The sequence below is a fragment of the Pleurodeles waltl genome, chromosome 8, assembly GCF_031143425.1.
Source record: "Pleurodeles waltl isolate 20211129_DDA chromosome 8, aPleWal1.hap1.20221129, whole genome shotgun sequence".
Classification (NCBI taxonomy): Eukaryota; Metazoa; Chordata; class Amphibia; order Caudata; family Salamandridae; genus Pleurodeles; species Pleurodeles waltl.
Genome location: NC_090447.1, coordinates 248,379,007 through 248,451,095, shown reverse-complemented (window position 1 = coordinate 248,451,095; position 72,089 = coordinate 248,379,007).

Genomic DNA, 72,089 nt, shown 5'->3' with positions numbered 1-72,089 from the left:
TGGAAGTTGCGTGCCACTAGTGGACTGCAGCATCTATTATGCCATCCACTACAATGGCAGTGAAAACATGATGTCAAGCCTACCATTGTAGCCTGACTAAAGCAGTGTAAAAAATGTAATTTGATCTATCAAAATATACACTTTTAACTTTGCTAAACCTTTCTTTGATATAATAATGTCACCCCTAGGAAGGACATGGGCAGTGTGCATTGTATTTAAAAATAAAACATGTTGACATTTAGGGCCTGATTACAACTTTGGAGGAGGTGTTAATCTGTCCCAAAAGTGACGGATATACCACCAGCCGTATTACGAGTCCATTATATCCTATGGAACTCGTAATACGGCTGGTGGTATATCCGTCACATTTGGGACGGATTAACACCTCCTCCAAAGTTGTAATCAGGCCCTTAATGTTAACATGTCCTTACAGTGATTATCACCAAAAGATATTTTCACTATAGGATGGCTGGCAGGCCCAGTGAGAAGATCTGGGAAGCAACATTAAGGGCATGATTTAGATCTCGGCTGATAGAATACTCTATCACAAGCGTGACTGATATCCCGTATGTCGTATTATGATACCCATAGGATACAATGTGATCGTAATATAGCAGATGGGATATCCGTCACGTTTGTGACAGAGTATTCCCTTCCACCAAGATATAAATATGGCCCTAAGTATTTATTTGTTATCTCCAGTTAGGGAACAGCTTGAAATGTAATGTTTATTAAAAGTCCAATTCAATGGTGAAGTCAGATTTGTAGTAAACACTAAGAAAAGGTAACATTTAGACAGTTTCCTTTCCTCTGCCTGAAACTCCTGAAGGTGAACTTTAATAGGTCTTCCAAGTGCTACCCAGCTGTGGATAGTGAATGGCCCTGAATGAGGTGTGAAATCTGCTCCCAGAGCTCCCAAAGCCAAATGCATCTCTCTGGAGTTGCATTTATTCCATTAAAAGGATGACCATTTGAACTGTGCCCAAGAACATAATTTACTTCAAAGGGGCCTCTCTGACAAGTACATGTCAGGTGTCTCCTGGACAGGTCCCTTATTTTGTCCTCACAGTCATGGAGGGACCAGACCCAGTGGGGGAAGAGTTACCCCGAGAACTAGTTTGAAATGACCGCAGAGGAGAGTTACATCTGCTTATTACACTGGCCAGGCCTCTCAGTGGACTCAATGGTTTTCACAATTGTTGATTTGAAGATTGAGAGTTACTGTGGGATTATTTGCAGTAGGGCAGTCAGGAAATTTTGCAAAAGTGGGTAGGGTTGCGCCTGGGAAATTTTAGGGAGGGGCAGAGAGTCACCCCTATCCACAAGCTAGTGCCAGCCAAAAAAGTGGCACCCCACGGCATTCTCCTCAGAACACTTACAGGCCCTGAGGAAGACCAGAAGGGGACTCAATCTGCTGTCTGTAACCTTGGAGCAGCACTGAAGAATTGGACCTGCTCTCTCTTGTTCCAAGGACAGAGAAGTGGACTCCAAGATTCATAAGGTTGTTCTCCTGTTCAAACTAGAGGGACACAACAAGTTATGCCTCTCCAGAAGCGCCCAGCTGATCAGTATCAACTGGTCCTGACCTGGATTCTGCTGGTGGCCTCTACTTGGATGAGTTTTGACCCCAATGTGCTGTTCCTAATGTCCTGCAACCATAAGCTGTGTCTGGCTGGATTTCTTCTACCACCTTTGAGAGGCTGAATATTTTTGGATTTCAAGACCGGGGCAAACCCGCCAAGCTCATCCGCCAAAGACGCTTTGCTGCTGGACTGAAGAAGAAGCTTCCCTTGCTTGGAGCTTCTCCGCAGCAGAAAATCTGACTCAGCTGGACCTCACTGAGAAGGTATCCAGCCTTGTGGAGTCCTCTTTTATTACAGCCCACAACCTTGCCTCACTGGAGGATTTCAAGCTCTGAAAGAGAGACTAAGGGCCACATGTATCAAGTTGTTTTCTGGCCACAAACATTCAGACATTACCATCAACGCACAGTTGGTGGTAATGAATTCACAAATGGGAAGGGGTGCCATGGGGACCCTTTCCCCTTTGAGAATGTTTAAAAAAAAAAATTTTAAACGCAGGCAGTGGTCCCATGGACCATTGCCTAATCTTAAAAAATGAAAATGAAACTTTCCTTTTTTTCTTTTTAAATACATCACATTTTCCTTTAAGAAAAACAGGCTGCATTAAAAAAATGATGAAATTAGTACAATAACAAAAAATCATTGGTTGAATTGAAGAATTTGTGACCATTAAAATAAAATGTCCTGTGTTCTGTGAACCTTTTTGAGTGTGAAATTAGCTTCATGCAGCGAGGCCAACTTCTACATCACTTTGAACTATTCACATATTGGTTTTTCCTGGCCCTCTAAACATGTCTAAAATATGCTAAAAAAAGTACATGGTAACATAGATATCTTCTTGAACATATGTTTCATTGACATATCTTAATGAAACCTTGGGAAACATGAGGTGACAGATTCAAAGGATACTTTGCAGTTGCAAAGTCAGTATAGATGACTTTGTGAATGCAACGTACCTATGCCAATGCATTAAATTGTAGTGCAATTTGCAATTGCTTTAGCACATTGCTGTTATTGGACTACATCACCATGTAACCCTTTCTCAAGAGTAAAATGATGACAAGGTAGCATTTTCACCAAAATGTATTGTGAAAGCACACACATACTGTATGGCTTCATGTATAGTCACAATAAATAGAATAGATACCAACTGTCAAGGTAGATAGTGAACATTTGTAAATTGCAAGCTGTCAGTTTTTGACAGCTGGGAACTTCCCTGTGCTACCCTTGATCCTCTGCATGCTCGCCACGAAGTCATTTTTTGCTATGCCACTTTTTGAAGCATTTGACCTTTGTCCCTTTATGAGATAGGGGTTGAAAAGCATGTACATTATGAATTAGAATGCTGAGATGGGTGGATGCTTTCCCTCGCAGACCTCAGTGCCAGCATTACCTGTTGTTGACAGTGGAGCTCACAATTACTTAATGCCCATTAATATTAAGATATTTTATTTTATGGTTTGCAGGTTTTTAGAGTGCACAATCACTCAGGAGGGTATCTTGGCACTAAGCAGGTGTGGGTCTTGCCAAACCTAGGACCTAATCTTACTACTCAAAATGCTAGTTCTTCAGCTTCTTGCACAGTTCAAGAAGTGAGGAGGAGCCTCTTATATGTAGCAGAAGGTTGTTCATCTCTTAAGGAGCAATGTAGGTGAAGGCTCAACCGCTGGATCTGATTGTGCATATGTGCAGAATTTGTGCAAGTAGTAGTGCGGATGAGTGGAGGTGTCTGAAAGGTGTTAGAAAGCAGATGCGATTGTTCAGTATGCTGGGCCAGTGGTATGCAGTGCCTTGAAAGTGTGGGTGTGAGTTTGAATTTCGCTAGTTTGTAAATGGGGAGCCAGTGGAGCTCCTTCAGGTGTGATGTGGTGTGATTGCAGCATGGTAGATTGAGAGTGATTCTGGCCTCCAAATTCTGAATGGTCTGCAGCCTTCTGATGATGTTTTTATTGATGCGAGCATAGAAGATGTTCCTGTAGTTTCAGCTTGCTTGTAACTAGGGCATGCATGACGGTTTTCCGAGTGCTTATTGGGAGGCATTTGAAAATCTTCCTCACTATCTTCAGGGTATGGAAGCATGAGGCAGTGATGGCATTGACTTGGGTGGTCATGCTGAGTTTTCTGTCAGTGATGATCCTGTGGTTCTTGGTGTGGGTGATGGGGGTGGATATCGGTCCTAGCTCTGTTGGCCACCAGGTGGAGTCCCACAGTGATGTGCTTCTCCTGAAGACTATGATTTTGACCTTATTGTTGTTCAGCTTTAGACAGTTGGTCTTAATACAATTGGCAATTTCAGTCATGCAGGAATTAAACCTGATCTTGGTGTTGGATGTCTTGTCAATGAAGGAGATAATGAGTTGCATAGGATAGGAATGTTGATGTCATCATAGCATATGAGGCTGGCTGGGCGGACCATGTGTTAAAGATTTTTCAGAAGTGCACATTTGGTTGACATAATTTGTGCAAATTAATAATTTGGATGATATATATATATATATATATGTATATATATATATATATATATAACCATAATTGATGAATTAATTATCCTGTAATGATTGTTATTTAGAAATTTGAAAAATAATGTAGTATAGTTGTGTTGTGCCACATTTTAAAAGTAAGACTTATCATTACTGTAAGACACTGTTTAATTTAAGTGGATGCAGTTTCTGGAGTTCTGCTCATCTTGCTCCTGCTCATTGCCCCCTCCCATTCAGCAGTCTGCTGCACGTCTTCTCCCCATTGATTCCACAGAATATGGCAATGAGGTAAACAGATTGAAGTAATAACAGATGGTTTGGCCATTATGGTGGATGTCTGACAATGTATTGAGTCTGAACCCCAAAAATAAATACATTATTATCATTGCGTCTCGTACCACACCAACCACAGCTACACTCCTGTTAAACTCCTGTTAAACTAACCTTGAAACTAGCAATGTAATCTGTTTCTTGATTTTCATGTTGCCCAGGTGGCCAATACGTGCTTTATGCAGCAATAAATCCTAATAAAAAGATTTGCCTCTTTATGGACCCTATAAGCACAGTGGCTTTCGATTTCGAGCAGTCTGCTTCAAGCTCACCGTTTTCATTCATAGGGCCATATCCCAGAAATCCCCTGATTCTTCCACTGGAGGTGAGGGAAGGCGGCCCTGGGCACTTCACGCCTCGCGCCTCATTCTGTGTGAGGCAGTGCTTTCTTCATTTACGGCGACCGCAGCCGTATTGGCAGTGCTGCGGGCGCGCTGTTTGCTCACTTTTCCTTGTTGCCGCGCCGCTCACAGGGGAGGTGCAGTCGGCAGGGCGCTGCCACTTTTGCATAGAGGGGTGGCAGGATAGCCCTTACCAGGCAGTTCCCGGCTAGGGCTGCTGGCGCGCCATGAACTCCCACACTAGCCACTCTCCCACGAGGAGCGACGGGGCTGCAGCCAGTTCAGCCGTGGGGCGAACCCACTCGTCGCCATTGTAGTGTTGGGGCCCTAGGCCCTCATGTTACTAAAATAACGGACACAGTGGTATGAACTGGCCATGGGCACATGCCCCCGGCCCTTTTTATTGACAGGGTCACCTGACTGGTGACGCCTGTGTTGGGTGGGTGTGGGGTGTGCATGTAAGACCATCCCCCAGCCGAGTGGCTGGTATAAACACTATAATGTGTCCAGCAGGACACTACAGTGACCACCTCTGAAGGAAACTATGTGTGACCTTGTAGAAATACCTGACAACTTGTTGTTTTAGATCGAAGTTTCTAATATGTCTCATATGTATCATCCTAGAAATGTGGTAAACATTGAATTGATTTTCTAAGCTTCTGTAATCACAGTGTATTTCCTAGTTGTAGGAGTACCAATAAAGCTGCCGTGAATTCACATCTTATCCTTTCATTATATAATTCATCGCATTTTTATTTGACAAGCAATATCAGGGCCCTGACTTCATCTGTATGCCATATCCTATGTTATTTTTCCAATCTATCTATTTCATTTTAGCCATCGTCTGCCGCTCTGCAGAGAAAGGCAACGTGCCTACGATTCATAATGTTGTTGTTTTTTACACGAAATGTAACTGAATTCCCTGCCTTTACTTTGCATATTCGATTAACTACAGAATATGCATCCTTTGATGTACAGGAAGAGGTGTGCAATAGGGTGCTTTTTGTATGCTGTACACAAAAATGTGCACGAATACCTTTTAACTCACCCTCCTTTGCACACAGTATGGCAACTGGTTTACGCTAAGCAGCCCTGGATATTTTATATTGCAAAAGCGTTTCAAAGTTGCTATTTGTTGTGAAGTTCAGATGCTGAAGTTAGCACTTGGAGAAATATTTGCCCTTCTGCTTACAAATTATCATCAGCCCTGATGAAGCGAGACTCTTTTTGTTAAATTGACATCAAAACGTGTGTAATTTTGACCTATTATTTTACTGCCTTTAAGGTTATGAAACAGTTATAATTGAACATGAACAACTTAGAAATTTGTTGTGAACAAAATTAAGTTCTTTTATGAGCCAATATCACGATATACACGTATTTCAATGTCAAATCCGTAAATATCGTTGTACTCTCAGGTGCTTTAGGTCTCAAAGGTGCCAGAAAACAAATGCGACCATATGTTACATAGAGTCCCATGCACTAGGGACTTATAGGTAAGTTAAATATACCAATAAGGGATTTGCCAATTTCACATATACTTTAGGATTCAGAGCAAATACACTGGGCACAGGACTTCAAAGCACCAGTGTTTAGATTCAGGAAACTAGCACTAAATCTAAGATATAAGTGGGACCAAAGAGTGGGAGTGAACCTGCAAAATGGGCATTTCTTCACAGTTCCCACCATGATACCACCTGTAGGACTGGCCAAACACAGGCAGTGCATAGAAGCAATCAAGCAAGGAGGGCTAGGAAACCGACTTGGATCACCCAGAGTCATTTATCCAGTTAGGAGCAGTGCTGTAACACTGGAAATCTATATGAGTGCACAGAAAACAAAAGCTCTCTAGCTGAAGGGCGCAGTCATTCTGTTGTAGAGATTTGGGACTTACTCAACGCAATCTCCACAGATGTTGCCTTCTTCACGGAAACCTGGATGACCTCCACCTCAGCCCCGGATATTGCCACCGCCATCCCTGATGGCTACAAAATCATCCACAAAGACTGAATCAACAGACCAGTAGGAGACGTCGTCATCATCCACAAAATTACACTCTGCCTAATGACCAGCTTCGACAACACCTCCAATTCCAGATTCAGACCAACCTGAACACCACCCTTCATGGCACCCTCATCTACAAACTCAGCCGACACTGCCCTCTTTTCAGTGATTCAATAGCCAACTTCATCGTACCCCATGCGTCACTTCAGTGGATTACTTTCTCCTAAGCGACCTCAATTGACACCTGGATAACCTCAGTGACCTGAGCACCTCATCCCTACTAGAGAATCCCTCCAGCCCCAGACTCAAACAAGTGGTCACTCCCCAACCCATTCAGTAGGACACACCCTTGACCCTGTCTTCCCTGCTGGCAACAATATCTCTGTCTCAGACACCTCCAAACGACACTGGTCCGAGCACCACTACATCCACTTCTCCTTCTCCAGGAACACCGAACACCGCCACCCCCACAGAAACTGGAGCAAGATCTCCAAAGCCCAACTCACTAAAGTCCTCTTCCACCCACACCCCCACCACCAGACAACAAGAACATCAATGCCTGAGCCCATAACCTCCAACCATGGATCTCTGACTTCACAGACACTTTGATCTCCCTCAGGAAATCCCCCAACAATCAACACCACAAGAAAAACAGCAGGTTCTCTCTCGACCCCTAGGAATCCAAACTCACCTGCAGATGACTCTAGAGAAAGTGGAGAAGCAGCAAGAACATGGCAGACCGCAAAGCCTTCAAAACCGCCCTCACCACACACTAACTCCTCATCAGAACAGCAAGAAAATCAGCCATTCAGGAATGCATAAACGCCAATGCCCACAAAAGCAAGGAACTCTTCTCTGTGGTCAAAGAATTCACCAAACCCAGCATGGACACCACAGAAATTCCTCTCTCGTATGACCTCTATGACAACCTCGCCACTTTCTTCCACCACAAGATCCAGGACATCTATGACAGATTCACCACCTAAGACCCACCTACCTTGCCCACTACCACTGCACCCAAAGACTCCACTCCCCTGCCAACCCTACACCACTGGACCCCACTCAACTCAGAAGATATCCTCAAGATTATCCACTCTGGGGCACGCTCCCACCACATCTTCAATCACGCCAGTGCCACCATCGCCCACGAACTTTGCCACACAATCAACTGCACCATGAAGGCCGCCACCTTCCCAGAAGGCTGGAAACACACAGTGATCAACCCTCTTTTGAACCCTCCTCTGACATGACAGACCTGAAAACCTACAAACCCATCTCTCTGCTCCCTTAACCAGCCAAAGTCATTGAGCAGGTTATCAACATTCAGCTCACCGAATTCATTGAGACCAACCACATCCTGGACCACTTCCAATCTGGATTCATGAGCAACCATAGTACCAAGACTGCACTCCTCGCAGCCAAAAATGATATCTGTACCCTCCTTGACCACGGCGAAACAGCAGCCCTCATCCTCCTGAACCTTTCTGCCACCTTTGACACAGTCTCCCACACCACAATGCACCAGACTACATGATTGACGCCGGGAATGTGGCAAGGCACTTGAGTGGATACGCTCCTTCCTCACGGGCCGAGCCCAGAGAGTTTGGTTCCCACGATTCACCTTAAAACCGATGAAGACCAGCTGTGGTGCACCCCAGGGCTCCTCCCTGAGCCCCACCCTCTTCAAGATCTACATGTCCCCCTTGCTAACATCATCAGACACCATGGTATCAACATCATGTCTAAACCGACAACACTCAGCTGGTTCTCTCCCTCACCGATGAACCAACAAAAGGCAAAAACAGTTTCACTACATAATACAGGCAGTGGCCACCTGGATGAAAGATGACTGTCTCAAGGTCAACTCCGACAAGACTGAGGTCCTCATCCTGGGCTCCATCCCATCTGCCTAGGATGACTCCTGATGGCCCACAACCCCCGGGGCCCCTTTCACTCATCAACCACACACGCAACCTCGGCATCATCCTCAATTCTGCGCTCTCTATGGCCTGCCAAGTCAACACCATCTCATCATCGTGCTTCCACATGCTTTTCTCTGCTCTGGAAGTTCTTCAAATGGATCCCCATTGAGGCAAGAAGAACAGTCACCTAGGCACTCGTCAGCAGAAAACTTGACTACGGCAACACCCTCTATGCGGGCATCACCAAGAAACTCCAAAAAAGACTTCAGAGAATCCAGAATGCTGTGGCCAGGTTCATCCTGGACATCCCCAGCCACAACCACATAATCGCACACCTGAGAGATATCCACTGGCTACCGGTCAACAAAATAAAAAACTTCAAGCTCCTCACACATGCATAGAAGGCCCTACAGAACATCAGACCTGCCTACCTCAACCATCACCTCTCCTTCGACACTCCCACCAGAAAGCTCCACTCCGCTGAGCTGGCCCTCGCCTCCACCTCTAGGATCTGTAAGAACTCAGCTGGAGGAAGATCCTTCTCCTACTTCTAGGTGCAGACCTGGAACATGCTGCCTCTCCACCTCAGGAAATCCCTCTTGCTGATCCGGTTCAGGAAGGAACTCAAGACCTGGCTCTTTAACTGATCCACATCCTCCCCCCAGCGCCATGAAACCCACCTGAAAAGAAGCCGCACTTTATAAATACTGGATTGATTGATTGATTGATTGGAAAGTTGGTTGCATCAACACAACAGATGGCTAACTTCTGTCCCACTTGGCACACAGACACAGCTCAACAGCAATGTCTATAAACTGGTATTCCAAGACAAAAGTGTACTTACATAGCATGTCCCCCTAAGGAAAAACACAGAAGCAAGATGGATTAGAAAAATCATATAACACACTCCAAAAAGTGGGGGAAACATCAAGATCTTCAATACAAGGTGCTTTCCTCAGTAGGAAGACTCACCCACAGGAACAATACAGAACATAGGGCCTGATTCAGACCTTGGCGGACGGCGGAGGCCGTCCGCCAAGGTTCCGCCGCCGAATGACCGCACCGCGGTCAAAAGACCGCGGCGGCCATACAGACATTTCCGCTGGGCCGGCGGGCGCTCTCCAAAAGAGCGCCCGCCGGCCCAGCAGAAATGCCCCTGCAACGAGGACGCCGGCTCAGAATTGAGCCGGCGTAGTTGCAGGGGTGCGACGGGTGCAGTTGCACCCGTCGCGTATTTCAGTGTCTGCAAAGCAGACACTGAAATACTTTGCGGGGCCCTCTTACGGGGGCCCCTGCAGTGCCCATGCCATTGGCATGGGCACTGCAGGGGCCCCCAGGGGCCCCGCGGCACCCCCTACCGCCATCCTGTTCATGGCGGGTTTCCCGCCATGAACAGGATGGCGGTAGGGGGTGTCTGAATCCCCATGGCGGCGGAGCGCGCTCATTGGGGCAGCGGTAAACCGGCGGGAGACCGCCGGTTTACCCTTTCTGACCGCGGCTGAACCGCCGCGGTCAGAATGCCCTCGGGAGCACCGCCAGCCTGTTGGCGGTGCTCCCGTGGTCGGTGACCCTGGCAGTCACCGGCCGCCAGGGTCAGAATGACCCCCATAGTTTTACATTTCGTAAACAAATAAGGGAAGTGGCCCCTTGGGCAAGGGCTACTCCCCAAGGGGGGCATTTTTTGATTAGGCCTTTTCTCCCCCGCGGACGGATCAGGGATTTTTTTGCACCAATTTCACGGAAGGGGACCAACCCCTTAAGCATGGGTCGCTCCCCTGGGGGGGGGGGAATTTATTTTAGTTTTTGGGGGCAGATCAGCCTATTTTAATTAGGCTCATCTGCCCTCAAGGGAGGCAGAAACCACTTAGGCACTAGGGATTGGTGGGTGAGTGTTTTATTTTTGGCTGTGCAGCCCCTTGGGCAAGGGTCACGCCCCATGGGGGCACATTACTGTTGGCCATATCGGCCTAGTTTTGTAAGGCCCATCTGCCCCCGACGTAACCTTTATATTCGAAACCTCTTCTGTTGTTTTTCCCCTCCACTCCTGTATATTTTTTCAGCCTTTGTTGTTCTTGTGGTGACAAATGGAGGGGTACGCAAAAAAATGGGTTTCTTTTCTCCTCTGAAACTTCTGTCTTGTGTTTAATGGCAGGGGCGTGCTGAAGGGAAGGAGGAAGAGGACAGGCACACACACTCCACTGCCAGGCGAACTGGACGTCCAAAGTGCCCTGAAAGGAAGGTGGCACGGTGGCGTCCTTTTATTACCAGATAAAAAATCAGCAAGAGTGGGCTGCTGTAAGCACCCTTACATCCCTTGTACTGAAGTAAACCTGTGGTTTTAGAAGAAATCTAAGAAATACAACTTTAGTGTATGTATAACTTATTGGAGTTTATATATACTTTTCTATTGGAACGTTTTCTTACAAGCATATACAGACTGCAGCTTTTATTATGTATTGCAAAGAGGCTCCTGAAACCTTCATCATGTAAATCGACAATTTTTTTTACATATATTTTGCATACGTTTCTATAAGATTATGTTTCAAATACACCTACCTATCTTCACGCACATCTGTCAAAACAATGTGGCCTAACCATCCCACTTGGATACTTAAAGTAATATCAAATTATAAGTAAAATGCACTTTCCGCATAAGTGATCTTGCACAGTTTACAGAAGTGTGAGTGGTTGGGAAATAAATCTGCACATATTTTCCCTTATGTCATTATCAATGCATCGTTGTTGGAAGTCATCAGGCTTGCAATAACATTGGGACAGATGGCTAAAGCTCGGCAGCTGAAAGCAAATTAGCAGGCGCGTTTGTAGCATGCTTTCAGACTCTACATTTTCAAGAGGGTTGGCACCTGCTGTGATGACAAAACTATTTGCTTCTCCAGACCTGTAAATAGACATCTTCCAATAGTATTCATTAACCCCTTCGCTGCCAGCTCTTTTCCCCCTTTTGTGGCAAGACTTTTTTTGGCTATTTGGGGTAGTTCGTGCTTAGGCCCTCATGACTTTTTCTCCACAGAAGCTATCCAGGCCATATTTGCATCCTTTTATTTCCAACATCAAAGGGATTCTAAAGGTACCCAGAATATGTCCGTTTCCCAGGAGGAGACCAAGAAATTACCCAAAATACAGCTAAAATTTCATTTTTTTGTTAAAAATGGGGAAAAAGGGTTGCAGGAGAAAGCATGTGGATTTTCCCTGAAAATGGCACCAACAAATGGTTTGTGGTGCAAAAATCACCATCTTCCCAGCATTCAGGAACAGGCAGACTTGAATCAGAAAACTACATTTTTCAACACAATTTTGGCATATTACTGGGACATACCCCATTTTTGCTATTTTGTGTGCTTTCAGCCTCCTTCCATTTAGTGACAGAAATGGGTGTAAACCCAGTGTTGGATCCTGGACAGCTAAACATTTCTGAAAAGTAGACAAAATTCTGAATTCAGCAAGGGGGGATTTTTGTAAATCCGTCAAGGTTTTTCTACAGAAAGTAACAGCTAAAATTTAAAAAAAACATTGAAATTGAGGTGAAAAAAGAGCCATTTCTGTACATGTTTACTTTTATAACTTTTTCAAGTTATAGCAGACTTTTGAAAGCAATAAACTGTTACGTCTGCTGAACTCTTCTGGTTGCGGGGATATATAGGGCTTGTAGGTTCATCAAGAACCCTAGGTACCCAGAGCCAGTTAATGAGCTGCACCTTGCAATGGGTTTTCATTGTATACCAGTTATACAGCAACTCATTTAGTGAAATATAAAGAGTGAAAAATAGGTATAAAGGAAACCTTTGTATTTCCAAAATGGGTACAACATAAGGTGTTGAGAAGCAGTAGTTATTTGCACATTTCTGAATTCCAGCATCCCCATGCTAGCATGTGAATTAAAGGGCATTTCTCAAATAGACGTCTTTTTTACACTCTGTCTTACATTTGAAAGGAAAAAATATAGAGAAAGACAAGGGTCAATAACACTTGTTCTCCTATTCTTTGATTCCCCCAAGTCTCCCAAAAAAAATGGTACCTCACTTGTGTGGTTAGGTCTAATGCCCGCAGCAGGAAACGCAACATGGACACATCACATTTTTACACTGAAATCTGCTGTGCTGTTTGGAAAGTGCCAAGCTGTGGATTTTGGCCTCTAACTCAGCTGGCACCTAGGGAAACGTACCAAACCTGTGCATTTTTTAAAACTAGGCACCTTGGGAAATCCAGGGTTGGGTGACTTGTGGGGCTTTCACCAGGTTCTGTTACCCAGAATCCTTTGTAAACCTCAACATTTGGCCAAAAAACAATTTTTCCTCACATTTCGGTGATAGAAAGTTCTGTAGTCTGAGAGGAGCCACAAATTTCCTTCCACTCAGCATTCCTTCAAGTCTCCGGATAAAAATGGTGCCTCACTTGTGTGGGTAGGCCTAGTGCCCACAACAGGAAATGCCCCAAAACACAACATGGACACATCACATTTTCCAAAACAAAACTGACCTGTTTTTTGCAAAGTGCCTAGCTGTAGATTTTGGCCTCTAGCTCAACCAGCAACTAGAGAAACATAGCAAACCTATACATTGTTTAAAACAAGACACCTAGGGCAATGCTGAGTGGGGTAACATGTGGGGCTCTCACCAGGTTATGTTACCCATAATCCTTTGCAAACTTCAAAATTTGGCAAAAAATACTTTTTTTCTCACCTTTTGGTGATAGAAAGTTCTGGTATCTGAGAAGCAACAAATTTCCTTCTACCCAGGATTCCCCAAAATCTTTTGATAAAAATGTTACCTCACTTGTGTTGGTAGACCTAGTACCCTCAAGAGGAAATGCCCCAAAACGCAACATGGACACATAAAATTTTTTCATTGACAACTGACATGTTTTTTGGAAAGTGCATAGCTGTACATTTTAGTCTCTAGCTCAGCCGGCACCTAGGAAAACCTACCAAATCTGTGCATGTTTAAAAACTAGACACCCAGGGGAACCCAGGATGGGGTAACTTGTTGCATCTAACCAGGTTCTGTTACCCAGAATCCTTAGCAAACTTCAACATTTGGCAAACAAAATACTTGTTCCTCACATTTTAGTGGTGCAAAGTTCTGGAATGTGAGGGGAGCCACAAACTTCCTTCTCCTTAACATTCTCCTACATCTGCCAATAACAATGGTACCTCACTTGTGTGGGTAGGTGGACACATCAAAATGATCAATTACAAAACTACCTGTTTTTGCAGGGGGGCACCTGGGTTTTTGTCCTGGGCTCCACAGGCATCGAGGAAAACCTACCAAACCCAGACATTTCTGAAAACTAGACACCCGAGGAAGCCCAGAGAGTTGTGACTTGCGTGAATCCCCAGTGTTTTCTTACCCAGAATCCTTAGCAAACCTCAAATTTAGCTAAAAAAACATATTTTCCCCACAATTCTGTGTGGGATCACTGCACCGACTCACATTTCCTACCTCCCAACGTTCCCCTCAGTCTGAGAGAAGAGCCCAAAACATGTCAAAATTGAGGGGGAACCAAAGTGGGTCCAAAAGGGCAGTTTGGAAAAAAAAGTTTTTAGGCTAACAAATGGGCCAGAATTTTTATTGGTATAGATGTGACAATGCTGGGTGGTAGGAATTTTGTGGATTCCTGCAGATTTTGGAGGGTTCCATCACAAAAATGTGGGAAAATGTGTGATTTCAAGCAAAGTTGGAAGTTTGCAGGGCATTGTGGGTATGAGAATGGTGCGGGGTGCATGTGAAGCACACCACCCTGGACACACTGAGATGTTTATTTTTCAGATATGTCTAAGTCTTATAGTCTTTTCTACATGCCAGCATCCTAAAGTCCAAAAAGTGCAGCCCTTACCATTCCAAGTCGGACGATTTTGAGAGTTAGACAAGCTCTCATGGCCCAAATGTAAAACCAAAACCCAAAATAATCAAATGTCCTCTTGCTTGTTGTTGGGATAAGATCTTTAAGTGTGCAGGGGAAGAGCTGAAAGACTGTTACCCCCTTCAGGTCGGGTGGGGGCATAACCATGCCGATACAGGATGGTAGCCACCACCCCATTATTTATTTTTAGTTTCCTGGCATCTACTAGGCTTTCTGCCCTCCTGGGGAGTCGATCAGGGGTAATTGCCTCATCTTCCCACCGTTGGGCACAACAACTTTGTCCCCATTTATTTGTGGTGGGGTTATGGCCATACCCCAACCTCTTTAAAAAAAAATAATCTTCTGTGGTGTCAGGTGGAGGCAGATGGGCCATACAAAAATAGGCCGATCTGCCCCCAAAGGGGGAAACTTTGGTCAACAGTAATGTGCGCCCATGGGGAGCGACCCTTGCTCAAGGGGCTGCCTCCCCAAACAAAACACACACACCAATCCCTGGTGCCTAAGTGGTTTCTGCCCCCTTTGGGGGCAGATGGGCCTATTAGAAATAGGCCTGAAATAAATTTGCCCCCCAGGGTAGTGACCCTTGCCTAAGGGGTCACTCCCCATCTGTGCAAAATAATAATTAAAAAAAATCCCTAGTGGGTAATCTGCCTAATTAACATGTGCTAATCTGCCCCCAATTGGTTAAAAAAATATGCCCCCCCAGAGGAGCGACTCTTGCCTAAGTGGTCGCTCCCCCAGCATGAAATTAGCGCAAGAAAAAAATCCCTGGTGTATAGTGGTTTTTGCCTCCCTTTGGGACAAATTGGCCCAAGAAAAATAGGCCGATCTGCCTCCAGCAGGGACAGAAAAATCATAACAAAAAATTCCCCCCCTTGGGAACTCTCCTTATTTGTTTACTAAATGTAAACAAAGTCCCTGTGTCTAGTGGGCATTCCTACAGCCCGAACGCTATGTGATCGGCCTGCAGGAAAGCTCAGAAAGACATGAAAGAAAAAGAAAAGCTTTTACTTTCCTTTGGTGTCACTCTGATCTCCCCCACCCCATTCAGAAGAGAAATGCAAGCATTTCACGTCTGAGCGCACTAGAAGCTGAGCTTCCAGCACGATGGGGGTGACCTCTGATGAGGTCAGCACGCGATTGAGCACTGATGTCATCAGACATCACTGGGGGGGGTGGTCGGGGTGGAGGGGAAGTGATTCCTCTTCCATCCCTGCTGAGGGGAGGGGAGTGGAAGGCCCTCGGGGGTCCTTTCTGGGATGTAATGGTTACGCCCTCGGCACCCGAGCAGTGTAGCCAAGGATGTAACCATTACTCTCTTGGCACCCAAGGGGTTAAAAAATGGTGAATACATTAATCTGACAAAGAACAGGAGTGGTTAGGTGAAAAAAGAATAGAAATAGAAAACGTTTTGGACAATTTGTTCTACACAGTCTATGATTTAAGATTTACTGAGTTATAGCTAGCAAATGAACAAGGCACAAACTATATTCATGTATATTCTACTCCTTATTCATTTATTTTCAGGGTCAGTGTGTTTGATCTACTGAACAGGAAGTAGATGCTCAAAGAGATTAAAAACCTACACTTAATATTTTCTATTTCATACACTGTGATGTCTGTTAACTGAACCATTTTCTTTTTGCTCTCTGAATCCACAGTTTAAGACCTAAACATTATGATCTTTTCCCTCCTAGTGGTGCTCCTTCCATTTCTCACAATCTTCAGTTATGAGTACACAGTTAAGTGTAAATGTTTGCAAGAGGCTCATGAGTGGTTTGACTGTGGAGGCAGTGAATGGGGTAAGTCTGCTGCCTCTGATGGACTCTATCTGTCCTCCAGTATGTACTGAACGGTTAGGACCTCATTCCTAACTCTATCATCCTTGGTTCCTCTCACTGTCTACTGTCAAAATCTTTTACTCCTTGCCTCTCCTGGCCATACTGCCCTCTTCCAACTCCCATTACTTCTCCTTTTCTTCTTCTCCCCACCTGTTGGTCAGAGGCTTAAGATGAGCTACTCATAAAGCACTGTTGTGCTGTTCAGTAAGATATCAGTCAATTTGTGGAAGACCAGACCACTGAAGATAATGCAACCTGCTTGCTTTTAGCTTGTCTCCCCATTTTCCCTACCTGGTCACTCTTTTCCATTTCCCCTGACCTCGGTGTATTGAGATGATCTAGTGGTTGCTTGAATAAGGAACTTGCTGTGCCTTAAACTTGGAACCAAACATAGTAGGTCATCATGATTGTACTTTTAAACACTATTGGGTTTCTCTGAGTGGTGCTGTTTGGTCCTTTTCCTATTCCTACAATGTATCTCCAGGTTTCTTTACTACTTTCTCACTTTCTCTTTGTCTCTCTCATCTGCATCACACTAGCCTGTGCATAGCAGCCGGAGGGAAAACAAAGGGTTCTGTTCATAGGAGAAATTAACCCACTTCCCACATTATCCTTTACCAAGAGTCCTGCTGGTCCTTGTGATGGTGCTCTCTGGGTTTCTATGAAGTTTTTAGGGGGAGGGGGATTTGGCCCTGGATCCACAGGTACAGGATTTAAAGTAGTGATATGTTTTACCTTCTTCAGTGATGGTACTAGGTCCTTTTCATTCACTGGAGACAAGATTTTCCATGTTGGTTTTTGGATTTCTTTTTTGGTATTAATGTACTGTAATTTCTGTTTTATCTTGAATATGTCATCGTGGAGCAAAAGGATCCTAGCTAAATGGTTAGGTTTCTCAAACAGGTCAATCTTATTGACTCTAAGTATAAGGAGAACCTCAAGATCGAAAGGTGTCACTTATTTCATAGTGCAAGACAAAAATATCCTTATTTGGGCCAGAAGGGAGGAAAATGTGGTGTAGACATCAATAATAAATGAGGCAGGAAAATGATGTGACCAGCTGATATTGAGGAAGTGAGAATTCCACAATGCTTTGAGTGTGCAGCAATAATGTCCAGGGCCCTTCCTTCACTTTGGCGACATGAGACCTTTCTAAATTAGGACAGTTTATATGTTTTTTAGGAAAATAAATTAAGATTGCTCATATTAATGTCGAAATTGCTAAAAAAAAAAAAGTTTTTACCTTCTTATGCTAAGGGATCTGTGATCTGGTCAAAGAATTTTGATCTGAGTTTTGGTGGTTTGTAAATTACAAAAAAATGGACTGTGATGGATGGCAATTAAGCAAGTGAATCTTTCAAAAGGGGGAAATGGTAGTAGGTATACATTAGCAGTTGCAGGAGTTGTCATAGATGATGGCAGTATCGCCATTTTTTGGATGACATAACTTTGCAGTACTAGCAATTCAATCATGAACTGGTAGTATGAATTAAAACCAGCTTCCTTAATGAACTAATTATGGATGGGGGTACGAATTAAACCTAGCTTCCTTAGAAAACTAATAATGGTTGATTTTCAAACCACCAACACTTCATGTTGCCTAAAACCATAACACACATTTCTCTTGAAATGGCCATGTAAATATTGCAGATACTTGCTAAAACTTTTGAAATGTGTGACTAAAACTAAGGGCCTCCATGTGCCACATTAGCATCATTTTTTTTAAGCTAATGTGGCTGAACGAGACAAAAATTGCAGCACCATATTTACAAAGTGGCGCAATGCATGCATTGACCCACTTTGCGGCCCCTTGCGCCACATTATGCCTGCGATAGGTGTAATGTATACAAGGGGGTGTTCCAGCACTACGAGGCCCTCAAAAATGACGCAATGGAATCCACAAGCTTTCATTGCATCATTTGTGGCGTCATTTTTAACGCATGCTCAAAGCAGGCATTAAAAGGACACACCCATTTAAATCAATGGGCATCCTTGCACTTTGATCCAGTACCATCAACATTTTTGATGCTAGTGGAGCAAAGCACCACAATAGCGTCAAAACTGTTGACGCTATTAGCCTAACGTGTGCCCTGGTGTGCCATATTGTAAATATGACGCACCCATGGTGTTGTTTGGTGGCGGTGGGGGGTACAAGAAATCTGTCACATCAGTACTAGTGCACCAGATTCTTGTAAATCTGGGCCTAAGTGTTGTGAGATGTGCATTAACTCGCTTAATGAAGTTTAGTGAGCATTGGGCAAGTATTTCAAGGTTTAAAAAATATTTTGAAGCATTTTGAGCGCTATTATAACTTGAGCTTCCTTGTAGGTTACCTTAAAGGTGCCATCCAGCGAGTGATATCACATTGCAGCTAAAAAACCCATAATCAAATGAAGTAGTATTCTAGAATGTCTTTTGTTGATGATTTTTGGAGACGGAGGACTAAATAAAGACATTTTTCTCTATACTGGAAGACCCCTTTAAAATCCCCTTTATTAAACAAAATTTCTCCACACTTGAGACAATCATATATGAACGTTTTGACCTACATCTAAAATAAAAATGCTAAATACTGCATCATACATTTGGGAAAACATTTTAAATATATGTGAGACTTCTCTAAAGTTAGGGTTTGAACATAAAAAACAAAATAAAGTACAGTGAGTAGGCAATCTCTGCTACAAGCCGTAATCACACTGGAGAACTTCCTCCGTCATCCTACTGCCACCCCACATGGGCATTATTGTATCATGCCCATACCTTCTCTGCACCATCTTGAATGCTCTTCGGACGACTTGCGCCCAACTTTGCCCAGTGAAGCAAATCATTTACCCAGCCTTGTGTCCACACCCCATTTTTTTTTAAAGACAGTCGAACCAATTTACATTTGAACCAAAATTGAACCAATGAATGTGCAGTTTCAACAATGAATGTACATTTATACCAATGAAAGTACAGACCCAAATGTAACAATGCACATACTACATAACATTTCCGACAGGCAATTAAATGTGTTTGAAGTGAATAGATCTTACAAATGCCACATGTATCCAGGGAAAATGCAATATTGAATGCATATTCTTGCTGCTAAAGACCATAGAATGGACACACCTTCAAACAGGACAACTACTTATGGCCCACCACCTAACAAACTTACTTGCTGTCATTGAGAACATTTAGAGTTTACAGTGGGACTAAAAGGTACAATAGATACAGACAGGAACAGAGCAAAGACCAGCACAACAGGTAAAAATGTTCTTGCTCCATCTCCTCCACCCAAGAAAAGGGACAAATTCACAGCTCACATGTTGAATATGACATTCTTGTGTGCGACTGATGGCCCAACAATGGAGCTGTACATCAATCACAAGGCTTTAAATAAACCTGATTATGGTATCATGTAAATACCTTAACTAATTCTGAAGGATCACCAATACTCCACAGCACATCATGGACCTTATTATGATCCCTTTTTCCATGTTGTGCTAGAGCAGATGGGATCTATTTAGTTCCTTTTGAAATCCTGAGGGCCTTCATTAACTCGAGATATCCCTGAGCTAGTGCATGTTTTGGTAACAGCAGAACTCGCATAAAAAACAAAGAAGCAATTGCTGGCTGGTGCTTTTGAGCTTTAATGTGAGCAAAATATACACTAACTTTGAGATATTTTGAGTTAATGTATGTGCAACAGAGGCCACAGAGAAATGCTGCAGCCATAAAGTTACTATTAAATTATTTGTTCCTAAATACCAAAAAAGAGTAAACTTGCACATAAGTGTAAGTTTTTCTTTGGGAATTTAGTCCTTAACTTTCATTAACACATTTTTTTTTCCATTTAACAAATATATACTACCTTTTGTTTATTGTAGCAAACAAAAAGCCTTGTATTGACAGCAAAGCACTAACAGTCATACTTATTGCGTTGATCAACTCTACCATTCTGCAGCAACACATTCATTTGCATATCATGTACTTAACATACAATGATTTATTTACAGTGAGTTAAATGGTCAATGTTGAAATAAATTGTGATCTGCTGGAAACACGTTTGGAAGGGCAGTCTTTCATCCTTCTGACTAAGGTAAATGTAATATTGCATTTTGTAACAGTAGCATATGCAGGTTTCAACACTTAGAAATGGCAGAAGTGAAGAATGAGGCTCTAAATATAAAAAACAAGAAACTTTTAAAGTTTTACTTATCCCGATGTCAGAATGTAACATTTTGTTTGTTTGATTTTAAAGTTATTTGCAAGTTCTAAAAGGCCTCATAAACTAAACAAACGGCTACTAAAACTGATGTTTTATTTTTATGCCACTCCTGCTGCTTCTGCTTGACTGGGATGTGCTCTGAAATGGTCAGCTTTCACACCTAACAACACTATCTCTGATTACGGGGAGGCTTTAGGTATTGAACGATGTTGAGAGAAACTGAAAAAATAAACAGTAAATGCTCTGAGTGTAACTGTAAACAGTCTTGGTAATAGTGAAGGGCAATCTGTAAGGCCTCAAGCCCACATCTCCTCTGTCACGAGGGCCCTACATTGATTACTGGTTGCCAGAAGATCCACCTTCAAGCTGCTTTGTATCACCCACACAGCAATACATGGAACAGGACCATTTTTCATCAGGAATAAAATCACCAAACACATGCAACAAAGGAACCTCCACCCCAGATTAGCATATTGACTCAAAATACCAGCATGCAAGAAAAAAAAACATGGGTGGGACATCTTTCTTTATTCAAGAAGCCAAACTATGAAATTCATTTGACCCCTACATAGGATCCAAGGAAAACTATCTTATCTTCAGAAGATTACTCAAGAGTTGGCTATGTCCTTCCTCAAACACAATGGGGCACATTTATAATGCCCTAGCACCACCTTGCATCACATTAACCTCTTAGCTGCTGGAACTCCCCCCCCCCCCCCCCCAGTGCTGAGCCCTTTTTTGGCTATTTGGGGGAGTTCGTGCTTAGGCCTTCATAACTTTTTGTCCACATAAGCTATCCATGCCAAATTTGCGTCCTTTTTTTCCAATATCCTAGGGATTCTAATGGTACCCAGAGTTTGTGGTTTCCCCTGGAGGAGACCAAGAAATTAGCCAAAATACAGTGAAAATTTCATTTTTTTCAAAAAAATGGGAAAAAAGGGCTGCCGAAGAAGGCTTGTGTTTTTTTCCCTGAAAATGTCATCAACAAAGGGTTTCTGGTGCTAAAATTACCATCTTCCCACCTTTCAGGAACAGGCAGACTTGAATCAGAAAACCAAATTTTTCAATATAATATTGGCATTTTACTGGGACATACCCCATTTTTACTATTTTTGGTGCTTTCAGCCTCCTTCCAGTTAGTGACAGGAATGGGTATGAAACCAATGCTGGATCCCGGAAAGCTAAACATTTCTGAAAAGTAGACACAATTATGAATTCAGCAAGGGGTCATTGTGTAGATCCTACAAGGTTTTCCTACAGAAAATTCCAGGCGAAATAAAAAATTATTGAAAGTGAGCTGAAAAAAACAGCCATTTTTCTTTACGTTTTACTCTGTAACTTTTTCCTGCAATGTCAGATTTTTTGAAGCAATATACTGTTACATCTGCTGGACTCTTTTGGTTGCGAGGATATATAGGGCTTGTAGGGTCATCAAAATCCCTAGGTACCCAGAGCCAATAAATGAGGTGCACCTTGTAATGGGTTTTCATTCTATACCGGGTATACAGCAATTCATTTGCTGAAATATAAAGAGTGAAAAATAGGTATCAAGAAAACCTTTGTATTTCCAAAATGGGCATAAGATAAGGTGTTGAGAAGCAGTGGTTATTTGCACACCTCTGAATTCAGGGGTGCCCATACTAGCATGTGAATTACAGGCCATTTCTCAAATAGATGTCTTTTTTTCCACACTGTCTTACATTTGGAAGGAAAAAATATAGAGAAAGACAAGGGGTAATAACACTTGTTTTGCTATTCTGTGTTCCCCCAAGTCTCCCGATAAAAATGGTACCTCACTTGCGTGGGTAGGCCTAATGCTCGCGACAGGAAACACAACATGGACACATCACATTTTTACATTGAAATCTGACTTGTTTTTTGCAAAGTGCCTAGCTGTAGATTTTGGCCTCTAGCTCAGCCGGCACCTATGCCTGTGCATTTTTGAAAACTAGACACCTAGGGGAATCCAGGGTGGGGTGACTTGTTGGGCTCTCACCAGGTTCTGTTACCCAGAATCCTTTGCAAAACTCAAAATTTGGCCAAAAAATCACCTTTTCCTCACATTTCGGTGACAGAAAGTTCTGGAATCTGAGAAGAGCCACACATTTCCTTCCACCCAGCGTTCCCCCAAGTCTCCCGATAAAAATGGTACCTCACTTGTGTGGGTAGGCCTAGCGCCCGCGACAGGTTATGCCCCAAAACACAACGTGGACACATCACATTTTCCCAAACAAAACAGACCTGTTTTTTGCAAAGTGCCTAGCTGTGGATTTTGGCCTCTAGCTCAGCCGGCACCTAGGGAAACCTAGCAAACCTCTGCATTTTTGAAAACTAGACACCTAGGGGAATCTAAGATGGGGTGACTTGTGGGGCTCTGACCAGGTTCTGTTACCCAGAATCCTTTGCAAACCTCAAAATGTGGCTAAAAAAACACTTTTTCCTCACATTTCGGTGACAGAAAGTTCTGGAATCTGAGAGGAGCCACAAATTTCCTTCAACCCGCATTCCCCCAAGTCTCCTGATAAAAATGGTACCTCACTTGTGTGGGTAGGCCTGGTGCCCACGACAGGAATAGATCACACAACGGTCAATGTTGGTCCTTACATGAGGCAGCTGTTGACCCTGGGGTGATCCATTCCTGACGCAGGCACTAGGTATAGGCACTCAAGTGGGGTAGTGTTTTTATCAGGACAGTGAGGAATCACTGGGTGGTAGGAATTTTGTGGATCCCAGCATATTCCTGTAGTTTGTGTGACAGAAATGCGAGAACAATTGAGTTTTTATTCAACATTTCAGCTTTGCAGGGTATTCTGGGTAAGAAAACTTTGGGGAATCCACACAAGTCACACCTCTGTGGACTCCACCGGATGTCTAGTTTCCAGAAATGTCAGGGTTTAGTATGTTTCTCTACATGGCCGCCGAACCCAGGACCAAAAACACAGGTGCCTGCCTTACAAAACCAGTTTGTTTTGTGATAGATAATTTTGATGTCTCCACAATACGATTTGGGTGGTGGAATTTGGGGCTGAACTAAATTGGGGAGCTCCCAAAAGAGCACTCTCTCTCTCTCTCTGCTTGCCGCCGCATTCACCTGCTCTCTGGGTTGGGCTAACCCACTATTACCCCGTTGCACAGACTGTGCTTGCGAAGGGACAGCAGGACTGTCCTCATCACCTCCCTCATAATTTACTGGAAGAGGAGTTATCGAATGGGACTCCTCCGACTGAAAAATCACTCCCAGAGTCTGCCCCATTGTCCTATCCCTCAGATGCTGTCTCAGTATCTGATGTCTCAGTCTCTGATCCTATGTCAGAGCTGTCCTCTATAACCCGAGTGATGGCAGCAGTCATCCATCAAGATGCCATCTCTGCTATTGGCTAAACTGTTTCTCTAAAACACTAGCCTACATAGACAGTCACAAAATCGATGGTGTGTGTGAGATACGTGCAACAGTAGAAGCCACCTTACCTGCGCTTCTTCCCTCAATCATCATGTACTTTCAAGACACTCAAAAAACACCTTGTCACATACCATTCGTCACAGTCTTTAGCACCTCCTGCGCCCAGTCCAACAATCATTATTGGTGCTCCCACTCCCTCCTCCTCGGATTCCCTCATTACCACCTAGCAAAAGTGCCCTTCATCTCTCCATAGCCGCCCCCACCCAGCACATACATTTCATTTGTATTATAGCGCAGGTAATGGCTGACTTTACTAATGTACTCAGCTATTTACATAAAATACAGATTTGCTCTTTGCAGTGGGCATATAAACGTTCTGCGCTTCTTTATGGCACTAAAACTGCCACTAGGCAAAAGTCTGATCCTTTTGTAGCAGAAACATACTCACAATACTTACTTGACTTTTTTATTGCTGCCTAAAAGCTGCAGTTGAAATGCGTCAGTTGAAGTATGTGCATTGCTTTGAAGACGCAAGCTGCAACTGCAAGACAACTGGTGGCAAATATATATATATATATATATATATATATTTATATAGATCACTTTTATATGTGGGTCTGGTTTTCCTGGGGGACGATCGCAGCCCCCAGGGAAACCACACATGTATTGACAAAAGTGATCTATATATATATATATATATATATATATATATAGATCTATCTCTATATATAGATATATCTATCTACGTAGATAGATCTATATATATATATATATATATATATATATATATATATATATACATATATATATATATATATATATATAGAGAGAGATCTATATTTTTTTAGTAGTTGTATGGTTTCCTTGGGGGCCAAAATGGCCCCCAGGGAAACCCTACAACAACTAAAAAAAAAAAGTTGCCCACAGGGGGTCGCCCTGCCCACGGGCGACCCCCTGTCCATTTATTTTTATTCTTTTTATTTTTATTTATTTATTTATTTTTTTAAATAAAATTTAGCCCCTGGGGACACCTACCTGAAACACTTTCAGGAAGGCCTCATAAGAAAGAGGAGAGTCTCCCCTTTCTTACGAGGCCTTCCCGAATGTGGGGAAGGCCGTTTGGGGCCGTTTTCCCCATCGGAGCAGGAAGCGGCCGCAATCAACAAGGTGACGTCAGCGCGCCTCGCTGACGTCACAAAGGGGCGGGGAAAAGCTTCCGTGTCTCCCGGGTATTTAAACCCGAGGATTTATTGACCCCCTCCCTGGTGTCGGCCACTGGTCGTGACCTGCACCAGGGAGGTAGTGTGGGGGTTAACATAATTAATTTTGACGTTAATGTGGCCCAACGAGGTCAAAATCCCCGTGCCATATTTACAGTGGTGCAATGCATGCATTGCGCCACTCTGTAACCCTTTGCGCTACATTATGCCTGCGCCAGGCATGATGTATGCAAAGTGGGGGTTTGCCCCGTTAGGGGAGCTGAAAGAATCTATGAGATTTACTTGTGCCATTTTTTACGGCACTTTTAACGTCTGCTCAGGAGCAGGCATTAAAAGGGGGCTTCCATTCTTTAGAATGGGCCCCTATGTACTCTGCAGAAGTAGTGCCAATATTTCGGTACTACTCCTGCAGAGAACATCAATAGCATCATGAGAAATTATGCTATTGCCCCTTACCCTGCGCCATGGTGCACCGTATTTTAAATATTGTGCACACGTGGTGGCGTTAGGGGGGTGCTAAGGGGTGCAGGGAAAGTGGCGTTGCACTCAGTGAAGTGTCACTTTTCATAAATCTACCCCAATGTATGTAAACATGTATAATTGGATGATATGTATGCATTTAAATATGTGCATTTCTTTGCACCTATATAATTTTATTATTAACATATATATATATATATATAGGTCACTTCATAGTTTCATATGTTATATGATTAGGTGCTTATGGGTCTCTGTTTTATTTTATTTTATCTATCACAGTATACAAATATAAGCATAGCAATTGTATCTATGAGTGGTACGTTACTGAAATATTGAAGAAAATATTAAACTAAAATAAATATATAACACATTACAAAAAACTTCAAATACATTTTCTTTACATACAGCAACACATGTAAGTGTGAGTTTATAATTATCTATCCATACATACATATATGGGACTTTATACAATTTAGCCTTACACATTTTTATTGTTTTTCTTATACATGTATACCATTTCCATGTAGTTATGTTTCCATGTATTTAATACTTACAACTGTAAACATATTTTTGAAAACCTTCAACTCTCTCTAATGCACTACTCTATGTCTCTTCTTACACCTCTCTCAATATATCGCCTACCTCCATTCTCTGACTCATCCCAAACCTCATTCCACTACTATGATCCCTCGACTAACCCTTTCTTGACTTTTGACTCTTCCTTCCTCTATCCCTCGACTCATCCTACACCCCATTCTAGTACTATGATCACCCAAATAACTCTTTCTAGATTCTCTCCTGCTTAATCCCTCCTTTATCCTATTCAGTCAAACTAACAGACTCCCATGTCCGCCGCTCAAATTAACAAGTTATATTTCCCTATACTAATCCACCACTAATCTTGTTTGGGTTCCAAAATAGCATGCAACTCTCCGAAAAGAAATTCAGCACCTCTTCAGGGGTAGTAAGCTCTATATAAATACAATTACAGTTAGAATCTTTGTGAAGTAATTTGGCCTATAGCAAAAGCCCGGACAACTGTACAATGGAGGGCCAAGGGACAGGGGAGGGAATAAAGTTCTTTCAGCTAAATGATTCTTGTGTGCCTGACTGCAGCAAAAAACAAAGTACTGGATGGAATGCTTGAATGAAGCTCAGCCACTGCCTATTATACCGGGCTGCATTCCAGTTCATCATTTTGCATCTACTACGTCACTCAGGACAGAGACCTGCCATGTGAAAATCAGTCTCAGTCATTCTCCAATAGGAAAAGTACAGCCTGTACTGGCTGGCCATGTCCCCTCCAGAAGGGAACACAAGCAACCACAGACCTGTTTTGGACTATTTTGGCATTATTATTATTTTGTAACTTGAGTCCTATGACACAGTGGGCTTATCTGTTTCACAGAAACAGTCAATGATTACCATGGCAGCTGGGCTTCCTACAGACTGCAGTGGCCATTGCGGGATGCCTGTCATCTGCTTTGAAACCAAGGTAGCTAAGCACCTCTTGGCAGCTGGCTTTCATAAAACTGTAAAGCAGTGATTCCCATCCTGTGGAACAGGGTCTCCTGTGAAGCCTTCTCAAGGGTACCAGTATTACCTAGAAATGTAAATTATATTAACTGATTAATAAAGCATATATAAATAAAGAAGCTAAATGTACAATTTCAAAGTCTAAAATGTTAAGTAAATGTGAGGAAATTTGAGATTGAATGCTAAAAATGAAGTTAGTATCCTCAGATTGATTTGTGAGAGCAGTGCAAGTGTATCATACAGAATAGAGTATGGACAATGAGTGGCCTCAATTGAATTTATAAATGCTTCAACCCTCCTATTAAAATTACATTTTTGATGTTTGTTATATTTAAGTGTGAATTAAATAACTTATTTCATAAATTATGTATTTGTTTGATGAATGCTTGTTTCTGTATAGTTTGTGTATCTTTAGTGGTTTATGTTTGTTATATTTAAGTGTGAATTAAATAACTTATTTCATCAATTGTGTATTTGTTTGATGAATGCTTTTTTTTGTATAGTTTGTGTATCGTTTAGCGGTTGAAATCATCGAAAATGCTTAGGCCAAGTACACCAGCTTCCAGTATTAACTCAGTGGGGTTCCTCAATTCCAATCATAATTCAGTAGGGGTCCCCCATTTCTATTAATGATTAAGTAGTAGTCCTCAGAAGTCAAAAGGTTAAGAACCACTGTTGTAAAGCATTTGCAGAAAGATGCACTTTGTATTTGTTGTTTTGCCACACACATTGGGATACAAGTTTGAACTTGAACTGCCAATTGACTTTGGATCAAATGCCATTGTTTTTGTGCATATGCTGGCTCTATTCACCATCCCACTGCAGGGAGCGCGGTAAACTAGTGGTGTTTGATCAAAATATTGAACCAAAGATATTGTGGATTAGAACTACCTTGGTCAGAATGTTGTAATGTCAAGAATATTGTGTAACTTAATATTAAAGGTAAGAATGTTGGTTTTTGAGATTTAATCATGTTTTTTAGAATAAAGTTGTTTATTGCATTTTTTTTATATAATATTATTTTTAATTAGTTTGATAAATCTTAGTTATTTTAGTATTATAAGTTATTAGTATTGTAATACTACTTGTGAATACTTCTTTGTATATTTTGTAAATTTATGTATTAAATGTAATTTTTAAAATTGGATTACAAATTGTTAATTTAATAGCGGTCTGTTGGGTTTGTAGGTGGGTAGAATGGCAATAGCTTTGACATGTAAATTAGTATTTTTTATTTATATTTGTATTGAATTTATATATTTAACTGATAAACATGTAAATTAATGAATTATTTCTTGGTTGCTAATTCGTTGATAAATGTATCTATGTATTTATTTTTAAATTGTGTTAATGTTATACTTTGTAATTGTATTAATTTTAAATGTTATTTGATTTTTAATTTATTATTAATAATGCCCCTTTTCTATATTGTTTATCTTGTGTATTAGTTTTAATTGTATGTGAGCATTTGTTTTGTAAAGTTGTAGGGTGAAAAGTGTTTTAATTATGCAAATTTTAATTAAAAAAACCTTTTTTATTTGCAATATAAAATTTGTGTTTTATATGCTAAGATTGAAGTGGAAATAGTAAATCTCACAGCACTGTTGTACATTTGCTTACATTAGACTGGGAGTAGTAAATGTTCCCTCATCAAAATCCAACACTTTCCCTACATTTGCTTAAGCTGGAGCGGGAACAGTATATCTAACCCCCTACAAAGTCCAACATTTTTGCTTTTGTTGCGCATATTAGAGTGGGAAAAGTAAATCTTGCAGCCTTCAAAGTCTAACACTTTCTCCACTGTTTCAACATTGGAGTGGGAATAGTTAGTCTGACTCCTCCAAAGTCTAACATTTTCCCAGGGTTTGCTTACATTGGAGTGGGAATAGTAAATCTGACCCCAATAAAGCCCAACACTTTCCCTATTGTTGCTTAGCTTGGAGTGGGAATAGTAAATATGATCCCTCCAAAATTCAACATTGTCCTTACTGTTGCTAAGATTGGAGTGGGAATAGGCAATCTTACCACAGCAAAGTCCAACACTACAGCTATCATTGCTTAGTTTGGAATGCAAATATTTTGTTTACATTTTTCCATTTTTAATTTGTTTTTAGACATTTATGAAATTAAATAATTTTTATTTTTTATTTAACATTTTTATGTTTTTTATTGTCTATTGCATGTGTTTATACACCTTGATATATGTTTTTTTGTTATATATATTTATTAGTTTCTCATTATTCACACTTTTAATGACCTTTATTTAATTGTTTTGATAATGTTTTGAATGTTTAAGTAAATATTTATACTTGTTAATTGTTTTATATAATTCTTAAATTTATTATATTAATTTATTTTGAATTATATTAGTATTGTAAACTTTAATAACTAAATGAAAATCAATAAAATACCATATGTAGTAAAGTAAACATGCTCACTTACTTTTTATAATGTTCTCGTCCTTTATAGTTTTGTCTCAATGTTTTTGTACATTACATTCAAAGTGTGCAAATATGATATTTTAATTCCAGATATGTTTTCCAGATATTTGTGTCTCACAATATTTATGTTCTCAATATTATGTCATACTATAAAGAAAGTAGAAAAAGGCCTAAACTAGACGCAGAAAGATGGTCTCCTTTTCTTGAAGTATTGGGAATCATACTCTTTGACTGCGGACTATGATCTACTACTAATTCTCGACTCAGAAAAGAAAGAGATTGACTACCAGGCATGCTGAGAGCCTGCCTTAATCCTTTGCTTTAACCCCTACATTCCTGAGTGACACCAGACAGCCTAACTGGCCACTCATGATGGCTGCTGTGTTCTGGTCTCTGGACACCTCTTTTGCAGCAACCATAACGTTGGCTGCACATGCAACCAACAACTCCTTCTAGTGATTGTCTTCTGCCAGCTGTCTCTACAAAATACAATACCACATTGGTGAGTACAAGAAGAGGCTTAATAGGACTGTACTGATAGTGTGTGAATGCTCCATTTTTCTCACACAGACCACACTCCACACTTGGACTACATCCTGCACTAACACGGTAGCTGCTGTCCTCCATTCTTATGCATGTAAAATAATTCAGAGAGTGCCACTGGCACATTTCCTGCATTATTTCAGTATCATTTAGAAAATATCAGTGCTTTTGGACCTTTTTGCTGTAGAACTGAATTTATTAGGAATCATATCGATATATTTTTCATAAAGAATGAACAATGACTGGACAACATATTTATTGCTTTTTATCTTGGTGTTACCTGTATCTGACATCCTAACTCCCACCACCCTCCAGGTAAGCCTTGACTGTTTGACCTCACTATCTCCTGCAATTAAAAGCATAAAAGAAGGAATTTGCCAATTATTTGATGTCTCTGTAGAATCTGGCTCGTGTTGCTCCAGATATAACTATTGACTAAATACCGTTGCACCCCAAAAGCAACAGAGCACTGACCGGGCATGCATCAAGGCACAGGACTGCCATATAGAGAACTTTAACTGTGAGGCTCAATTTGTCCTCTGCCTATAAAGAGCAACTGGTAAATTTCATACTTGAAATAGGAGATAATTCACTTTTTGAATGAGGGCTTCTGCATGTGTCATCTTCAAAGGGTATTAAGTACAAATGGAATAAATGTCCATTTTATGCACAGATCTTCATGCCAGGCACATCAGCTTGTCAGCTTTAATAACAGATAATGCTGTTCACCAAACTCTGTTATGCTCAGTTTTATAAACCTTGGAAGATTGGATGATTTAAGAACTCTTAGGCATTAGGGGGCATATTAATCAATGTTTTGCTTCACCCTTATGCCATGCAAGGTAATGCATGGGTGATGCAAAACCTAGATAAGATTTATCAAGCAACGCAAGGCCACCTTGCATGGCTCTTAATGGGTTGGTGAATCTGGAGTACTGCAAGCCAATGAAAGTCACTGCCTTGCATTCCTCTCCCCACAAAGGCGTTTCATGGATGGGGAGTGGGTGTTCCCATGCATCCACTGATGTATTTTGAAGCATTCCCACATTTACCAATACTAGTAGACCTTTGAATGCATCAAAATGCTGCACCTCCCCATGAGAGGTGTAACAAGAAGAAATATCTTTATTTCTCCTTGTTTTTCCTGTTTCTACATGTGCTACATTCTGCAGCAAGCATAGGAAGAAGAAAAAGCCTCAGAGGATTGTTTGTGTGCAGGAAGGTGTCCCCTCCTGCACAAATACCATCCTGCCTGTAATGTAGGTACTCTTGTATCATAGTGCAAGGGTGCCTAGGTTGGAACTAGGCAACAGTTTGTGCGCCAGTGCAGGCAGAGAACAGGAATGCACCATATCTTGATATATAAGGCACTTTCACGCAGGCCAGCAAAGTGTCTTACTGCGTTGCGTTGAGGGAAATGTTGACAAATATAGCCCTAAATGGTCATAAAGCCTCTGACTGTCATGCAAATATGAATACACATTACACTGAAGGATCTTTTCAGGTTTAGGGAGTACTAAAAGGACAAATTAAATCAACAAATCACATCTCTCTCTTCCAAAGGGGGAGGATTGCTAGGTTTGGTGTAAAATACCTATAATTAGTGTACTTCAAATTTTTACAGGTGGTGCGTTTTCCTGCACATAGCCACGTCTATTTCAAAATGTGATTCTGTTCCTGGAGACAAACGTAAATTATGTTGTGTTTGTATGACGCAACAAGGAGTGTTAAAAAAAAGTACAGTCTCAAGGTAAGAATAAAGATACAGTCAGCGAAATGAGACAGAAAACATTTAAGAGGCACATTGCTAGAAGGTGAATTCACTCGAATTAAAAAAATGTTGTAGAAACAATGGGCATAGGGTACGCTTAAGTGTTACTATGGTACTAGCCTTTATGTAGACCTTGCAAAATAGCAGCCTGGTGGCACCAGAATGTCATATTAATTTTATTAGGCTCATTGATGGTCTGACACAGAAGACATGCAAGTCCAACATTGGAAATCCTCCATTAGCTACCAGCTTCAGGAAGCTTCCCTTCAGGAAGTGAACAGTGGCATAACTCTCCTACAGATGACAAGCAGGCGCAACCCACATTAACTCTGCTAAAATATGATCCCTACTTTCTCATGATGAAATCACTATCTACCACTTCTTAAGACTATAGGCATCAGGATTTTGACTCTCACCTGCTTTGAAAAATCCTAGGAAACCTTTCTCTTCACCTAGCTCCTTCTTTCAATCTTACAGAAGCATTCCTCTCATTGGCACAGAAACAACCCTACAAAATACTCAGTCCACACTGTAGCTTTATTCCAGAGACGTTTTAAGGCACAGGCAAAGAGGGCTCTGGCCCAGGGCCCCAGCCTGTCATGGGGCCCCGATTGAGCCAGCTCTGTACTGCCGAGAGTCTTGCCCTGATTACCTTTAATGACAGTACTGTTTTAAATGCCGTTTTCCTTTAATTTATTTTTTAATGAGAGCGTATATGAGAGTGTATTACAGACATTTTCCAACCAAACGTTTTGTTTATGTTCCATTCAACATCCATAAAAAAGTGTCTTTTAGATCAAAACAGGACCTCACATATGAGAAATTAGAGGGTGTCACAGATATTTTTTGCAGTAATAATAATGAACTGCTGCGCTGACACAATATTAAAAACACATCCCTATCCATTAATATTAGATGTAAACACAATTGATGTTTGGACAAGTGTGCCTGTGCGCTGTCAGTGACCTGGCCAAAGAGGGCGTACCGAGCTGAAACAGGATCACAAATTCAAAGGTGTTCCGAACAGGGGCCCCCAAAATACGTTTGACCTAGGGCCCCAAAATCGTTAGGATGTCCCTGCTTTATACACCAATACAATAATTAAAAAACAAATAAATACTAATTGGCTTTGAAGCACCCAAATAGAGTATGTATTCAGCAATTAATATAATGGCCACAAAGATGTGGAGCAAATAAATCCTTGAACGTTTTAGTCCGTGAAAAACTGCGTAATGGGGTAAAGACTGACCATTGCTGCTCATCTGTTACGGAGAAAGTAAAAGGCTGCTGTTCTGAAGGAAGCATTTATAAAGCCATTATTCAGTGAATGCTCTCTAATGCCAGACATTTATCCTCCTGTATTCTCCTAAGTGATTCTAATTCAAAGAACATGTGTGCAGTGGCTAAATTTGTTTGTGTTGCCTTGAGGGAACAGACAGAGTATTTTTGTGTTAATGTCAAGGCTCATTTATAATGAGAAAATTTGCTTGGATTGTTATAATGAGCATATTATAACAGTTTAAAATATCTGTCATAATTGAGCATAGTATAAAAGTTTAACATCTCTTCGTTTTAGGCTATTTTATTCGTTCCCAATGACTCTTAAAAATCGTCTTGTTAGCGTTTTATGGGCTTTCATTTCTGAAGTTGTGATGTTATTCTATTCTAAGGATAAAGCTGACACTAATGGCGAATCATATGAATTAAAGTCAAGCCAACAGTTGCTCGATGTCACTGTTATTTTAAATTAGACCTCAAGTAAACACAATTAGAAATATGCATAAGTATAAACTTTCAAGTAAAAGTCAGGAAATTGTGACATTGTTCTCATGAATCATTTACACCCTCACTTCCTGCCTATCATGTTTCATCTTCATCCCACTTCCTTACATCATTCACGAAGTCAGCAATTTGTCTTTGGGTTTCCCCTGTTCGCGCGTTTCTTCTTCTCTTCCTCTTACCCTGTCTCCTTCTCTCCCTTTTCCTCTCCATCTTCTTCTCTTACTATACTGAATCTGGTTTTCTAAATGCTATCTACGGTACGTTGGTCACTGCCGTGGGTATCAAAAATATTTTTCACCTGCTGAGATGTTTCACTCTTGCTGACAATTTGCTGCTACCGCGGTTGTCTTTTTGCTGTATTCAAACTTTACTTCTGTAATTTCATACATACACTCACATAACCAACGGCCTGTACCTTCCAGCTTTGCAGCCCTGTCATACACTGCCGGTTAGACCTGTCACCCTTAAGGTGGTCTTCTACCAACATTTCTGCCTTCAGTCTTCCTATTTTTGCTGATATCATTCTTGTTGGCCGGTGCTAAAATGTTTGTGACCTCTCTCTTAAGTATGGTAGAATTGGCAATATCCAATTGGCACATTTAATTCGCTTCTAAAGTCTCTAGTGAAGTGTTGTAGTGTCTAGAACAGGGGCGGTGCGTCCATTGGGGTATCACCCCACTTATTATTTTGGCCCCTCTGGCTCCCAAATAATAATGCATAAATAAAAGTAAAATTTTGAATTTTTAATTTTAAAATGTGCAGCAGCATGATGCTGCTGTGTGTGAACACGGCACGTGTGCTTCTTGAGTTTGAGTTTTTCTCTTCCTCCATCTTTCCTATATGTGTCTTTTTCTCGCAGTAAATGTTGAGGCAAAAACATAAGTTCTGGCCCTCAAAAATAAGTGCTGGTGCTCTGCATCATAAACAACAAGCACAAATTAAGCACTGCACTGCACACACTTATGTGAACTATCATAAAGCAAGCACATTGTGGCCTATTATTCACAACGGGTCTGAGCATCAGTGAGTGCAAGCGTGTGTGTGTGTGGAACACGAGGGTGAGAGTGAGTCCCAGAAACAGTTACAATGTTAACGGAAAGGCAAAGGGAAGGTTAGTACCACACTGTGAGGAGATAGTGCCCTGGCGGCGTAATGTGGCACATTTTGAAGTGAGAGAGCAGCAGTACTTTGTTAATTTGTCATTTTTGTTAAAGTCTGCAACTTATGCAACTTATATAGCAGGTAATGGGTTATGTGGCAAATGCAGCAAATCTGTCATTGTTTGTAGAGCGCTGTGGCCCTAAAATTGCATAAATCCAGTGATTACCAACATGGATATCAGTAATATGGTAATTCGGGTGCCATACACAGAAACAGGGACGTAGGCTAATATGCGGGAGAGGGGGGAGAAAAGTGGAAATAGAGCAAAAGGAGAGAATAGGAGAGTACAGAAAGGAAAGCTGAAAGCTATAGTGAAAGGTGACAAGAGTGAGGTTTGGTGAAAGAAGAGGGAAGCGTCGGGGAGTGTAATATGAAGGCAGAGCACAGAAGGGGAGAGAACAGTGATGGGAGTTGGCGCTGATCTCCTGGGCCTTCAGATCTACAACTTGTTCCTCATTTTCATACTAAACACAATTTGAAACCACGTTTGTGGCTGGATATCATATCTTCACAATTTGGAGATGAGCATGTATATATTTTTTGGACAATTGTTTAAGAATTTCTCAACGCATTTCTGAAGGCACTGTGTTGACTTTGTTTGGGGGCCTAGGGATCTTTTGAAGTGTCTATACCTTCCACTGCTATCGACCACTGTGTTTGCCATTTTTGGGGTAATTTCTGTCTGTGGCTTTACACGTATGCACCGCTTGAGCAACGATCCATTTCATATGCGCATTAATTGAAAGCAACAGCGTGCGAGGAGCCGGAGAGCATCTTATTAATAGGATATGAAAAGGAAGCAGCTTACAGTATCAACACAGGCACAATGTGTGAAGCGGCTGCGAGGGAGAATTGGCTTGTGCTAACAAGAGAAACAGAAAGCTTCAGACGCCGCACTGTACGTAATACCGCCTACAGTGCTTTGAGCGAGGATTGGCTCGCAATAACAATAAGGAGACTAGAGTGACCAATCACGGACTTACTTGTGTGGCTGCATGGCCTGCCATCACAGATTGAGCTTTGGCAGAACAACTTCACTGAAAGCAAAGGTTATTTCCAAATGATTGGGTTTCAGCTGATCACAGTACTCTAGGAGCGATTCCAGTGGTTGAGTAAGGTACTGTATTCGGTATGTGTCAACAGTGATTGGCAAGCTATTTAGGATCAGCAATTTCATTACATTGTGTCAACAGTGACTGGCGTGCTAAATTGCTATTTTTAGCATTATCTTCAGCATTTTGGTTGTGCTAACAGTGATTTGCATGTTCTTTTAGGATTTTTCAACCATTGACTCATATTTATCATCTTTGTATCTTGTTATGTTAAATAACTTTTACTTTACAGTAATTTGTCTAAAGGTCTTCATCAGTATATATATTCACGGTATTACTGCATTTCTGCATAGCTATCATGATGCAGTCACTCCACCTGGTCAGGTAATATCAATGTTGTCTTTCATTTCCATGGGCTCACAAATGGCTCGTAACAGTATACCATTTTATAACATGTTGCCTAATGATAGGATGACTCAATATGGACAGCACGTGAGTAAAGTGCTTACCCATTTGGTTGGATTGTCTCTTAAGTTAAGAAGAAGAGTTTAAACAACTGATTTGAAAGACCATTCTGTCAATACTTGCTTACAAAATCAAAGTGTTCAAAATGTATGATAATTGTTGTGTATGACTGCAGCACTGATGGATGCCAACAGAGTTGCATTTGGGGAGAGGGATTGTGGCTGTTAAGGTGGGTGTAGAGGAGGTGAAACATATTAATATGATGGTAGAACTGCACAATATGAAACCAGGAAAGGTGTGGATAATCCCAGCTTCTCCACTTGACTAAAATGTGTGATCCAAGCCAAATGCTGATTTTCACTTTGCCCCCTCTACCTCCATATTCACTGAAGATTCAAATACATGACTTTAGGATGTGTGCTGTCCAAAACCTTAACCAGTGTCATGCAAAATAGACTATGATGTTGTTCATGTATTAAGGGAAAACAGGACGGGAAAAGAAGTAGACAGCACAAATGTCTGACCACCCAACCTGCTATGGGCATTGATGTAAAGGGGAAGGGGGTTGAAAGTTTCCTAAATATGGCTGACAATTATACCTATGATTTGTAGGCTGCAAAGCACTAACAATAACTGATTTATAAAGGTGAAACAGGTCTACATGTTGAGGTAAATTTACTTAGAACTTTGAAGAGACCACATTGTACTTATGATTCATGATTCCCCTAAAACTAGGGGGTATCCAAAGGTAAGTGAGGCGGGACACCCTAGTAAAGTTCTTCCTTTGACTATCAGTAACCTTATTATACACAGTTTCCTGCTAATATGACATCTGGTTGATGTCAGTGATGTGTTGAGTCAAAACCTGCCCAGTGTTTCTGTTGACCAGGGGTCCACATCTAAATGTCAGGAGGGCCACATGTGGACCCCCACCCGTAAATTGCAGGTCGCTGTTTTTCACCTATGATGTAGACATGTAGTTTAATTAGCATCATCCCTTACACTGAAATATGGACATGTATATCACGTTACAGCTGCTGTCAGGACATGCTCAATATTTCTGAAGACACCATCAAGGGGTTTGGGAGACACCTTGGCTTCAACAGTCAAACCCACTACCATCTGTCTGTCAGGTAAGGGTGCAATACACTATTGCAAACCTTTGGATCACAATTCATTCACAATAACCAAATACTAGCCAGCTTTGCATGGAATCTGAAGTTGGTGTGTAAAATATTGCCAAGATAATCAGTGATGTCTGTGTCAAGTGTGTATGCTAACATATGAATCGTGCAGAACTTTAAGATGCCGTCACTTCCTTCTCAAGCTGCTGGATTGAGGAAAACATCTTCTCTGACATACTCCAGGAGCCAGGTTCAGCAGCTGACATCAAGAGGGATCTCAATACAACACAGAGCTGTGGTTGGAGCGAGCAGGTAAGTTTGCTTTTCCATCGCACACCTGCATTGAAAACCTCAATGGTACAGTGTGAGATATCACATGTAGGTGTACTCAAATCAGATCATATGTTGGTCATAGTATGATGCACAGATTATTTTAATCAATCCATGTTTTGCATCACATGAAATTCTAAGGCAAATACTTATTCTATTGCAACCTCTGTCTTCCAGGTGCTGAGGATGATGAGTCGCTTCTGGGAGAGCTACCATCCACCAGTGGCAGGTGACTGGCAACCCAAAGGAGAACCCACTCCTCTTCCAAGCAGCCTTGTCAGCTGCCAGTAATGCACTGCAGGAGGAGGAGGAAGGAGAGAAGAAGGACGAGGAAGCAAAGGAGGATATCTTTTGCTGTTTGCAGAGGATGTCGAGGCTGATCCCCTGCCTACCATTGTTGGCCTACTGGGCAAACAATCTAAGCCCACACCGGCTCCAGCCAGCGTAGTGCCTCCCACTCCACCTCAGAGGATTGCCCAATCCCAGCAGTCAGCTAACCAGCAACATTGTTTACATACCCTAACACAACCATCAACCCACACAGCCCTCACGTCCAGGTCGGAGGTGTTGGTTCCCCTACACACTCCTCCTGTGACAGTGCATCCCAGGCCTTCTTGCCACCACCTGCGGGACCTACCACCCCTGATGAGGAGCGGGTATCCCCTAGTCACCAATCTCTGGCCCAGAGCCTCCCACCTGCCAAATCCCCACTGCTGCTGGACTCAATGGTGATATTCAAGCCCGTCCCATGAGGAGGGGGCTAGAGGATGGACATGGTGGCCAGTGGGAGAGGGATTTTTTCCAACAGCAGGCTGATATGAGGCAGGACATTTGTGCCATAGAGGCCACTCTCTCTAACATGTCAGACTCACTACAGGACATGAACACTTTCCCTCAGACGGTCCACAGAATGACCCATGTCTTCAACAGGATGGATAAATCTTGGCAAGACAGGGGAAAGAAGATAAATGACATCATGGCCATTCATAGGGAAGAGAGTGTAAGATACCAGGCTTTGGCTATGAAGATGATAGAGGGCATACTGAAACTCATACCAAGTCAGCCTTCACAGTCAACACATGGAGGGGTGTCACCACATCCAACTGCACCATGTCACACCCAGCCCCTTGTACCAAAACCCCCCTGGTCTGCCCTCTGACAACGTGGGCACTTACCTGCAAGCAGACCAGAACCGGAGTACCCCCTGTATCCCCTAGGGGACCATGTTATTTTGGCTCGTGTTTGACCTCTGCACCTAACCGGCCCTGTGTTGCTGGTTCTGGGTGCTTGGAGTTATCTTAAACAACCAATGGTGGGCTACCTATGCCCTGGAGACTACACCTGTAAGTTTGTTACTTACCTCAGAAATTGTACTTTGTTTTCCTCCCCCAGAAACTGTTGAAAATTGCACTGTCTACTTTTAAAATAGCTTTTTTGCCATTTTAAAGAAAACTGTATGTACTGTCGATTTGATTCAAAGTCCTGAACTTACCTATGCACAGTACCTTTCATTTAATGTACTTACCTGCAAACTGAATCTTGTGGTTCTAGAAATAAATTAACAAAAGATATTTTTCTATATGAAATCTTATTGGTCTGGATTTGACTCATTGAGTGTGTGTTTCTTCTATTGCTTGTGTGTGTACAACAGGTGCTTAACACTACCCTCTGATAAGCCTAACTGCTCGACCACACAACCACAAATAGAGCATTAGTATTATCTATTTTTGCCTCTGTGAAGCCTCTGGGGAACCCCTGGACTCTGTGCACACTATATCTCATTTTGATATAGTATATACAGAGCCAGCTTCCTACACTATGCAAACATTCCAATGAGATTTTGGACCTCATTTCCTCCCTCACACCTGATGTCCTATTCCTCAATGAGACATGCCTCCCTACTTCTGCACCTAACATCTCCACTACAATACTCAAAGCATACAAGATCACCCACTGTGACCACATAAACAAGCCTGGTGGAGGGATAGCCATCAAACACAAGGAATCAATCCAATGCACCACCACAAATGATGATATCACCCCAGCCATGGAACATCCTAACTTCTGGCTCCAAACAGACAGCAAAACTACCATCAGGGAAAACCTCATCTGCCTACTTCCAGGACCGCATCCAGCCTTTTGCAACTTCATCGCCGACTTCATCGCCCCAAGTTGTCATAGACTCCAACAACTACATTGTCCTTGGTGACCTCAGCTTCCATCTCGACAACCATGTGACATGAACACCACCAATCTCCTCAACAGCATGAACAACATCGGACTCATCCAACTCATCCATGACCCCAGGACCCCATCTTCACCTCCAGCGACTGCATCAGGTACAGCCACATCACAGAACTCAACTGGACTGACCAGACCATCATCTACTTCAACACCACCAGCTCATGGATCTCTGCCTTCAGCCTGCCTAAAACTCCCTAACCTCAAAGGACACATGGATCGATTCTTCAACACCACTCACCCCATCTCCTCCAGCAACCTAGACTAAAATGTTAGAAACTTCACGAATTGGATCACCAACTGCACCAACAGTATCACTCCTATCAGCAACAACATCCACAGAAAGTCCACCAAGCATGATTACTGGTACACTTTAGACCTCAGAACTGCTAAACAATACTGTAAACAACTGGAAAGGACATGACTAAAAAGGCTGCCTTCAAGACAGCCCTCAACCTCTACCACAGACTGTTGCGAGAACCGGAGAAAAAGGCCTTAGCCTCATCCATTGAATTAAGCTCCAAAAGCAGCAAAAAAACTATTCAACATCATCAAAGAAGTATCCAATCCCTAAGGTCACTGACCTCTTCAAGCAACACAACACCCACTACCAAAACAAACATCTGACTTACTGAATAGAGCCAGCTCACCCCACAGGACACCACCTCCAACATGAACTCGGTCCACTCAGGGGCCCAACTGACCCATGCCCTCACCACATCTTCAACCTAGGCAAAGTCAGAATCAGCCACATACTCACCACCTTGTTTAACACCTCATTTGCCATGGCCACTTTCCCCAAGGCTGGAAATATGCAGAGGTTAACACCCTCCTAAAGAAACCATCAGCAGAACAACAACTCAACAATTACAGACAGATCTCCCTGTTCCGATTCCCAGCCAAAGTATTAGAAAAAGCCATCAACCAAAAACTCTTCTCACATCTGGGAGGGAACCTCCTACTTGGTTTCTCACAATCTCGATTCCATAGCTACCACAGCCCCAAAGCAGCATTTATTGCAGCTACTGACAACATTCAAGCCCTACTTGACCAAGGATAGACTTCTCCTCTTATCCTCCTAGACCTCTTGTCAGCCTTCGATATGGTCTATCACCACACACTCATCACAAGGCTGCACAACATAGGCATCAAAGGAGCCACCCTCAGATGGATCACCTCCTTCCTCACCAGAAAGAAAAAAAAAAGTCCACCTTCCCCCCTCACATTTGAACCAAAGGAAATCATCTGTGGTGTACCCTAAAGATCCTTGCTCAGTCCAACTCTCTTCAACACATAAATGATACCTTTGGCCAGCATCGCCAAACACCCAGACTAAATGTCATATCCTATGCAGATGACACACAAATCATTCTCTCCGGGGACCCACCAACACTACCTTCCACAACAGCATGACAGACGTCATCAACTAGATGAAGGACAACTGCAAGAAAGTGAACATGACAAGACAGAGATACTGATTTTCAGAAAGAAAGCTCCCCTTGGGATGTTTCCAGATGGCCCTCAGAACTCAGACCTACTCCTACCCCCGCTGACTATGCTAAGAAACTAGGCATCATTATGGGCAAGAAGCTAAGCATGGCGATTCAGGTCAACTCCGTCTCCTCCTCCTGATTCTTCATACTCAACACGCTTTATAAAGTATTCAAATTGCTACCCCATAACTCCAGTTGCACTATCAGCCAGGCCCACATCTCCAGCCAACTGGATCATGGCAATGTTCTCTATACAGGGATCACATCTCATCTCCTCCTACAACTACAAACAATACAGAACGTTGCAGCCAGACTCATCCTAGATCTCCCTAGATGAACCCACAACACTCCCTACTTCAAGGAACTCCACTGGCTCCCTGTACAAAAGAGATGGCAGTTCAAACTCCAGGCCCATGCATACAAGACCCTACACAACAGCAGACCCATCTCCTTGAACCACCACCTGAACTTCCATCAGCCCACTAGACACCTGCTCCGCACGTCCCTTGATCTAACCCTCACCCCAGCTTCTGACAAAGCAAACTCAGAGGTCACTACTTCTATCTAACAGCGAAGACATGGAACGAACTACCCTTTCATCTATGGACCTCCCCACCTTTCCCAGAGTTCCGAAAGTCCCTGAAGACCTGGCTATTCGGCTAATCAACTGGACCCTGCCAGCATCTGAACACCCTCACAGGAGACAAGTAGCACTTTGCAAATCTACTGAATGATTGATTCATTGATTAACCAGAGTGACTCCAACGGCTAGTTGGCCTGCCTCATGGTCAGAAGCCTTGTGAACAAAACGGACTTCTTCCACCTTGAACCTAGTGTCTGGACTCTGCTAGCCATGGTGCCACCTCAGTCCTGGATTCTTGGAAGTGGAGGTGAAGTTGCTCTGCTGTCTGTGGTCCCCGTATCCGATGCAGCGAATGCATAATCTCCCAGAAACTCCACATCGGAGCTGCTCCTGTGAGATACATTGCTGACTCAGGATTTCAAAAAGAAGTCTGCAACCTCATCAGAACCACCCCTTCAAGATGCATCCTCAATGTCGACATTTCCATTGCATGCCTCTTGGTGACGTAAACCTCAATATCAATGCATTTCTCCACTTTGCAAGCCCAGTCACGCTTCTGAATCAGCTGGTGCGGGACACCTTCTCAGCTCCAGTCTTTGCATTATAAGCCACTCATTGATGGCCTCAGCAACGATGAGATATGACTCTGCATCCTATCCTTGCAGCTCCCCAGAACCATTTCTGCATGATTCACCTCCACACCAAGCATGCTGCATCTTCGACGTGAGACCTTGCAACTCTCTACAACCAAGATTTAAGGTACTCTTGTTCAGAAAGACTAATTTGGTCCCTGTAGCCTGCCTGTACTCCATTGCAGTTGGCCTGAACTTGTGGTTTTGTCCCAGTCTGGCACAACCAGATAACCACAGCTGGCGCTTTGTGCTTTTAGACACTATATTTAATTAAATCTTTAAAATTTCATACCTCTGGTTCTACTGATCGGATTATTGTTATTTCAGTCTTAAATTATTTATTAAAGTTTACTCTATTTTTCTAAATTGGTTTGGGAATTTTCTTGTGTTGTGTTACACTTTATCACTGTGTGAGTTGCTGACTAATGACTTTACACATTGCCTCTAAGTGAAGCCTGAATGGTCTGTGCTGAGCTACAAGAAGGTTGAGCACAGTTTAATATAAGGTTTGCTTGTAACTTCACCTAACAGAGAATTGTAATTGCTGCTTGAGTAGGGTTTCCACCTCCAACCAGTAATGCAATTTCTTACACTGCCTTGCAAAGTTATGCTTGGAATATCGGTTCCACTCCATTACCAGCAGCTGCACTATACATTTGTTGAGTTGGCAGCCGATGTCTCCAAAGCCTTCTTCATGGAAGCATTCCTTTGAAGAAGCCGGTGACCGTACACATTCCATTAGAAAGCATCCTGTCAACAATGATGACAGCATAGCAGCTTTCTATATAGGTAGGTTCTACCTGTTATATTATGGATAGAAGTGAATCTTTGGTGAGGCCAACCCCTACAAAATGTACGTAAGATACTGGTACAGATATATAGCTCTTGTTTTTGTGACGTGGCAAGGTTCTTTCCTGTTGCTTAAGGCATTTCACAATTTGTCATATGGGCAGTCTCTGCGCATTCACAGAAACTGCACGTATAAGGAAGAATATTTTCAGCATGCAAACTTCCTGTGCACTCAACTAATTAACAGAGGGTTCACCAAATATTTGCTAAAACATAAATGAAAAAGGCCTAGCTTACCCCAAAGTAGTCCCAGAGCCCAAGATAGAATAAAAACACTACCTCTTACCTGCATTCTTAAGTACAGCCTTACATCCTACACAATAAAGAAAATCATACAGTCGAATTGAATCTTCTGGAAAATGTCCAATTAACTCTACTTCTGGTTTCCTTCAAAAGGGGTAAGAATGCCCACCAATGTGTGGTTAGGATAGCCAGAAACACAAAGATGAATGATCTAAATAAATCTAGTAGCCCTTTCACCCATACCAGGACATCGTAGATGTGGTCAATGTACTACCAATTTACTAGCATCTCAAAGAATTCAGCCTTAATGACACAAATATTCAATTATTACTCACCACCAATACTGTGATGTACTGCATGTCCTGACCATAATTTAAACAGTGTATTGGGCAAACAGCCCAAGCCAAAAACGGATCTCACAGCACAGATCCAGAATCAGACGTCACACACAACCAGCACCATCAATGAAGCACAATGATGACCATAAACATAACAAGGATGGCATTAAATGGTCTGTATATTTGCTGCAACACATGACCCTGGGGGTTCTGTAGAACTCTGTCGAGCACACTGTGTAATAAAATTAGTTGAAAACCTTCAGACAGCTATAAATGACCTCAATTATCATGATGAATTATGGGCTTTAATGAGAAAATATTCCTTTATCCAGACAGCAGGCTGCTGCACCTCAGTAGCTATCTATGACACTATCTTTGTAATGCACAGCAGCGGAAGAAACTCTCTCTCTCTCTCTCTCTCATCTATATATATGTATATATATTCTGGCACCATTGTACGTGACAATCAACTTTCACTTCTGCATATGATACTTTTCTGTATTTTCGTCCACTTTGCCCCATGCACCAATGAGCACTACTGTCTAAAAGGGGACATCTTTAACTATTAGAACAATAGTAACAAATACATACAAAATAACCTGCAACAAACCAATACAGTAACAAATACAAAAGATGATTGACCAGTACAACCAAGAGGATATGAAAACAAGCAAAGCTTAAATAGAGGTCCTATTACATCAAACCCCAAGTGTGCAGCAAACCGGCTTGAAAAATTCCAATTTAGCTTTTTCGAAACACAAACTTTAACCCTACAGGCTCTTTGTGATACAGATTGATGATAACTGGCAAAAATAAAATATTGTCAATCATGAAAACTCTGAAATAATCTATTGGGTTTCCTACAGAAAACTAATAATGAGCCACCGAGTATCAGGACAACTGTGATTCAGAATAATAGATCTCCAAATGATGTCAGTCAAATTTGTTGACGCAAACACTCACAGTCAATCAACTACTACTCACCATTGTCAGAACTAGAGGAAACAATATTTCCAACACTGTGAGCAAAATAAGAGAATACCTACAAACCAACACATACTCATCAACATAAGTCTTACATACAGCACTAATTTCAACAGAATTATTCCTATTCCAAATTAAAAACTATCACGAATGAACATCTCTGGATCAAACAATGCAAAGTGCTCTATGTGTAAAACTGTTCAAAATGCCAAACTCTCCTCAATAAAAAGAGACATATTGTGATCCACTCAGAGAGTCATTCATTTTAATTTCACAGAAAATCTAAATTATATACATATGATAGTGCTGCAGTAACATTTTCTTCAAAATTAAATAGCATTTGTGATTATGAAATAGTAGTTAGAAATAAATGAACAGAAGCTTTTCCTTCAAACATGTTGTACTGCTTTAACAGTTTTTTTCCCACTTTTGTGATGTACATACAGTAGACAACAGCATTTAGAAAACATATTTCACAATGGTGAAGGTGTATACTGTCCATTCATAACATACAATTCAAGATATGTAACTGTGAATAAAGTTAGAATATTTTCCATCTGTGGCTTTCAGTGACATTGTAGACAACTCAAACTTTACTCTTATTGTCTATTTAATCACTCAGAACTCTGTGGTGAGAAATATCTCTCTAATATACAATCCCCCATCTATAATTCTGATTGATATGTCTGGCTCTCAGTGATCATTACTACTGGGTATAGCAGACTCTAAGGTCCAGATTCACAAAATTAAATATGCACTTTTATGTGTTTACTATTTTTTTGCAATTCACAAACTATGAGTTACTAGCACGTTCATGACTGTAGAGATACCCTAGTCGGGACAGAGAACTCAGCACATAAAAAGATAGGATAAGCTTATCTTTTTATTAAGTGGTAAACATACACAAATGTGTACGTTTACCCTTGTGAAACAGGCCAAAAATCTGGTTATTCACTGCTATGATATTACAACAGTTTGATAGAAAATTAGTTCCCACAGTTGCTCCTTTATAAAGGAATTCCAGAATGTCCTGACAAGGCTTTTGGTGAGCTTTTCAGTGCATTAAAGGCTCTCTGCTCTGATGTACGATGTACAGCGGTGGTAAGGAAAGAGAAGAGATGGTACAGAGTGTGATGGCCAGGTGATTGTTTTTAAATTAGGCACAGGAAAAGGAGGCCATTGTATATATGCCCCCCGTTACTCCTCTGTTGAAAGCAGGGGCAGATGATGTTTGGGCCATGTCTGAAAAAAAATGGGTTAAAGTGACTAATGGAGATGTTTTTCACCTTGTATTTCTGAGTGACATCACAGAAAAGTCGAGCCACAGAGAAAAATAAAACACCACCGTTCGACTGACCCCAACGTTCATTTATGCCATCTGAGGTGGGTGAAGGTTACAGAAAATAGAAGATAGACTTTATGGCAATCTGAACAGACATTTATCATTTTCAGTCCTGCTGGATTTTGATATGTTTCTGCATGTCTTATGAGGACATATAGCTTTAACTAGTAAAATACCCCCTCTCTTCCTTTCGGTGTATATATACATTCAATATAAACATGCACATGTGGGATCCACATTCACTTCTACGCCTTATTGGTTACCACTATCATTTACTTAATGTACATTACTAAAGGCAAATATATATTTATCTTTCAGAAATGTCTCTTGCCTGATACATATGCGAGCCTCAATTGTTTCTTCACTAGTTTAATTATAGTGTCACTTGTTTCTTTATATGCTTCCTCAAGCTGAATGTTGCATCAATTTGTCATGGAATCTTTTATCTAAGGGAACCAGGCACTTTGGCTAGTAAAGTCTGAGACTGTTAGTGCCAGTAAGTTACTATCCTGTTGAAGTACTGGCATATATTCCCAGCATTTGACTGAAATGTATGGTTACTTCCTGAAATGTATGGTTGCTTCACAGGCTCATGTATTTGTGTGGCATGTACATACTGATGTGTGGAAATTGCAAAAGCCTTGCATAACAGACAGAGTGGCTCAAACTACAAATTTAACAAAGTGAACACTAGGATTTAAGAAGTTAGAGCCGAGGGCATGCAGCACGACAGCACTGCCTGAGGCATGACCTTCATTCTTCACCAACTGAGCATGCTGGATTTGAAAAAAGATAATCAGCGTCTTGCAATGAAGGCTCAACCGGTGTTTGACTATGATGGTTGCTTGCCAAGATCAACTCTGTCGAAAGCCACTATGACATTGAGTAGAAAATGGAGGAGAGAGTGTGCGCCATCTTATATGCAGTGAGCTTATTTTGTTTTAACGTCTTTTTGGTAACCAGTTTGGAAACCAGTTTTGCAATCAGATAGAAGCTGCACTTTGTTGATGAAATCCATTTGTTGTAAAACATTCATCTCTTGATGGGTTTGCTAAGCCAAGGTATGCACAAGATAGGCCTATAGCTGGACAGAGCATTTGAGTCAAGATTGTGCTTTTTCAGAATGCAGGTTATTTGCCCTATTTTATTAGACTGAAGAATATTCGTGGTCAGTGCTGATACAGCACTCCATGGGCCTTTAAATGTGGTGGGTGGTCATCACCAAAATGAATATATATCAGAGCCTCCAGTTATTGTGCGGGCTGGCAGGCCTCTACTAAATATTAAATAAGACCCTTAATTTCTTCCTGATAATTAGGATAAATTAGCCTAGAAGTGCTTATGTTCTCAAGAGCAGATGAGGCTACAATTTCAAAGGTAATTTCCAGGTTTTTGAAGCATAGGCTTGGAAGTGTGTTTAAATGGGTAACTGTAAGGGAATTATGTTTATCAGATGTAGTAAAAGGGGGCGCCAAGCTTCTTAATCTTACCTGACCTCCCTTTGGCATTTGATTTTGGTCAATCATTTTATTATGCTTAACACCCTTTTTAATCTTTTCACTTTGGCAGAACAGCACTGCAGAGGTCATATCCTCTCTAGATTACAACTGTCAGATCATCATAATCTCTCACCCCAATTTATCTGTCCCTCAAGAATTACTGCTGGTCGACATACTACTTAACCCATCATATCACTATTATACAGGCATATGTACTCACATACCACCACCTTACTGCACTTAAAACTAAATCAAAGCAAAACGAAATCCTTCATAATTAAGCATGACCCAAACAGTGACATGGCTAAAAACTGCCAAGCAAACCCCCAGGAAGCTACCTTTATTATAAAATAATGCAGAATGTTAATTCGATCAGTTTTAAGTTACAAAACGAACTTGGAATTAGTGATAATACCCATGCAAAGGGTAAAGGCATCAGTAGAACCACAAACATCTGAAAAAGATCAACAGTTGTATTCCGACTGAATATCAAAATTAAAGTGTCTATGTTCTAGTCATCTCAAAGTAGAAATGTCAGTTCTCCATGCTAACAGGCCTTGTCACTATACAGACTGTCTCGCTAAAGTCAATCATAAATGATGCAGGTACTAAGAAGTTTGACCACATTACCACTGTTTTGATCAAGCTGAAACACTTCTTTCTTTAAGCGTGATGTAGATAAAGGTCAAAGTGTATCAGCTTTAAAGCACTGAAACTCAGCACACCTCAATAACTAAGGAAGAGGCACACAATGCTACGTCCCCACAGGATCCGGTGTACACAATTTTCTTTACTTTATTGTAAATTTATTTTAAAGAAAATACCAAGTCTGAATTTTTTCTAAGAGAATTTTGCCATTATTGGTTTGCTTTGATCAAATATTTATCAAATCCCTTACTCACTTTCAGAATAAAGTACTGTGATATTGATGTTAATCTACCTAAATTGGGCTCTTGATGCACTTTTGCTTGAACCCAATATTCACAATCACTCCTGTTAGTAAATGGGCCTTAGAGATGACCATCAACAAAATGAGCTATGACTTTGGCCAATAGCTATTGATTTATACAAACTTCAATGTTCTGACACATGCAGTGTGCTGGCAGCTGCTTTGGCCTAGTGTTCCTAGAGAGGTAATTAGAGTGTTTTCCCTCTTCAGTTTAGAATAAAGCTTTTCTAAAGACCAATCAGATTTGAAAGAACCAGAGCACTTTTTTATAGTTGGGACTCCCACAAGCTTCTCCAGTAAAACAAAGTGATGGCTAGCCATCAAGTCAGATCTTCCCTTGTAGGGGTCACTTGCATTTAACCATATACTTGGTTTAATAGTCCATGATTGTGATAGAAGGTGGGACATCTAGCTAGCAAGTTGTGTCACCTGTCGGTAGTCTTTGATAAAACTGTGGTTTGAACTGTGAACAACAAAATCGTAAAGCTCTTGACACCAAGGTAGGGGTGTCAAATGTAATCTTCCTCAAGCAATAAACAATCCCATTTATAAAAAGGCCGAGTAGAATGGGACATTCTGAATTTGTAAGTTATCAGTGGCTGAGATTAATTTGTGCATTTCACCCATCCCATTTTTCCTCAGTAAGCTACCCTAAATGTGACAAGTCTAATCAGACATGATCCTGTGGGATAGAAATCAAGCTCCATCTCACTGATAAGTACTAAATAGTCTAAAACCAGTCTGGAGTTGCTTGTGTTATCATTCAGAGATGACTCAACATGGCAGTTGGGGGTAGATTGTTCCTAATGCAGGGCCAGAGCATATCATTGGTTACTCTCTGAAGCATAGTGTGCAAAAAATCTATAGATTGGAATGTTGTACAAGTAGTTACAATTAGTTGAGATTGGTTCAAACATACCACCCATCACTGTTGTGCTTTTCTCTGCTCTATACATTTTGTCACATATCTTATGTGAAGCAGTTGACATTTATAATTTTTTTTCCTTTCTAAGCCTCTGTGATGAACGCTTTTCTGTCCTTGCACATCTTTAAGCTCTCAACCATGGAGACCGCTAGTTCAGATTGAAGAAGGTTACCTCTGAAAATCATTCCTAGATTCATAGAATCAATATCTATTCTGATCTAATCTAATCTAATTTAATCGAATCTAATCTAATCTAATCTAATCTAATCTTTAGTACTGCGAACTAGGCATTTAAATGGATTTCTGTTTCTATTCTTTACTTCACGTTTTTCAATATATGTCCCCTTTTTCATTTTTTTTACTATTTCCTCTGTAAATGTAAGACTGTTTTGATATGTAATTATACATTATTATTAGATTTTGTAGTGCCTTTGCAGTTTTATGCTTCAGTTTTACCTGACTTCAGTGTTTTTTTTCTAAACTGTGCCACTAAAAGAGTTTAGGTTAATACACTGGATTTCATAAGTTGTAATTGCCTCTTAAAAGATTGTATCTTGTTACTGCATTCTTGTTTGCCACATCACATCAGGCCACTCTTACACATTTTTGAACTATAAGTTAAATTTATTTAGGGGCTTGGCCAACATGGCGGCCAGAGCGGTCGCATAAAACACAGCTCCGCTCTCGGCCCGAATAAAAATCCTTCAAAAGACGCCTGCGGTGCTTAAACACGGTAGGCGCCGAACGTGCTGCCACCGGTACCTTCCGGCGGCCCTAAAACACACCGTGGATGCCACTGAGAAGCGGTATCGTGACTGCGGAGACAGGCGCGATGGCCAATCGCTAAGACGGGCAGCGTGGCCACGCGAGGACCCGGACTACGTGGCACCAGCGCCCCGGACAGAGGTGGAGCTGAAACGAGGACAGAACCCGCGTGCGGGCTAAAGGAGTCACCGAGGAGGCAGAAGCGGCAGCACGAGATCCGAGAGACAGGTGAGAGCTCCCGGAGATGGCAAGGAGAGACCTCGGAGGCCTCCCGGACAGGCCATGGCGGCCTAAGACGGCGGACCTGTCCCCGACCAGCCAATGCACACGGGGCCTGGCCTAGTGAGAGGCGCATCCAGCCCATGGTTAGCAGCAGCGGCGTAGTGCGAACGTAGAGGCAGGCAAGAGAAGCCCGAGCTACGCATCAAATATTTAACACTTGTAAAAAATCTTCACTCTGTGTACCATAACTGCGTGCCCTATCGGCGGCACTGATCGGGCCGCAGGGCTCCCCAAGGCGCATCAGACACCACACAGGTGACTAGAAGACGCAACAATTACCCCGCAACAGCGCGGTATCTGTAAAGACCCCACATAATGCACCGTGGTTGTTCACATCAAGCTTCGCACCAAATATTTAATGCTTGTAAATAACCTACACCTCGAGGAGCAAAACGGCGAGCCCCTCCAGCGGCACCGAACAGACCCCAGGGCCCCACAACGTATATCAGACACCAAACAAGTGCTTAGAAAAAGCACTATTGATTGCACAGCAACGGGCTGTCCGTTAAGGCACCATACAGCGTACTCCAATAACCACTGTCTGCTACAAAATAAAAGTACACCGTGTGCGCAACATACAAAAGCATCAAAAATTCTATGAGGGATAGGCACTGAAATGCACCCTGGATGCCCCCGAGAAGCGGTATTGTGATTGCGGAGACAGGCGCGGTGGCCAATCGCTAAGACGGGCAGCGTGGCCACACGAGGAACCAGACTCCGTGGCCCCAGCGCCCCGGACGGAGGTGGAGCTGAAACGAGGACAGAACCCGCGTGCAGGCTAAGGGATCTGGCGGGGAGGCAGAGGCGACAGGTGAGAGAACCCGGCAAGGAGAGACCTTGGAGGCCTTTCGGACAGGCCATGGCCACCTGAGATGGCGGACCTGTCCCCAACCGCCCAATACATGCGGGTCTTGGCCTAGCAAGTGGAGCACCCGACCCACGGTTGGTACCAGCGACGTAGCGCGGACATAGAGGCGGGCAAGAGAGGCCCGAGCTACGCATCAAATATTAAACGCTTGCAAAAGTTCATCACTCTGCGTACCATAACTACGTGCCCTATCGGCGGCATCGACCGAGCCGCAGGGCCCCCCAAGGAGAATCAGACACCGCACAGGTGACTAGAATAACTATCCCACAACAGCGAGGTGCCTGTAAGAACTCTGCATAACGCACCACGGCTGCCCACAGTAAGCCACGCACCAAGTATTTAACGCCTGTAAATAATTTACACCCAGTAGAATACAACTGCAAGCCCTTTTGGCAGCACTGATTGGACCCCAGGGCCACATAACGCATACCAGACACCACACAAGTGCCTAGAAGACGCACCAACTGTCCCACAGCAACGGGCTCTCCACTAGGGCACCATACAGCGTACTGCGGCTGCCCACATCAGGCAGCTTCCAACAACTACTGCTCGCTACAGAATGAAAGTACACAGTGTGTGCAACATTCGACAGTACCAAAAACACTACGAGGGACAGGCCAGATCATCATTGCTGAAGTAAAAACCTGAACATAACGGAACTAGAAAAACATCGACGAATTCGATCAATACTGCTCTTGGACCGACCTATAAGTGCCGCGCCAATTCACTAGCAACAAATCAAACTATACTAGCTCCCTTAATGGGCAAACCAAAGACCCCGCGAGTGCCACCAAGCAACATGGAATCAAACGAGCCTAATCCACCGCCGGAGTCCTCGATCACACACCAGGCACTTCAGAAGCTTGAGACAACCCTACAGTCGCACACTACGCAATTAGAGAAAATATTACAAGCCATCCTAGATACCAAATCTACATTGGAGGCAAAAATTGGAGCGATCACGGAAGATGTTAACCTTCTACGCACGGACCAAAAAGCATTGGCGGGAAGAGTAACAACGATCGAAAAAGAAACGGCATGGTTAACGCCATCGATAAATGACCTTCGGCAACAACTAATGACAGTGACACCGGAAGTTGAAGTCCTAAAGTGCAGAGCCGAGGACGCCAAAGGCAGATCACGCCGGAACAATGTCCTATTCGTGGGATTTCCAGAACGGGCAGAAGAACACAGCGCAGAACTATTTATTGAACAATGGCTAACGAACACAATATTACAAAATAATATTTAAAAAAAATTCTCAGTGGAAAGAGCACATAGAGTGCCTGGAAGAACACCCCCTCCAGGGGCCCAGCCCCGTCCGCTTATTGCAAGACTCCTTAACTTCCGTGATAGAGACCTTATCCTGCAACTGTTCCGTAAATCAGGCCCTGTAAGCTTCGAAAATGCAGAGATCACGGCCTACCCAGATTTCACTGCGGAAGTGCAGAAGAAACGCAACTCCTTTTTTAAGGTCAAGGAAAGACTGCGTGAACATAACATAAAATATGCCCTTCTGTTTCCTGCAAAATTGCGTATCCAAAGTGACAATCGCACTCTCTTTTTCAATACTCCTGAGGACGCCTGGACTTGGTTACACGCTAAAGGCCTGGCCGATCAAATGAAATTGGGAAACACAGCGGAAAAATGGTCATCACCTAAGTCTAGGCGCAAGCCACGAAAGAAACAGGATGTTAAACCTTCACCTGAACAATCCCAAGCAGAACGCTCTTCATTATTACAGGCCACAACACGCTTCATCAACACATCCCCAACGTCCCAGTTCATCCAAAACGAAGGCGAGCCAGACCTCGAAACACAATATGATTCCACAGACTCCAACCGCGGCCCTAGCCTGACCCCGCACACGGCAGACGATATTTGCTAAACAGGAAAATCCAAAATAACTTTACAGTCAGGAACAGTTCTCCTCACAGTGTAAAAAACCCACCTAGCCTGATGACTAGCAAGGAAGCAGAGAATTGCCAGGCCTGGACCCGCAGCCGCCGGAGGTGCCCGAAGGGACGCACCAGTACAGGGAGCAGAACGGGCCGAGAAGCTTGACAACTCGGATACATTTGTCCACAGCCCCCCCCACTCCATATGGACAGATTCTTTAAGAAGGCAGACACAGGCTTTATTTCAGCCGTGTTGTATGCACAGTTACAGTTATATATAGTTGTTGTTTCAAACTTTATTAGATGTGATTCACTCAAGGCACATATCGTAACCCATGATTGTAGCAATAGGCGTAGTAAACAATCATACAACACAAATATTGTACTCGTTGCTAAAGTCGCTAATATCCTAATTATAAAGCACAGTTGGAAATGCTGGGTAGAGCGCAACACACAGACAATACATCCCCCTAACTTAGCAAAACAACACACATAACATGGCACACCAACACAACTTAAACAATCCACATTATAAAATAATCACATGGAACCTCAGGGGCATGGCAGCTATACGTAAACGGCAACAAATTTATGCGTACCTTAAGCGACACCGGATACACATAGCCTTGCTGCAAGAGACTCACCTCAACGGGGCCTTACTAGAAAACATGCGTGCAAAATGGCAGGGCCAAATATATGGCACCATTTTTTCATCCTATGCCCGAGGGGTGGTGATATGGATAGCACCAGGGGTCCCGTTTGTAATATCCAGTACGCAGATTGATCCAAACGGAAGGTATGTGATACTGGAGGGGGAACTAGATGGTCAACCATTAGCAATAGTTGCTCTATACACCCCGAACACAGGCCAACGCAAATTTTTATGGACACTCAACAACAGCAAACTCAGAGACCCATTTGAACCTAGTATATGGGGTGGGGATTTTAACTCAGTGTTAGACATACACATGGATCGATCAATTCTCCCACTGATCACTGCACCAGCCAGGCGCACAACTGCCGACCTAGTAGAATGGGCTGCAAATAATGGCTTGAAAGAAACATGGAGGGCGGGACATCCCACACATCGCAAATATTCTTATTACTCATCAGTACATAAAATACACACAAGAATAGACATGCTATTCGCAACACCTGCCATAATTCATAAAATAAATAAATCAGAATACCTAGCTTGCACTATTTCGGACCACAATCCACTGGGGGACGCACACATGCCTGTATTCCAACTTGGCGCTTACAATCAGAAGCTCTCACAGACCCCCCCTTCAAAGCAGAGTTATCCAAATGCTTATCAAATAATTTTACAGTAAACAAAGACACCGCCTCAACACGCGCTACTGAATGGGATGCCCATAAAGCTGTGACCCGTGGCCACTGCTTAGCGGCCACAGTAGGAGTCAGAAAAGTGCTCACTAAAGAACTACAGGAATTAGAAATTAAAATGTGCAAGGCGGAGGTCGACCTCTCAATAAATGCATCCACACTGCAAACACTGAGTGATCTCAGAGCAAACTATAAAGAAACAGACACCAGACTGTGCAAACATGATTACAGACACCTACAGGCGAGACAACACGAAGAGGGCGACAGATCAGGAAAATTATTAGCTTGGTTGGTCCGTCAACCAATACAGACAGCACCCATAGAGCGATTAAACTTCACACAGGCCGTGTCGTCAACACGCAAGTCGAAATTAACACAGCCTTCCATACGTACTATTGCACTCTTTATCAAACCTCTAATCCCCTTCCTAAACAACAGCTTTCTATACTATTTACATTGATTCCCCAAAACCCACACATAATAAGCAACTCAGAAATGCTAGACGGCCCCATCACAATAAAAGAGCTACGAACTGCTCTTTCGCAAATGGCAAGCAACAAGGCCCCAGGCCCTGACGGATTGCCAGTAGAATACTATAAATCATACCCTAACCATTTATTACAACCCCTTCTTGAGGTGTTTAATGAAGCACACAACAGAAAGCAACTTCCAGATTCGATGCGAGAAGCACTAAGAGCCATGCTCCCAAAACCAGGCCGTGATCCCTTAGACGTCAGGTCATAAAGGCCACTATCGCTTATTAACGCTGATTGTAAACTCCTAGGGAAAATCCTGGCAAATAGACTTCTCCCTTACCTGTCGGAGATAATACACTCAGATCAATCAGGGTTCATACCAGGTAGAAGCACCTTCTTAAATATTAGAAGACTGATTTGCTTAATGCATGGCACTAACGGGACGGAAACAGTAGCTGTGTCCTTAGACATAGAAAAAGCTTTTGATACACTCAGCTGGGAGTATCTCTACAGTACATTAGAAGCATTCGGATTACAGCAAGGCTTCATAAACTGGATTAGGACGTTATACCACAAGCCCATAGCAAGAGTCAAAACAGGTCAAATTATATCCGAAACAATCCTAATAGGCAGAGGCACCCGGCAAGGCTGCCCACTGTCCCCACTATTATTTGCTATTGCAATGGAACCACTGCCAGTTAGACTTCGTAAAGACGCTCACAAGTGGGGCATACTAGAGGCAGACCAACATCATATTGTGTCACTATACGCCGACGATGCCCTAATCTACCTACGCCAACACACCACATCTATCACAGAAATAATGCTAATACTAGATAGCTTTGCACAGGTTTCGGGACTACATATAAATTGGTCCAAATCATGTATCTTTCCCCTAACACCCATACCAAATGAACAGCACAGCAGTTTACCCCCAATATCAGCTACCCTGGGCTGCCTCAACCTTTAAGTATTTAGGCGTACAGATCTATCACTCTATGAAAGACCTAAAGGGGGGGTAATCTAGACCCTCTCCTTAGATCCACCCTAAGCTCCCTGACATTCTGGATGTCGCTCCCACTATCCCCCATGGGCCGTACCGCAATAGCTAAAATGCTAATCCTACCTCGTTTCCTGTACTATTTCACAGCCCTCCCGCTGACATTACCATGTACATTCTTTCATAAACTGCATTCCCTGCTAACTGAATTGCTATGGGACAGAGATAGACAAAGGGTATCACTGGCTATTGCACAACACTCACAACGGAAGGTGGTTTGGGTATGCCAAACCTGGAACTGTATTATGCAGCGGCCCAACTACAGTGGATGGCTTCATGGTTTAACAACCCAACGTCCCCAGAAAGCGTAGCGATGAAGGGATACACAACATCGCAAATGATATTAACTACACTGTTAGCGGGCGCCCCCTCTCCACCCAATAGATCCCCAATATTGGAAGCTGCTAAATTTTGCTGGAAAAGATATGTTCAGGGCAAGCCCAACCTTCCCCCATATTCACCTACAATACCCCTATCACAGATCCCGAAAATACAGAATTTGGCACTACACCATGATGTACGGGAAACTGCAACCCTAAATGTGGGCGATCTATACTCTGACTCCCACATGAAAACTTTTGCGGAACAGGCGGAGTTGGGAGTAATGCACACCAGAGCTTTTTTAATGTATGGGGCCATCACCAAACTGATACGTGACCTATGGGGCAATAGTAATAACGAACCCAATGAATACGGGTTGCTCACAACGCTCCTGACAATAGGCAACACTAAGGGTACTATTTCAAAGATATACAAAGACCTAACAGCAAATGCCCGTGTAGACCTAACACCAGCTAAATCTCGATGGGACACTGCACTAGCTGATCCAATCTCCCAAAAAACATGGGAATCATTCTAGCCACAGTCAAAATGGTATCACGAAACACCAGACTGAGATGCACTCAATTTAATTATATTCATCAGACGTATTTATCCCCAGCACGCATCAACAGAATTTACCCCAATGCCAAATCGGAATGTCCTAGATGTGCAGCATCCACTGCCAATTTCTACCACATGGTCTGGGAATGCTCCTCAATAAATGCAAGCTGGCAGAAAATCACAGAAACTACCTCAGAAATTGCTGATCATGTACTCACCCCCTCCCCAGAATCAGGTTTCCTAGGAATCCGCCACAGCACCAAAGGTGATTAACACCAACACAAATTCATAGAGCTGGTGTTTGTAGCATACAAACGCCTGATCGCTATACATTGGAAGGCGCCCCAAACTCCTCCTTACATAACCTGGCTGCGCGACCTATATAACCGTACACAAGCAGAAGCCCATACACTGAAACAAGTACAACAGACGGGCCAGCCACAGGAAGGAATCGAAATATGGGACAGCTTTGTGGTTAAAATAGAAACTAGAGATGATATGTTCCCCCCATGACTCCCTACATTTTCTTCACTAATAAGCACCCACAATAGAACATTCAATGGTCACATAACCTAAAGAACTAGCTAGATTCATCAAGACACATGGTCATAAACTCCCCCAAACGAATATGCATATGCCATGCCCACGCAAGAACATGCACCTTTATTTAAAACCTGTACCCACATCAACTGTGCACCTTCACCCCCCCCAAGCAACCCAACGACAATCCTAATGTTCAAACGCCATTATGCACACATGCAAAAAGATATAACCAGAGTGATCACAGTTATATAATGTATAGTTCCTTTTTTCTTTTTTTTCTTCTCTGCTTGTCTCTTCTTGGTTATCTTTTTGCTCTCCTTTTTTTATTTGATGCACATTATTAAAAGCTTCTTATTGTATGAGCTGAGAAGCTGCATACTCCTTTGAAACAGCTGTATTGCATTGACAGTTTCTATATTTTGCTTAATAAACAGATAAAAAAAAAAAAAAGTTAAATTTATTTAAGACATGCTTATAAGATGCATATAGCAGAGAACAATATTAACATAAAATAAATATTGATGTTGAAGTCTATGCAAGATTTCATAGGTGTATTATCTTTTTCCCACTACAATATTTTTTCCCGGTACAAACTTGTTATCTTGTTACTGTGTTCTATTTGCCACATTTCATCAGGCCACTCTTTCAACTTTTTCAACTTTAAGTCAAATTTATGTCAGACATGCTTATAAGTTGCATATAGCCCAGTACAATATTACCATAAAATAAATATTGATGTTGAAGTCTATGCAAGATTTCATAGGTGTGTTAACTTTTTTCCACATTACAATGGCTCCTAATCTAAGTATATTGGACTAATATTTTGCTACTACCCTCAGAATTCGGTTTAATGAAACAATGTTTTCCTTCATTCCATCCCTAAGGATAATAATCATAATCATCTCCAGCTTACAACATTTCAAACTGAGTATTGAATATTGAGTATTGCATTTGCATAAAATAATATTTTTATGGCACTGCCATTTTTTTAATTAAAATACTACTTACTTCATTAGCCATATTCAGTTAATAAGTTCCACCAATGTTAATGTCTATCAAGAAAAAATGAGGGTTAGTCTTAAAATACTACTTACTTTATTAGCTAGATTCAGTTAATAAGTTTCACCAATTTCAATGTCTGTCAAGAAAGGACAAAACAACTGTTTGACTTCAGAAAAATTACAATAACATTTTGAGTCGAAGTTTAATGTTTTTAAACCTTGGCTATTTTGAACATGCTGCAAAAGCAAAGATCAAATATGAGGCTAAATAGTGAGTTATTGTGCTTCATCAATACAAGAAAATAGTGGAGGAAGTTGTCATTATCAGTCTTACAAGTATCCCTGCTTAGCCATGAACATTTTTAATCATAATCATAATCAAGCATTAACGAAAAGTGTGTTTGAAGCCTATCTTGGGAACATGTCATCAATATTAATTTCTCTATTGCATATGAGTCCAAGTTTTCGCATAGTGGCAGAACTTGGCGCAATTGGTAATGTACAATGTTTTGTACATTAGGTAAACTAGGAAAACTGAGATTGCAAGTTGTACTGCTTGCTCCAAGGACTGTTACTTTTCCAATATACCAATTATTTGACCGGAATATGAAACCATGCACTGTTTCCAACATTATAATACTGAACATGTGTTTGGTTTAAGTCCAAGTTTCCTTATCAAACCCTTACCAGCATCTTTTTGATTATTTCTGAGAACTCCCAATCTTGACAAAAATGGAAGCAGAAGAATACATTCAAAAAGTGAGTGTCCAAGAGCACACAAATTAGCCAAATAGGGATGCTAGAAATAAGACCCAATTGTGGAACCATGACTTTTAGTTTCACAATTTCAAATCTCTCCTCTAGACCACAAATATATGGAGTAGTTCTGATGGAGAGGCCTATGGACTAATGCCTGAAGGGAAATTCCTTTGTGCTGGGGGTCATGTACATACTTTTAATAAAGTTTTCCCCAGCATATTTGGATAAAGTGAGAAGCTGCTGATTAGATTTCAAGTCTGCTAGCTTTGTTAGTTCTGCAACCAAAGCATAACTATTGGATTTTGTGGTTATGTATGACTACCCCAGTTAATTACCATTTTGTTTGGAATCCTCGTAAGATTGTTTTTCATAGCACACAATTCAGCGTGCTTCTGAGCAGTTGTACTGTTTGCTGACAAAACAAGGGAATAAAGGCAGAAACCTTTCCTTGGGCCCTGGGACAGTGAGTGGGTGGTTACTAGGTTGTATTATTGGTTGATACACCTCTTTTCCATTGGTGTTGAAGGGCCCATGGTACTATTTTGTTCTATAATTTATAACAAAATAAATACTTTTGTGCATGTGTTTTCATATGGATAGAGAGCAGGAGGTGCATAATCAAAGCACTTCAGTAAGCATGGCCATGTCTGTGAAGCCAGTGCAGATAATCATTCTCTTGCTATTTAACAGTGCACCAACATGTATTGCCTAAAGCCAAATCTCCTTATGTGATGCCCTCATGGATGCCTACTTTCATACCAATAATTCCTTTCTTATAAATGTCCCCTTTCAAGTGACCTCTCCTCATGAAATAACTCCACTTGAAGGGTCACAGCAGGGTCCGCAGTGTAGCCACGGGTTTGCCCTTATCACTGTATGGCAAACATACTGTGTTGTATTGTAGCACTTATGTAACTCCTCCTACAGTCACAAGGTCCCATTCTAGCTTTTCAGACAGTTCAATAAATACTTAGTTCATAATGCAAGGTTGGTACAGTGTCACTTTATAGTATAGCCTGTGTGTTTATATGTTTGTTTCCATGTGAAGAGTTTGAAGTTGTACTCCAGTCCCTTAGCTGCTAGCTTGAAGTAGTACTTGTACATAAAAGTGAATGCAAATGTGAATGGGAGATAGGACCAAGGACTGCTTACACATGACATTTTATTCTGTAACCTACACTTAACAGATCATGAACTAAGGAATATTGAGGTTGCGTTTGCTTTCTGGGATTTAAGTTGGATGTTCAGCTATCTTTATTTGTGTTTGGAGGGAATTCAAGAGTTTACTTTCTGAAATCCCACAAACAGTGGAGCAAGAGCCTTTCTTTCATACTTTCTGCACAACTGTATTCTTACTATTTCACTACTGGAGTCCAGAAGAAACTGGGCTGCTGTGAAGCATATTAAAAAATGTTTGCGTGAAGGGAAGACATGAGCTAAACGACTTCCAATGGTGCAGTTTTGGGTTGATTTGCTTAGGATTTGAAATCTGGTTCAGTGGTATAGTTCAGTCTAAATTGATTATATAAATTTAGGGCCTGATTTATACTTTTTTAGCACCGCATATGCATCTTTTTTTATGCAAATGAGGCAAAAACATGCAAAATTCCATTCGATTTTTCAAGCTTGTGCCACTTTTGGGTCAAAAAATGATGCAAACCCATGTTAAAAAAGTATAAATCAGGCCCTTAGTGTGGTTTAAAGGCTTGCACTGCTGAATTTACATCAGATTAGTAACTGGCAAGACCCCCACAGATATTTTTCATACCAAAACATTAACTGTGCCAAAATTACTTCTTCATAAATATACAAAGTTGAGTCTTCAAATAATGAACTGCTTCAATGTTCATTTAAAAATATTTTTATTTGTGTCATAGCTATATTATACATTTTAATTTTAAAAGACAACAAAGAACTGGACAAGTGTTTTGCGTCAAACACAATAATTCAGTAGCTTCATCATGGTTTTTTGTTTTTAAGAAGTGCAAGTATTTACATCAAGATAATGTACTAAGGAATTAATTTAAAAAATCCAGAAATCATTCAGGCTGACAAAAAGATAAAATGAAAAAGAAAAGAAAAAGAAAAATCCTCGTAGTGGCTCTCAGACCGCTGCAGTTGTGGCGGTCTGACCACCACATTACGAGTTTGTCAGGCAGCCCTGTTAACCTACAGCCGTCTCTGGCGGGATCAGTGATCCTGACAGTCTAACGGCGGTGCAGGTTGGAATCAGCCAGGGCGGTGCTGAACTCAACGCTGCCCTGCTGATTACAACCTGGTTCTCCGGCAGCCTTTTCATTGGCGGTTTCAAATTAGGTTATACTCTAAATACATAATTTCAGACTAATATTTTAACATCAAAAATATTTAATCTATTATTTTGATTTTGATCGATCTTTCCCTTTTTGTTCTCCAGAATACTATCAAATCATCTTATTTCTTTAATTACCTATCTTGTTGGTCTATAATTTTGCATAGCCATTTTAGTAATGTTTCTGGGCACATTATTTTAGCAACTATGACTGCTTCTTGTGCCCTTTAGCCCAGTTACATTTTATTCTGCTTGATTTTATTATTTCAGCACAGGTCACATTTGTGGGGCTGCTTTATTTTGTTTATCTAGTTACTCTTTTGCCTAGGAAAGCATTGCATTTCTTAGCAAGACATTCTTTTCAGTTTGTGCTTTCCTTGAGGCTGTAGTGAAGTAGGACTGCCGGCACAAGTAGTACACTGCATCTCAAATGTTCACTGAAACATACACAGGCTTACGTGGAGACATTTTCTCAGAACATCAGATATTTTATTATAAAAACACTTCTCTGTCCCATGCATATTAGAGGGAGATTCCAGCCAGATGGCCACAACCAAATGCTTATTGACCTTGCTATAGCTGCTTCCTGAGACTACCATCACCCTGGCCTACATGGGGATGGTGTCTTCAGGCTTCCTTGCTCAGGTATGAGGGATGATATTTTCCCAGGGGGGAATCCTGAATGAGCCGATCAGGGCTTATCATGCTGTGCACTAACATAGCTTAGATAGGATCGCATATATTACTCATAGTGACAGTATGGTGGGACTTTTCTTGTGTTTCACTTTTCTTGTCACCATTTTGCTGCTATTATGTTTCAACATTCATTTTACCTACGACTCAGCTGATTCAATAGATCATATTGAACCATTTCCTGCCTCTGTTTGTCTTTGCATGTGTGAGACTAAGGTAACTGAGAGAAAAGGATGAGCTCTGATTTACCATGATTTCCCTGAGAAGTCATCCTGTCATGTGCCCAGTTGCCACGGATGGCCAACCGAATCCAGCAGCCTCATTAGGATAATGAGAACCAACGCGACAATGGCAGAAAGTTAAACTGTTCCTTAAAATCAGATGTCACTTTTAATAATTCATAATAACATTCCACATCTAATTTTAGTAATCACATATATAAAACGTTTAAAAAGATGGCCTGCTACCCAGTTTCATTTATATTAGTCAATTATTCAAGAGAAAGTTGAATTAAGCTCTTCTTATATATGCAATGGTGCAACAAAAATATAATCCCACAGTTTAATTGAACAATTAAATCTATGTGGAAAACCATGCACACCTAAAGTTCACATTGTCAGAAAAGACAAGTGACTGTATTTTCTTCAATATTGACTGTAGACAATAATTTAGTGTGACGCATCCAGATTATGGGCCTGATTACGTTCCTTGGGGAAGGGGATTAATCTATCACAAATGTGACAGATATCCCGCCTGCTGTATTACAAGTTCCATTATATTGTATGGAACTTGTAATACGGCGGACAGGATATTTGTCACGTTTGTGATGAGTAATCCTCTCCGCCAAGGTCATAATTAGGCCATATTTGTTAATTACACATAATAAGTGTGCAACTCTACAAGAACAGAACAGTAAAATGTTCTAAATGTCATACACCAATGTTAATAATAAAATTTAACAAATAATGGGAGTCCTCAAAATGAAATACTTTATGCTCACCAAATACGTTTAAATTGCTGGTGAAAAAAATGTAATTGGTTTCAGTAGATTATGCATTAAAATCTAGGCCTCAACTTGAAGCATTTTTTAGGTTCTTATTCCCCATCATTCCGCTATGCTGTCAAGATTTGGTGTACGAAAAGAAAAGAATTGCATAATTGTCTTCCAATTCTTAAAGGGTATAATAATGGTATGAGGTTAAGCATCAGTAATAGTTATCCACCCACTGATCATGATAAAACCGTTATAACTCCCACTCGTTCAGTAAAGATTTGCACTGAATCAAAAACACATGTATCTTCATTATACTTCAGAGATTACAAGTAAGTTTAAAGTTGTGGAAAGCACAGCATTTATGTTGGTGTAAAGGTCATGTGAAAAGAAATTATGCATTACTCTAACGAAATGGAGATACGTAGTTAGCTTTAGTGAAAAAGGATATTGATATCTTAATGTATCACCTGCTACAACTTTAATAATCTACTTTTAACCTAAAATCCACAATATCACCCATCAGTGCGGCTCAAAGTTTTAGGCAATGACTGTAAGTGAAAGAATTTCTGAGCTCATTCACTTCTTTATAGCAACATTGGTAGAATTTACCTTTCTTTATTAAAGACATACAGGCTTTTAAAAATGTATTTAGGCCATTCCTTGGGAAAGTGTGTTTATTGCCAGTATTATGCCCTGAGGTACATTGGGCTTGATCACATCCAAGACATATAATAAGACAACAACATAGACATAATAGAGAACCCTACTGATACAATTTCTCATTTATAATAGCATTTCAACCTTGTCCACAAAATGCAATACCACATTCTTTAAGTGGCGAGTACTGCAATGTCTCTGGAGTGTGTTTGCTTATTGACTAGCACATTCTCCAAGTGCTGTGGTCCAAGTCAAGGTTAGTATTTCTTTCAGTTTGGTCTCTTGTAACAACACAGTGTCTGCTTTCTTAATTTGCAGAAACATCTTCAAAATTGCCCCTGTTTGATTTTTTTTGGTTGCCACTGACATTCCTGGAGATTAGTTTGAGACTTTTTGCATTATAAAGTTAGTTTATTTAGACCAAGTCAGTGTGACATAACCCAGAATAACCTAGCACAGATTACATAATGGTTTGTTCCTAATATACTTTTAAAACTTAATTCATCATCATCATTATCAACTTTATTTGATTTTAGCTAAAAATCATACAAGTATAAATGCAAGCATGATACAAAATATAAAACAGTGATATTAATAAATTCAGCATTTCCCATCTAATACCAAATACATTAATGTATATAAAAAGACAGACAGACCCCAAAATCACAAAGGGATAACAATCCCAATAAAGTGCAACCAAAGGAGTTCAAATACATGAAAAAGAAACAGGAACTACATAAAACAAACAAGGTCTTGTGAACACATTCTCAATACACTTGATAAATTTCATATCACATCTGTCTTGCCCCTAAACACTCTATATTGTGGCAGTTAGTCAGCCAAATACACTCACAGCTCAAAACATTCTACATCATACACAACACAATCCATCAGCAGATCATTAAGGTCAAACCATGAACAAAATTAGGAGTTGCAAACTACAAACGTTGTAATTATACAATATAACAGAGGCTGTGACCACACAGCTTTAATAGCCTCTCCATTCTAAGTTGTACAGCTGCCAAACAAAATTAAGTCTGACAGGCAACTCAGAGGTGCCTACGAGAAGCAAACAAAATAGTATTTAATCATTGAAAATATAAAACAAAATTAAAAGTGCATATATACCATCACAAAACCTTTGTCACTCCAACCTACCCTTTCATAGGCTTTGTACTTCTAACAGCCGCCCGGAGGAAAGAGCTGACTCACAACACATCTCCTCATCACGCAGTGTTTGTAAATTAAATAGTGCATCTCTACACTTACGGTGCCCCAGCTTTTTCAAGAGCAGCTTAAGAAAAGTTTTAAACTGAGGGGAAAAGAATCTACAAAAAACTCTAAAATGTAATAGAGACTGCTCCCCCCGGTTATCGCATGGGCGTGGTGTGGCTGAATCACCAAACAAGCTACTTTTGCCCTGAAAGCACCATACCCTCCGCACAGTGCCTGTTCTGAATCAGAAGAAGAGAGCCCTCTCCCAATTCGAGAGTGGTAACAACATATACAGTGCTGGCTCACAAGTCTCAAAGTCTCTGAAATAGTATAAAACAGACACTTTGCTTAATTTCATCTTCAGTCTGTTGTCAGCACATTACTCAAGATAGCAGCAGTTCACTATCAGCTTGTTAATCCTCCTAATGAGCAACGGAGACATTAAAAAAATCTCCAGGTTCAGAAAACTAAAAAGTTCCAATTATGCATTTGATCAAGGGATAGAACACCCCTTATCTAAAATAAGGCAGTCTGTACTTATATTCCTACACAAGAGCGCTGCTGGGTTCGACCAAACACTTATCCACATCAATAATGGAGCCAAACTCACCCTATCTGTGATATATTTCAAGTTAAACTCAGAATGCTTAATGAAACTAGAACTTGTCAGGCGGAACTAAAGTAACCTACAACATATTCGAGACTCATCACTTTGGAAGGGTTGAATAATATAAAAGCCCCAAACTGCAGCTCCATACATAGCGGCAGAAACACACTGAGCATTATAGATATTTACGAGAGGGAGTATTGAACTCTTCACCCCCTTGCTTGGTAGACTAAACAACAAGCCAGCCGTTCTACTTAGTTTTAGACAAGCTTGATGCCCCTTGGGGAGACCACAAACCCTTAGAGTTAAAATTGACTCCAAGGTAACTAAAATCATTAACGCTCACCAAACACTGTCTCTCAATTCTAAGCCTGGCAATACTCTGCTTACCCTTCTTAAATATGGGAACGATATTAAACTGAGCCCAAGAGCGTGGAATTTTCACGTTCAGAAAACTATTATAAACATTAGTAATCAAAGGGCCCCACAGATCAATGTAACATTTTATTAGGTCCCTTTGGACCCCATCAGGCCCAGGTGCTTTCCCACCAGAGCATTGCGGCATTGCCACCTCCACTTCATGGAGGAATGCTAAAAGGGGCTGAGAATTCTGCAACTGAAGCACCAATGACCTAATCAGGACTGGAACCTCCTCCAAATGGTAAATAACACTAGAGTAGGTGACCCAGTCCACCCGTAGAAACTTACTTTGCAAAAGTGGGCTTTCAGGGGAGTTTCTGTCCTTGGCACATTTCACAGTATCCCAAAACACTTTGCTATTCTTGCCGTTAGCTGCATACTCCAACCACTCCCAATCGTGCTACAAGACCTTTTTCCTCTGCTTCAGAGCACTTTTATAAGCCAAGCCAGCTTCCTGCACCACAGCCCCCACCCTAGGAGCACCATCCTTAGTCTACGGGTAGCTAAAGATCACTGAGTCTCCCAAACTAGACCTAATGGGATTTAAAACAAAATTTCTAACACCCTGCATTAAACAAACATACATATCAAGCATACCATCTCTACTTGCGCTACTTAAGCAATTTAAAAATAGATGTTGTTACACCCTGAGAATAAGAGCTAGAGTCTCTTCAGGTGCTTTAAGGTGGCAAATCAGCCTTTACCCTTCTGATGATTGTTGAATATCACCTATTGGCTTAATGGGGCAGACATGCCTATTCACCGGAAATGTGCCTCTAGTAAGAGGGGATTATGACCCCCATATTCTGCCTGTACCACCTCTTCCCCAGAAAACCAAGACACAAAATAACGGTTTGCAAATATATAGTCGATGACAAGCTCGTCCCCCAGCTTCTAAAAGTCGGTCTGATCAAATTCTCTCCTCTAAAATTACTGATGAGATCAACCAGATCCAATGTGGCAATATGAGCTTCTAATGCCCCTCCATCTTTGCCCTGATCAACTGACACCTTATATGGGGCTACAATATTCATGTTACTGATCCCCAACTTCGCATTAAAATCCTCACACAAAAGAAGAAAAGACTGCTCTTTTCCAGCCCCTACAAACTTAATTATTTAAATATGTTTCTGGGGGTGGAATATGTTTTGCCTTCATGCGTCTTGTGGTGTCTTCATATTTGTTTTTCTATATGGTCTATAATCTTCAGCACTTTGAACATGTTGGCCTTTCTTTGTGATCTGTTATTGCACCTCCCCTGCCCCACCCTCCTCCATCCCACCCACCATATGACAAACCCTTTTTACATGTAATATTTGACACTGGTGACATTTCTGACAAACAGCACACCCACCACTTTGCACATTTTTACTTTTATTGCGTACATTTTTTGAGGCATTTTTTTAAACTGAATTTTACAGAAGTTTGTCTGTGAAGGCTTATTTTCTAGGAATATTCCCATTCAATTGTATCTACCTCTGTTTTTCAAAATGGATGACATCTTTCTTCCGATTTTGTCACTAACTTTATTTTTAGTCTGCACATGCTTATCTTCAAACTGCAGATATAAAATGCATTTGATTTTTTTTATTGTGGAAATAGGTGTTTGTCAGCCTCCGATTTGCTAAGGTTTCTGTCCATACCTCTTTATGACCCAGAACTGAACGCTATCCTATGAAGATTGTATTGCTACATTATTTAAGACTTCATTCACAGGCTCTGTTCCATCAATGTGTTTGTTGCAGAAGGCTTTTCTTCTAGCAGACTAGATCTCTTCTAAGAGTCAAATTCAAGTCCATCTTTATTCGGATATCAATCCATAAAAGATATGCAATTAAAACAAGGTAGTATACAATAGAAGGTCCATTAGCCAGGTATCTTTTGACTACATATCCCTATACCATGGCTTATCCGAAATACCTTTGATACCAATATATACAATAATTAAAACCACATTTATATTAAAACTAAACTGTATACTGACAGTAAACAAAAAGATTTCCTAATTTGTGCAAATTAGCCATTATTTGTTTTCAAAACAAAGATTTTCCAAATGCATGTACATTTTCCTCTGTTTTATAGCACAGGCAATATATTTTATAACTGCACAACACATTTCTTCAGAGTCCAGTTTGCATAAATAATTAAAAGCTGCATTACAATAAAAGAAAATGTTGGCAATAAACAGTGGTTTTAAAAAATGTTTCCTAATATCATGATATAGCTTACAGGACATAATAAAGTGCTGTGTGGATTCTGCAAATTGACTAACACAAAATCACATTGGTAGATTCTTATTCCATTTTCCCATTTTTGGGAAAGTTATTTGAGTTAGATAAAATCTATCTTCTATGTTTGGTCTCTGCCCCATTAATTGACTTTTCAATTATTTTTTACTAAAATGGAGAATACCAGCTGAGTCACCCATGTGCGGGTTCTGATTTATACTCTTCAACAGATTCTTCAGATATGTAAACCATGGGATTTTACCTTGGTGTTCTAAGGATAGACAGTCACTAATGATCTCTTTTGTAAACCTTGTCCCTTCTTTAGACCAAACTCCGTGCCATGCCAATAATGCATTTGTGCATATAGAATCTTCTAAATAGGAGCATCTCAGTTCGTTACGTATCATATATGATGAGGTTGTTTTTGGCACAGCGAGTAGTCTGCAGAGGAATTTATTCTCCATTACTTGTAGAGATTGCATCTCAAGTGATGAGCCCAATAGGGCAGAGACGTACATAACACTGTTACCTACTTTTTTTTCTATTAATCTGCAAAATTTCCCTGATGGGCTTATTACCAATTTTCTTTGAGAACCTAAAAATGCCCTCCGTTGCTCTTGCATATTTCATTTTGACTGTTTCTAGGTGCCGATTCCAATGGCCCAAATTAGAGAAATGTACCTTTAATGAGGGTCTGTGATAGTAGGACCGCATCATCTGCATACAGGAGGACTGGGACTGGGCTGTTTCCTACAGTATTTTTGGTACATCGATTACTGACTGTCATAAGTAGGCATCCACCCCGTTAATTTAAAGAGAGAATAAAAGTGGAGCTAGTACACACCCCTGTCGAATACCTCTCCCAATCCTAAAGCCTGGTTTACATTCTCCATTTATCCCATACCGCACCGAGCTGTTTAGTAGCTATACAATTGTGCCAGAAAACGAATTATGTCTAAGGGAGCACCCAAGTCTGTCAAAACTTTCCACAATTTGGCATGATTGATTAAGTCAAAGGCGCTGCTAAAGTCTGCAAAGCATAGAACTATGTGACCCCTTTTCGCTATTGTATATTTGCTTACCATTAAGTTAAGGTTAATACATTGTTCTAGGGTGCCAGCCTCAGGCCTAAATCCCAATTGTGTCTCTGTGAGTATCTGGTTATCAGTTGCCCAAATCTCCAGCCTTTCTAGGAGTATTCTCCCAAGTAATTTAACCAAGGAATCTAGGAGGCAGAAATGATGGTGAGCAGCTCCCCTGCTGCTTGGGCTGCTTGAAGTGGTAGTGCATCCCCCCGGGGCTGCTATACAAGAGTCCCTCGCAGCGGGATCGTGGTGTTCTTTTGAGTGCGCCTCCGGGCGTGGCAATGATGGTGAGTGGCTCCCCTGCCACTTGGGCTGCTGGAAATGGTAGTGCGCCCCCCCCCAGGGCTGGTTGACAAGTGTCCTGCCTAAAAGTCACAGGTAGGTTCATGCCCATGCTTCTGTCAAATTACTTTATTGGGTTAATTCCAGATGGCTATTACAGATTTCTAACTAAGATTTATACCATCTAAAACCTTTTAAACTTGAGCCAAAAAGATTTTGTTACTACTAGAACCTGAACATGGTTTGGTGTAGGTCCATGCCTTCTTTCCATGGTTTTCCATTACCCATGCCCCCTTTGCAAATCCTGCTACATATATAAAGCATACTGTATTCCCATAATTACCTTCTACGCCCTCATTCAAACTGTGCACCTGCTGTGACTTGCTTTAGTGACAAACTTTGTAGCCAAAAAAGTAATTTTGTTGATAAGGACCTGCCCCCTCTCCCACATCCCCTGCGTTCAAGTGCTCGGGTGTACAATTGCAGACTAGTAAATCATACCTCAGAATGAGTAACTGATCTTGCCTATTAAAGAACTATAGACTAGATGTAAAAATATCTTAATATCTGGTTACAAAATATTGGTCTCAAGATTCAACCAATACTTTTGTGATCACTAAACAGGGATGTAGCTGCCAATGGTGCAGCAAGTGCAGTGTGCTGGGGCCCAGAGCCCTGAGGGCCCATTTACCCTTGATAATTGCTTTGGTTTATACACAAACAGAAGTTGGGCCATTTTCCTTGCTTGCACCAAGGCTCATATGATTCTTCATACAATACAGCTAATCTGCAACAAACTTTGTTTTTCATATTAACAAAGAAGAAGGGGGTCACCTTTTGCAATACATTTGTGAGCGTGTAACTTTTTTAACATGTTTATTAATGATTTTGAAATACTAAATGTATAATGAATTAATGTGTAAAACTGGTGACTTTTGAAAATGGTCGCCACAGTTCATTTCTGTTCCTGACTGAGCAAACTTCTGACTAAATGTTGTGGTTATTTTCCATAATTTAATGCTTACATAAAAGCGTATTTGATACTCTAACAAATGTGTTCACAGCTACCCCTAATGGGTTGCTGCATTATGTCTCACAAGGCCATGTTTTAACTGAGCATTGCATAAGTTGAATGTTACTAATGCGTGGTTCATTCCTCGAGGATGGAAATGAATGTTGTAAGTATGAAGGTTTCTTCCTGAGAAGAGAAGTTCTAGACGAAATAGAACAATGGAGCTACAGACGAGATGGAAGAGGAAAAGTTACTGTTATGAAAATGTCCTGGTTGATGTAGATGCTTTAACATTTAGGTTATTAATTAGAATTATAATTGGCTGAGGCGTAACCACCCCATGTACTGACCAATCATAAACTTTTTGAAGAATAGTATAACAACCTGAGTAGGATTTTTCTTTTGTCTGAGTCAGAGTGTGAGAAAGAGAGAAGAAGAGATTTTGCAGAGAAGAGTCAGAGAGAGAGATTCCATAGCAGTGTGGGTTTAGGTGTTATAATGCCCGATTTTTCTGAAGACTTACCTGATGATGTCAACTTGCTGAAGTAGACTGCATGTTGTTATCGTTGGGGTGAGGTACTAAATTGATATGTTATATGTGTCTCTTTTGCTTTGCAGGTACCAGCTGCAACTTACAATCTGATTGCTGCATATTAATGATGTTTTCCTTTTTGTAATAACCCGAGTTAAAGAGATTTTTATAAATTTGTGTTTTTAAATTCTTTTTACA